General features: G+C 37.3%; 1 pseudogene; it reads left to right on the top strand.

Annotated features, from left to right (window-relative positions):
• Positions 1–55,541: 55,541 nt before the first annotated feature.
• On the top strand, positions 55,542–56,145 carry LOC113886935 (annotated as a pseudogene).
• The last annotated feature ends 15,944 nt before the right edge of the window (positions 56,146–72,089 follow it).

Here is a 72,089-nt window from a genome sequence, read left to right as displayed (position 1 = left end):
ATCACTGGTTCCTCAGACTTTTTAAAATCCAGCTTTATATCTGGAAGTTCTTGGTTCACATGCTGATGAAGCCTAGCTTGAACGATTTTGAGTATTACCTTGCTAGCATGTGAATGAGTGCAACTGTACAGTAGTTTGAACATTCTTTAGCATTGTCTTTCTTTGAGGTTGCAATGAAAATTGATCTTTTCCAGTCTTGTGGCCACTGATGAGTTTTCCATATTTGCTGACATATGAATGCAGCACTTTAATAGAATCATCTTTTAGGAATTTAAATGGCTCACTTGTAATTTCATCACCTCCTTGGTCACGTTTATTCTTAAGTATGGTTTTTTGAGTTTTTTTTGTTTGCTTGTTTTGATGTGATTTTAACAGGGATTTTTTTTTTTTTTTTTTACTTTTCCTTATATTTCATTTTTAGTATACAGAAATGCAACTGATCTTTGTATGTTAGTCTTGAATCATGCTACTTTTCCCAATTTCTCAGTTCCAATAGTTTTTGTGTGGATTCTTAAGGGTTTGCTATTTATAGTATCATGTAATCTGCATATGGGCTTCCCTGGTGGCTCAGATGGTAAAGAATCCTCCTGCAATGCAGAAGACCTGAGTTCGATTCCTGGGTTGGGATGGTTCCCTGGAAGAGGGCGTAGCAACCCACTCCAGTGTTCCTGTCTGGAGAATTCCCATGGACAGAGGAGCTTGGCAGGCTACAGCCCATGGGATCACAAAGTCAGACAAGACTGAGCAGCTAAGCACAGCACAACACAGTCTGCATATGATGACAATTTTACTTCTTATCTTCCATTTTGGATGCTTTTATTTAATTTTTTTTTCTTTTCTGACTGTTGTGGCTAGGACTTCCAGTACTATGTTGAATAGAAGTGGTAAGAGGGGATATCCTTGTCTTATTTCAGATTTCAGTAGGAAGATTTTCAGCTTTTCACTGTTATGTTGGCTGTGGATTTATCATAAATAGCTTTTATTATGTTGATACACTTTTCCTCTATACCTACTTTCATAAGAATATTTTATGAAAAATGCATGTTGAACTTTCTCAGGTGTTTTTTCTGTATCTACTGAGATGATCATGTGGTTTTTACATTTTCTTTTCTTGATGTGGGACTTCCCTGGTGGCTCAGGTGGTAAAGTGCCTGCCTACAATGCAGGAGACAAATTTCTTGATGTGGTGTATCAAATTGATTGATATGCATATGTTGAACCACCTTTATGACTTTGGGACGAATCCAACTTTGTCATGTTGTATGATCTTTTTCATATGTGTGTGATTTCATTTTCTAATATTTTATTGAGAATTTTTGCATCTATATTCATCAGAGATATTGGCCTGTAATTTTTTATGGTATTGTATTTGTCTGGTTTTGATATCAGGGTAATGGTGACTTCATAGAATGACTTTGGGAGTGCCCCTTTCTCTTCAGTCTTTTGGAAGAGTTTGAGAAGAATTGGTATAATTTCTTCTTTGTATCTTTCATAGAATTCCCCAGTGAAGACTTCTGGTCCTGGACCTTTGCTTGCAGTGATTTTTTTTTTTTTAATTACAGACTCTATTTCACTTCTGATGATTGGTCTATTCAAATTATCTATTTCTCTAGATTCAGTTTCGATGAACTGTATGTTTCTAGATATTCGTCCATGTCTTCTAGGACGTCTATTTTATTGGCATATAATTGTTCATAGTATTCTCTTATTTACTTACTTGTATTTCTGCAATATCAGTTGTAATTTCTACTCTTTCAGTTCTTATTTTGTTTATTTGTGTTTTCTCTCTTTTCTTCTTGGCAAGCCCATGCAGAAGTTTGTCATTTTTTTTTTCTCTTTTCAAAGAAGCAATTCTTCTTGTATTGCTTTTTTCTGTATTTTTTAATCCTTATTTTATTTTTTTCTTTATTTTTTATTTTATTATTATTATTTTAATTTAAAATATTGTATTGTTTTTGCCATACATCAACATGCATCTGCCACGGGTGTACATGTGTTCCCCATCCTGAATGCCACCCCACCTCCCTCCCCATACCATCCCTCTGGGTCATCCCAGTGCACCAGCCCCAAGCTTCCTGTATCCTGCATCGAACCTGGACTGGCGATTCATTTCTTATATGATATTATACATGTTTTAATGCCATTCTCCCAAATCATCCCCCTCCTCCCTCTCCCACAGAGTCCAAATGACTGTTCTATACATCTGTGTCTCTTTTGCTGTCTTGCATACAGGGTTGTCATTACCATCTTTCTAAATTCCATATATATAAAAAAAGAAAACTACAGGCCAATATCACTGATGAACATAGATACAAAAATCCTTAACAAAATTCTAGCAATCAGAATCCAACAACACATTAAAAAGATCATACACCATGACCAAGTGGGCTTTATCCCAGGGGTGCAAAGATTCTTCAATATCTGCAAATCAATCAATGTAATACACCACATTAACAAATTGAAAAATAAAAGCCATATGATTATCTCAATAGATGCAGAGAAAGCCTTTGATAAAATTCAACATCCGTTTATGATAAAAACTCTCCAGAAAGCAGGAATAGAAGGAACATGCTTCCCTGATAGCTCAGTTGGTAAAGAATCCACCCGCAATGCAGGAGACCTGGGTTCGATCCCTGGGACGATCCCCTGGAGAAGGGAAAGGCTACCCACTCCAGTATTCTGGCCTGGAGAATTCCATGGACTGTATAGTCCATGGGTCACAAAGAGTCGGATACTACTGAGTGACTTTCACTTTCACCTCAACATAATAAAAGCTATATATGACAAACCCACAGCAAACAGTATCCTCAATGGTGAAAAATTGAAAGCATTTCCCCTAAAATCAGGAACAAGACAAGGGTGCCCACTCTCACCACTACTATTCAACATAGTTTTGGAAGTTTTGGCCACAGCAATCAGAGGAGAAAAAGAAATAAAAGGAATCCAAATCGGAAAAGAAGTAAAACTCTCACTGTTTGCAGATGACATGATCCTCTACATATTTTTTCTTTAATCTTTATTATTTTCCTTCCTTCTGCTGACTTTAGATTTTGTTTGTTCTTTTCTTTATTCTTTTATTGTTTTGGCCAAAAGGTTCATTTTGTTTTTACCACAAGATGGCTCTAGTGGTGCATAGTTTTCTTTAACTTCATTTAAAAAATTGTTAGATTGTATTGTGACAGCTGTCATGTAAGTATGTATTGAAAAGACATCAAAATTAGTGAATTTTTGTGTAGCTATTATAATGTTGAAGACGAAAGAAAAAGTAGCATTTTCAAAAGATTATGCTTTATTATTTGAAGAAAGGTAAAAATGTAACTAAAATGCAAAAAAAAAGATTTCTGCATTTATAAAGAAGGCAGTGTGACTGATTGAACATATCAAAAGTGGTTTGTGAAGTTTTGTGCTGGAGATTTCTCACTAAACAATGCTCCATGGTCAGGTAGACCAGTTGAAGTTGATAGAGATCAAACTGGGACATTAATTGAAAGCAATTAATTTTGTACCACATGAGAGATACCCAGCATACTCAAAATATCCAAATCAAGTGGTGAAAATCATTTTCACTAGCTTGGATATGTTCATTGCTTTGATGTTTGGATTCCACATAAGTTAAACGAAAAAACCTTGACCATATTTCTGCATGCGATTCACTGCTTAAACATAAATAAATGTTCCATTGTTAAAACAAAGTGTGATAGGCAATGAAAGTAGATACTGAACAATAATGTGAAATGAAAGTAATCATAGGACAAGAGAAATGAACCACTACCAACCACCCCAAAGGTGTTTTCATCCAAAGAAAGTGATGTTGTGTATATGGTGGAATTGGAAGGGAGTCCTCTAATTATGAGCTCCTTCTGGAAAACCGAACAACTGATTCTAAAAGTACTGCTCCCAATTAGACCACCTGAAAGCAGCACTCAGTGAAAAGCATTTGGAATTAGGCAGCAAAAAATACACAACCTTCCATCAGGATAATGCAAGACCACATACTGCTTTGATAACCAGGTAAAAACTGTTACAATTTGACTGAGAGGTTCTGATTCATCTGCCATATTCACCAGATATTGCAGCTTTGGATATTCATTTATTTCAATCTTTACAAAATTCTCTTAGTAGAAAAAAATTTCATTGCTTGGAAGATTGAAAAATGCACCTGTAATTGTTCTTTGCTCAAAAAAGGTAAAAAAAAAAAAAAAAAATTTGGGAGGATGGAATTTTGAAGTTGTCTGAAAAAAGGCAGAAAGTAGTGGAACATAATGGTAGATACACTATTCAAAAAGTTGTTGGCAAAGATGAAAGCTGTCCCTTTTATTTTTACTTAAAAATCCTAAAGAAACTTTGGGCAACCCAATAGTTGATAGGTTAGGTGTTTTTTTGTTTGTTTGTTTTAATTTGAGATGTTTCTGGTTTTTAGAAGAGGCTTGTATTATTTTAACTTTCCTATAACAACTACTTTTACTGCATCTCATAGATTTTGTATTGTGTTTTCATTGTCATCTCAAGATTTTTTTTTCAATTTCTTCTTTTATCATGGACCCATTTATTTTAGTACTATGTTGTTTAGTACCAAAGTAATCTTTTTTTTTTTTTCTCATATATTTTTCTATGGATTTCTAGTTTCATGTCATTGTGGTAAAAAAAAAAAAAAAGAAGAAGAAGAAGAAGCTTGAAATAGTTTCTAACCTTTTAAATCTTTTGAGAGTTCTTTTGTGCTCTGATATGTGATCAATTCTAGAGAAGGCTCAATGTACATTTGAAAAAAGCTACAGAAAACACAGCATGATATTAGCACAAAAACAGACATATGAATCAATATAACAAAACAGAAGGCCCAGTAATAAACCTGCATTCCTACAGTCAATTAATCTTAGACTCAGGAGGTAATAATAGACAATGGGAAAATGATAGTATCTTCATCAAGTGGTGCTGGGGAATTTGGATAGCAACTTGTAAATCCATGTTTACACCACCCACAACATACAGAAAACTAAGCTGAAAATTGCTTAAAATTTAAATATAAGACATGGCACCATAAAACTCTTAGAACAGAATATAGGGAATACAGTCTCTGACATAAATCATACCGGTGTTTTCTTAAGCCAGTCTCACAAGGTAATAAAAACAAAACCAGTACAATATTGTAAAGTTAAAAAATAAAACAAAATAGAATTTAATAAATAAATAAATAAACAAAAGGGGCCTACTCAGACTTATAACCTTTGTACAGCAAAGGAAAGCCTAAACAAAATGAAAAGTCGGCATACAGACTTGGTGAAAATATTTGCAAGCAATTCAGTTGACAAATGTTTAAATTCCAAAATATACAAACAACACAGATAACTCAATAACAACAATAAAAACTAAACAATCCAATCCAGAAATGGGCAGAAAACAAATAGATATTTCTCTAAAGAAGACATACAGATCGTCTATCAGCACATGAAAAGAAGCTCATGATAGCTAATTATCAGAGAAATACAAATCAAAGCTTCAATGAGGTACTGCATCACAGTCATAAGAATGGCTATCATTAAAAAGTCTACAAATTAAAAATGCTTGAGAAGGTGAGAGGACACTGTTAGTGGGGATGTAGATTATTGCAGCCACTATGGTAAACAGTATGGTGGTTTCTCAAAAAAACTAAAAATAGAGTTACCATATTATTCAACAATCCCACTCCTGGACATATATTCAGAGAAAACTATATAAAAAAAAAAAAATACATGCACCTCTATGTTCATAGTGCCACTGTTTACAATAGACAAGACAAGAAACATCCTAAATGTCCATGAACAGTTGAATAGGTAAAGAAAAAGTGGTATACAGATTTCTGGTTCAAGATGGTAGAGTAGAAGATCTCCTGTGAGAGCACCAAAATCACAACTAGCTGTTGAGCAACCATTAAAAGGAGTGCTCTGGAACCCACCAAATAAAAAGATATCCCACGTCTAAAGACAAAGAAGAAGTGGCAGTGAGATGGTAAGAGGGGAACAATCATGGTAAAATCAAATCCCATACCCACAGGGTAGGTGACCCACATACCAGAGAACAATAATAGAAAAGAAGTTCTCCCACTGTTGTGAAGGTTCTGAACCCCACATCAGGCTTTCCAGCCTGGGGATCTGAAAAAGGGACTAGGAATCTTGGATTCTCAGGGAATCTGACCTTAAAGTTTAGTGGGATTTGATTACAGGACTTCCACAGGATTGCGGGAAACAGAGACTCCAGTCTTAGAGGGCACAAACAAAATTTTGTATTCACAAAGACTCAGAGAAAAGGAGCAGTGACCCCACAGAAGACTGAAGGAAAACTGTCTGCTAGAGTTGGAGGGTCTCCTGTGAGGTGTGGGTTGGCAAATGTTCACCATAGAGATGAGGGTGCTGGCAGCAGCAGTCCTGGAAGGTCCCCTTTGGTGTAAGCCCTTATGGAGGTCACTATTAAACATACAATAGAGCCCATAGACCCCAGAGCTAGGTCACCTCAGACTTAATGAGAGTGAGGGAGCACACCCTACCCATTAGCAGATAATTGGATTAAAGCTTTACTGAACACGGCCCTGCCCACCAGACCCAGTTTTTCCCAACACCAGTCCCTCCCATTGAAAGCTTATACAAGCCTTTTAGCATCCTCCAACATAGGGCAGACTAAAGAAGTAAGAAGAACAGCAATTCCACATTAGCTAGAACAAAAACCACATTGCAGAAAGTTAATAAGGATTAAAAAGCAGAAATTTGTATCCCAGATGAAGGGACAAGATAAAACCCAAGAGAAAATAGCTAAATTAAGTGGAGATAGGCAACCTTTTGGAAAAAAGAATTCAGAATAATGATAGTGAAGTTGATCCATTATCTCAGGAAAACAATGGAGAAGATGCAAGAAATGCTTACCAAAACCTAGAAGAACTAAAGAACAAACAACAGAGATGAATAATAGTTTAAGAGGAATCAACAGCAGAAGAGCTGATTGAGAAGAATGGATAAGTGACCTGGAGGACAAAATGGTGGACATCACTAGTCCAGAACAGAATATAGGAAAAAGAGTGGGAAAAAAAAAAAAAAATGAAGACATTATGAGAAACCACTGGGACAACATTAAATACACCAACATTCGAATTATAGGGGTACCAGAAGGAGAAGAAAGAGAGAAATGACCTGAGAAAATATTTGAAGAGATAACAGTTGAAAACTTCCCTAACATGGGAAAGAAAATAGTCAACCAAGTCTCGGAATTTTTTTAAAAAAGTACAAATGCTTTTGCCCTCCAAAGCTCCAGATATTTTTCTAATGAGCAACCATGTTTAAAACAACTGGTCTTTTACTTTTATCATAGCTTGTTCCACATTTTCTATTCCATAGTCAGTGCTCCAATTTCATTTAGTTTATGTTTTTCGATTTCTCCTTTTCTTTTCTTTTTCATGTTCTTTCTGAAGCCTTTATCAAATGCAATAGAAAAGTTTTGTGTGTATATATGTACATTTCTAAAATATATTTATAATATATATGCATATATATATTTTCTAAAATACTTTTTGCATGTATATAAATAGATATGTATAAAATATATGTATATATATATTTTTTCTAAAATATTTCTAACATTTTAGAAATTATATATATATTTAGAAAACAGTTTTGCCTAACTAAAAAATTTATAACATGTTGATTACACTTGTTTGACTTAGTATGAATAGAATGTTAGATTTCTAATTAAAAAAAATAGATATACAACAAGCAACAAAAGTTTGCTGTATAGCACAGGGAACTATAGTCAATGTCTTCTAATAATCTATAATGGAAAATAATCTGAAAAATAATAAACATGTATATTGATAATTGAATCACTTCGCTGTGCACCTAAAAAGTTGTAAGTCAATTATACTTCAATAAAATATACATATTAAGAAAATGTTGTCAATCAAAGTGACAGACAAGGCTATAATAAGCTGTCAAAGAATTAGAAACTCAAATACAGCAGCCTGGTGAAAATTAGGCTGATTTTGACATTTAGTTTGGACAAGTTCGAAAGATTCTTGTTTGGTGCTTGTCCAAGTGAATAATACTCATTGATGGCTCAAATGCTGAGGTCTGTATTTCTATCTCCATTTCTCTTCTTACCCACATCTCTTCTCTGTAGTCAGTAGTTAAAACATTAGATTTTCAAATATGCTTAGCTTAGATTATAATTAGAGAAATATACATTTAAATGCACAATGAAAGTTCTGTTTGTTTGCATTGTCTATCAGGTTGGCAAAGATTTTGGAGAGTATTTTGCAAAATCTATACATACATACCATATCCTTAGAGACAGCATTTCTACTTTTAGGAGCTTATTCCTCTATTACTAATAAATTGCTCTAACTAGAATTTTGAAAAGTTGGAAACAATCTAAATGTCCATCAATAGGGGATTATCAGTGGAATCCTATGTAGTGATTAAGAAGAATGAAAGATAGATATATGCATAGACATGTATAGCTTCTCATGGTACATTGTTTACAGAATAAATCAAAGAACTGAATAATGATAGCTCTAGAATTTCATGTAGGAAATGCATCAGGGTGATAATCTTTCTGAAGTGAGGGCTATGAAATTTAAGGAAAGATTGTGTTTGAATAGAAAACACAGCTGTCACTTATTTACTTACATGGCAATTTCATGCCGTTATCTCAGACTGAATGCTTATTTGGGGTTGTTTAGGGAGATTGAGAAAATAAGAGGGTATTAAGCATACCAAGCCACCACCTGACCCTGATACTGAAAAACTTTATAAACTGCTTGTATAAAATCCCTTCCCTTCATTAAGGAATAATTTGCATATAATGACATGTATATACCTTAGTGTTCAGCTCAATGTGTGGTGGATATTTTTTTTTTTTTAACTGTTGTAGGTTTCTATATCTTTTACAACAGCATAAACAACCTGTAGAAAGAAAATAGGAGTTGTAGGTAGAAAAATTCAAATCTTAAAAGTATAATTAACATAAATACTCAATACATAATAAAAGTATAAATTTTAATTGATTTTTGGACTCATCACATTGCCAAATTTACACATGGCAAAAGGATTTTTTTGTTGTGTATATATTTGAAACAGTCATAAAGTCATATAAACAAGTTTAGAAATATACAAAAAGCCCAGTCACACAAGGTTAATCAGAATTTTGATGTAGTAAAATGATTCTGTTCATTAATTTTGACAATGTATATACACTCAGGAAATCATTGCTTAAAACAGGATAAAGTTATTTCCATTGCCTCTATCCTTTACTCAATACCAACCTGCAAACAAACACTTTCTGATTTCTATCATTTAGAGTAGTGGTGGGAAAGACTAGGGATCTCTTTAAGAAAACTGGAAATATGAAAGGAATGTTTCATTCAAAGATGAGCATAGAGGCGGTCCTAAGATGGCGGAGGAATAGGATGGGGAGACCACTTTCTCCCCCACAAATTCATGAAAAGAGTATTTAAACGCTGAGTAAATTCCACAAAACAACTTATGAATGCTGACAGAGGACATCAGGCACCCAGAAAAGCAGCCCATTGTCTTCAAAAGGAGGTAGGAAAAAATATAAAAGACAAAAAAAAGAGACAAAAGGGGTAGGGATGGCACTCTGTCCTGGGAAGGAAGTCTCAAAAAGAGAGAAGTTTCCAAACACCAGGAAACACTCTCACTGCCTAGTCTGTGGTGAGCCTTGGAAGCACAGAGGGCAACAAAACAGGGAGGAAAAATAAATAAATAATTAAAATCCACAGATTACAAGCCCAATGGTAACTCCCCCAGTGGAGAAGCAGTGCAGAAGCCTGCATCCACCACTAGTAAGTGGGGGCTGGGCAGGGAGGCGCCAGCTGCATTGCTTAGAGTACGGATCTGGCCTGAATGCCCCGAGCGCAATCTGAGGGAACTAACTTGGGCTAGCAAACCAGAATGTGGGAAAACTACCATGCAAAAAGCCAGCCCTAACCTAAGACACTGCCACCCATGCACAGAACAAAGGACTGAGCAGAGATAGCCAGCTGCAGACCACCCCTCTGGTGACAGGCAGCCAGAGCCAGAAGGGGGCAATTGCAACCCCAGAGAGACATTATCTACAAAACTATAAGTAGGCTTCTTTGCTAACTAAGAATTCTTGGGGTTCTGGATGGTCAACATCTGCCTGAGAAGGTGCGCCAGTTGTACACCCAGAAAACGGTGTGGCAGGGACGGGGGAGGCGATAAGTCACAGCAACCATGCTCCCCAAACACCCTATCACCTGAGCTGATCGGACCTGGGAAGGGCACAAAACACAGACCCAATTGAGTCTGGGCCTCTGAGGACTACCGGAGTGCCTGAACCTGAGCATCTTAGACCTGGAAGGTGCATGCAGCCCAGGGCCAGCCTCAGACACTTCCCAGCGGAGCAACTTAGAGCTTGAGCAGTGTGGGCAGGGAGGGTACATGTGCCGTGAGCAGGGGAAGGCCCAGTGTGGCTGAGGCACTGCGAGCACATGCCACTGATATTTGCAGCGTCCCTCCCTCCCCACAGCGCGACTGAACAAGTGAACCTAAAAAAAGTGTCCACCACCGCCCCCTTTGTGTCAGGGCTGAAATCAGACACTGAGGAGACCAGCAAACAGAAGAAGCTAAAACAGAGGGAACCACCTTGGAAGTGACAGGTGCAATAGATTAAAACCCTGGCATTAGTACTGAATACATAGGAAAGGGCCTATAGATCTTGAGAAATATAAGCCGGATCAAGGAACTATCCAAAATGAACTTACCCAAAGTACCCACAACAACACCAAAAAAGTCCTAGATATATTTTTACTATTTTTATGATCATTCTTTTTTTTTTCCTTTGATTTTTAAACATTTTATTTTGCTTTCATTTTATATTTTTTAATTTAATTTTATTTAACTTTACAATATTGTATTGGTTTTGCCATATATCAAAATGAATCTGCCACAGTTCTTTTTTTTATTTTTTTTTTAATTTTTAAGTCCTCTATTAGTCCTTTAATTTTCACTTTTATAACCTACTATTACTTTGCAAAAAAAAGACCCTATTTTTTAAAAATAAAACTTCGTATCTATCTATATATATATATTATAATTTTTGTGACTTTGTTTTTTTTCTCTTTTTTCTTGTCTTTTTTTTGTTTTCTTTTATTTATTTATTTTATTATTATTATTTTTTTTTTTTTTTACTTTACAATATTGTATTGGTTTTGCCATACATCAATATGCATCCACCACGGGTGTACACGTGTTCCCCATCCTGAAGCCCCCTCCCACATCCCTCCCCATACCATCCCTCTGGGTCATCCCAGTGCACCAGCCCCAAGCTTCCTGTATCCTGCATCGAACCTGGACTGGCGATTCATTTCTTATATGCTATTATACACGTTTTAATGCCATTCTCCCAAATCATCCCCCTTCCCTCTCCCACAGAGTCCAAAAGACTGTTCTATACATCTGTGTCTCTTTTGCTGTCTCGCATACACGGTTGTCATTACCATCTTTCTAAATTCCATATATATGCATTAGTATACTGTGTTGGTGTTTTTCTTTCAGACTGACTTCACTCTGTATAATAGGCTCCAGTATCATCCACCTCATTAGAACTGATTCAAATGTATTTTTTAATGGTATGTAATACTCCATTGTGTATATGTACCACAGCTTTCTTATCCATTCATCTGCTGATGGACATCTAGGTTGCTTACATGTCCTGGCTATAAATTCCAAACTCTACTCTAGATTTTTAATCTTTGCTTTTTGATATTTGTTATCAATTTTGTACCTTTAAGAACCCAATCTTCAGTACCCATTTTTATTTTGGAGCGAGACTACTGGCTTGACTGGTATCTCCCCCTTTGGACTCTCCTTTTTCTCCACCAGGTAGCCTGTGTCTCCTCCCTACCCCCTCTCTTCTCTACCCAAATCTGTGAATTTCTCTGTGTTACAGATGGTAGAGAACACTTAGGGAACTGATTACTGGCTGGATCTGTCTCTCTCCTTTTGATTCTCCCTTTTAATCCTCCTGGCCACCTCTGTCCCCTTCCTCCCCCTTCTCTTCTCTGTATAACTCCATGAACATCTCTGAGAGGTCCAGTTCTGGAGTGCACATAAGGAAGTGATTACTGGCTAGCTTGCTCTCTCCTCTTTTGATTCCACCTCATTTCATTTGAGTCACCTCTATCTCCCTCCTCCCTCTTCTCTTCTCCATGTAACTCCGAGAACCTCTCTGGGTGCCCCTCAATGTGGAGAAACTTTTCATCTTTAACCTAGATGATTTATCAACGGTGCTGTATAGAAGGAGAAGTCTTGAGACTACTGTGAAAGTAAGACTGAAAACCAGAAACAGGAGGCTTAAGTCCAAACCCTGAGAATACCTAAGAATTCCTGATTCCAGGGAACATTAATCGATAGGAGCTCATCAAATGCCTCCATACCTACACTGAAACCAAGCACCACACAAGGGCCAACAAGTTCCGGAGCAAGACACACGACATAAATTCTCAAGCAACACAGGAACACAATCCTGAGCTCCAATATACAGGCTGCCCAAAGTTAGTCCAAAACAATTGACATCTCATAACACATTACTGGACACTTCATTGTACTCCAGAGAGAAGAAATCCAGCACCACCCACCAGAACACCAACACAAGCTTCCCTAACCAAGAAACCTTGACAAGTCACCTGTACAACCCCACCCACAGCGAGGAAACTCCACAATAAAGACAACTCCATAAACTGCCAGAATACAGAAAGGACACTCCAAACTCAGCAATATAAACAAGATGAAGAGACAGAGGAATAGCCAGCAGGTAAAGGAATAGGATAAATGCCCACCAAACCAAATAAAAGAGGAAGAGATTAGGAATCTACCTGATAAAGAATTCCAAATAATGATAGTGAAAATGATCCAAAATCTTGAAATCTAAATGGAATCACATATAAATAGCCTGGAGACAAGGATTGAGAAGATGCAAGAAGGGTTTAACAAGGACCTAGAAGACATAAAAAAGAGTCAATATATAATGAATAATGCAATAAATGAGATCAAAAACACTCTGGAGGCAACAAATAGTAGAATAACAGAGGCAGAATATAGGATTAGTGAATTAGAAGATAGAATGGTAGAAATAAATGAAACAGAGATGAAAAAGAAAAACGAGTTAAAAGAAATGAGGAAAATCTAAGAAACCTCCAGGACAGTGTTAAACACCCCAACATTCGAATCATAGGAGTCCCATAAGAAGAAGACAAAAAGAAAGACCATGAGAAAATACTTGAGGAGATAATAGTTTAAAACTTCCCTAAAATGGGGAAGGAAATAATCACCCAAGTCCAAGAAACCCAGAGAGTCCCAAACAGGATAAACCCAAGGCAAAACACCCCAAGACACATATTAATCAAATTAACAAAGATCAAACACAAAGAATAAATATTAAAAGCAGCAAGGGAAAAACAACAAATAACGCACAAGGGAATTCCCATAAGGATAACAGCTGATCTTTCAATGGAAACTCTTCAAGCCAGGAGGGAATGGCAAGATATACTTAAAGTAATGAAATAAAATAACCTACAGCCCAGATTACTGTACCCAGCAAGGATCTCCTTCAAATAAGAAGGAGAAATCAAAAACTTTACAGACAAGCGAAAGCAGAAAGAATTCAGCACCACCAAACCAGGTCTCCAACAAATGCTAAAGGATCTTCTCTAGACAGGAAACACAAAAAGGGTGTATAAACCCGAACCCAAAACAATAAAGCAAATGGCAATGGGATCATACTTATCAATAATTACCTTAAACATAAATGAGTTGAATGTCCCAAGGAAAAGACAAAGACTGGCTAAATGGATACAAAAACAAGACCCCTGTATATGTTGTCTACAAGAGACCCACCTCAAAACAGGGAACACATATAGACTGAAAGTAAAGGGCTGGAAAAAGATATTCCACACAAATAGAGACCAAAAGAAAACAGGAGTAGCAATACTCAGATAAAATAGACTTTAAAACAAAGGCTGTGAAAAGAGACAAAGAAGGACACTATATAAGGATCAAAAGATCAATCCAAAAAGAAGATATAACAATTGTAAATATATATGCATCCAAGATAGGAGCAGCACAATGCATAAGACAAATACTAACAAGTATGAAAAAGGAAATTAACAATAACACAGTAATAGTGGGAGACTTTAGTACCCCACTCACACCTATGGATAGATCAACTAAACAGAAAATTAACAAGGAAATACAAACTTTAAATGATACCATAGACCAATTAGACCTAATTGATATCCATAAGACATTTCACCCCCAGAAAATGAATTTCACCTTTTTCTCAAGTGCACACAGAACCTTCTCCAGGATAGATCACATCCAAGGCCATAAATCTAGCCTTGATAAATTCAAAAAAATTTGAAATCATTCCAAGCATCTCTTCTGACTACAATGAAGTAAAATTAGATCTCAATTACAGGAGAAAAACTATTAAAAATTCCAACATATGGAGGCTGAACAACACACTGCTGAATAACAAACACATCACAGAAGAAATCAAAAACGAAGTCAAAATATGCATAGAAATGAATGAAAATGAAAACACAACAACCCAAAACCTGTGGGACACTGTAAAAGCAGCCCTAAGGGGAAAGTTCATAACAATACAGGCATACCTCAAGAAACAAGAAAAAAGTCAAATAAATAACCTAACTCTACACCTAAAGCAACTAGAAAAGGAAGAAATGAAGAACCCCACGGTTAGTAGAAGGAAAGAAATCTTAAAAATTAGGGCAGAAATAAATGCAAAAGAAACAAAAGAGACCATAGCAAAAATCAACAAAGCTAAAAGCTGGTTCTTTGAAAGGATAAATAAAATTGACAATCCATTAGCCAGACTCATCCAGAAACAAAGGGAGAAAAATCAAATCCATAAAATTAGTAATGAAAATGGAGAGATCACAACAGACAACACAGAAATACAAAGGATCATAAGAGACTACTATCAGCAATTACCTGCCAATAAAATGGACAACGTGGAAGAAATGGACAAATTCTTAGAAAAGTACAACTTTCCAAAACTGAACAAGGAAGAAATAGAAAACCTTAACAGACCCATTACAAGCACGGAAATTGAAACTGTAATCAGATATCTTCTGGCAAACAAAAGCCTAGGTCCAGATGGCTTCACAGCTGAATTCTACCAAAAATGTAGAGAAGAGCTAACACCTATCCTACTCAAACTCTTCCAGAAAATTGCAGAGGAAGTTAAACTTCCAAACTCATTCTATGAGGCCACCATCACCCTAATACCAAAACCTGACAAAGATGCCACAAAAAAAGAAAACTACAGGTCAATATCACTGATGAACATAGATGCAAATATCGTTAACAAAATTTTAGCAATCAGAAACTAACAGCACATTAAAAAGATCATACACCATGACCAAGTGGGCTTTATACCAGGGATGCAAGAATTCTTCAATATCCTCAAATCAATCAATGTAATACACCACATTAACAAATTGAAAAATAAAAGCCATATAATTGTCTCAATAGATGCAGAGAAAGCCTTTGACAAAATTCAACATCCATTTATGATAAGAACTCTCCAGAAAGCAGGAATAGAAGGAACATACCTCAACATAATAAAAGCTATATATGACAAACCCACAGCACACATTATCCTCAATGGTGAAAAATTGAAAGCATTTCCCCTAAAGTCAGGAACAAGACAAGGGTGCCCACTTTCACCATTACTATTCAACATAGTTTTGGAAGTTTTAGCCACAGCAATCAGAGCAGAAAAAGAAATAAAAGGAATCCAAATTGGAAAAGAAGAAGTAAATCTCTCACTGTTTGCAGATGACATGATCCTCTACATAGAAAACCCTAAAGACTCCACCAGAAAATTACTAAAGGTATTCAATGAATATAGTAAAGTTGCAGGATATAAAATCAACACACAGAAATCCCTTGCATTCCTATACACTAATAATGAGAAAATAGAAAAAGCAATTAAGGAAACAATTCATTCACCATTGCAACGAAAAGAATAAAATACTTAGGAATATATCTACCTAAAGAGACTAAAGACCTATATATAGAAAACTATAAAACACTGGTGAAAGAAATCAAAGAGGACACTAATAGATGGAGAAATATACCATGTTCATGGATAGGAAGAATCAATATAGTGAAAATGAGTATACTACCGAAAGCAATTCATAGATTCAGTTCAATCCCTATCAAGCTACCAATGGTATTTTTCACAGAGCTAGAACAAATAATTTCACAACTTGTATGGAAATACAAAAAAAACTCAAATAGCCAAAGCAATCTTGAGAAGAAGAATGGAACTGGAGGAATCAACCTGTCTGACTTCAGACTCTACTACAAAGCCACAGTCATGAAGACAGTATGGTTCTGGCACAAAGACAGAAATATAGATCAATGGAACTAAATAGAAAGCCCAGATATAAATCCACGCACCTATGGACACCTTATCTTTGACAGAGGAGGCAAGAATATACAATGGATTAAAGATAATCTCTTTAACAAGTGGTTCTGGGAAAATTGATTAACCACTTGTTAAAGAATGAAACTAGAACACTTTCTAACACCATACACAAAAATAAACTCAAAAAGGATTAAAGATCTAAACATAAGACCGGAAACTAAAAAAACCCTAGAGGAGAACATAGGCAAAATACTCTCCAACATACATCACAGCAGGATGCTCTATGACCCACCTCTCAGAATATTGGAAATATAAGCAAAAATAAACAAATTGGACCATATTAAACTTAAAAGCTTCTGAACCACAAGGGAAACTTTAAGCAAGGTGAAAAGACAGACTTCAGAATGGGAAAAATAATAGCAAATGAAGCAACTGACAACAAATTAATCTCAAATATATACATGCAACTCCTGTAGCTCAATTCCAAAAAAATAAACGATCCAGTCAAAAAATGGGTCAAAGAACTAAACAGACATTTCTCCAAAGAAGACATACAGATGGCTAACAAACTCACGAAAAGATGCTCAACACCACTCATTCTCAGAGAAATGCAAATCAAAACCACAATGAGGTACCATTTCATGCCAGTCGGAATGACTGCTATCAAAAGTCTACAAGCAATAAATGCTGGAGAGGGTGTGGAGAAAAGGGAACCCTCTTATCCTGTCGGTGGGAATGCAAACTAGTACAGCCACTATGGAGAAGATTGTGGAAATTCCTTTAAAAAACTGGAAATAGAACTGCCTTTTGACCCAGCAATCCCACTTCTGGGCATACACACCAAGAAAACCAGAATTGAAAGAGACATGTGTACCCCAATGTTCATCACAGCACTGTTTATAATAGCCAGGACATGGAAGCACCTAGATGTCCATCAGCAGATGAATGGATAAGAAAGCTGTGGTACATATACACAATGGAGTATTACACAGCCATTAAAAAGAATACATTTGAATCAATTCTTAGAAAGCTGGTAATGATAACCCAGTATGCAAGACAGCAAAAGAGACACAGATGTATAGAACAGTCTTTTGGACTCTGTGGGAGAGGGAGAGGGTGGGATGATTTGGGAGAATGGCATTGAAACTTGTATAATATCATATATGATACAAATCACCAGTCCAGGTTCGATGCATGATACTACTGGATGCTTGGGGCTGGTGCACTGAGATAACCCAGTGGGATGGTACAGGGAGGGAGGAGTGAGGGGGTTCAGGATGGGGAACATGTGTATACCTGTGGTGGATTCATGTTGATGTATGGCAAAACCAATACAATATTGTAATGTAATTAACCTCCAATTAAAGTAAATAAATTTATATTAAAAAATATAAACACAATAAAGGTTGAAAACAGTAAATACATAATAGGAGAAGAAGAGATATAGAAGAGATGGAAAGATTACACAGAAGAACTGTATGAAAAAAGGTCTTCATGACCCATATAACCACAATGGTGTCGTCACTCACCCAGAGCCAGACATTCTGGAGTGTGAAGTCAAGTGAGCCTTAGGAAGTACTACTGTCAATAAAGCTAGTGGAGGCGATGGAATTCCAGCAGAATTATTTAAAACCCTAAAAGATGATGCTATCAAAGTGCTGTACTCAATATGTCATCAAATTTGGAAAACCCAGCAGTGGTCACAGGACTGGAAAAGGCCAATCCTCATCCAAATTCCCAAGAAGGGCAGTACTAAAAAATGTTCAAACCACAGGACAATTGCACTCATCTCCCATGCTCATAATGTTATGTTCAAAATCATCCATGGTAGGCTTCAGCATTACATGAACTGAGAAACTCCGGATGTCCAAGCTCAGTTTAGGAAAAGGCAGAAGAACCAGAGATCAAATTGACAACATGCATTGGATCATAGAGAAAATATAGGAATTCCAGAGAAACATCTACCTCTGTTTTATTGAGTACACTAAAACCTTTGACTGTATGTATCATAACCAACTCTTAAAGAGATGGGAATACAAGACCATCTTACCTATCTCCTGAGAAACCTGCATGCAGCTCAAGAAGCAACATTTAGAGCCTTGTATGGAACAACTGACTTGTATGGTTCCAACAACTTGTATGGTTCAGGGCTGAGAAAGGAGTTCGATAAGGCTGTTTATGTTCACCCTTTTTATTTAACATATACACAGAGCACATCATGAGAAATGTCAGGCTGGTTGAGTTACAAACTGAAATCGAGATTGATGGGAGAAATATCAACAACCTCAGGTATATGATACCATTCTAACAGCAGAAAGTGAAGAGGAACTAAAGAATTATATTACATTGTATGAATATATCAAATTTATTTGGTCCATTCACTTGTTGAAAAACATTTATTTCCACTTTGGAGGCTATTATAAAGAGGTTGTTATTAATATTCTCATTGAAGTATTTTATGGATCAGTTTAGTTCAATTCAGCTCATTCATGTTTGATTCTTTGCAACCCCATGGACAGCAGCATACCACTCTTCCCTGTCCATCACCAACTCCCAGAGCTTGCTCAAACTCATGTCCATCGAGTCAATGATGCCATCCAACCATTGCATCTTCTGTTGCCCCTTCTCCTCCTGCCTTCAGTCTTTCCCAGCATCAGTCAGTGAGTCACTTCTTCACATCAAGTGGCCAAAATGTTGGACCGTCAGCCTTAGCATCAGTCCTTCCAATAAATATTCGGGACTGATCTCCTTTAGGATTGACTGGTTTCATATCCTTGCTGTCCAAGGGACTTACAAGAGTCTTCTTCAACACCACAACACTTTTTGTGGATCTATGTTTTCATTTCTCTTAGATAAATACCTAGAGTACAACTGCTGGGGAATTTTATGCATATACTTTTATAAGAAACTGCCCTTCTGTACTTCTACCAGTCATATATGAAAGCTCACTTTACTGTATATCTTCAACAACATTTGATATTGTCAATCTCCTATGTATTATTCATTCTTTGGGGGTGAAATAATATCTCACCCTGTGTGTGTGTGTGTGTGTGTGTGTGTTTTAATAATTTTATTCATTTATTTATTTTTGGATGAGCTAGGTCTTCAGTCTTTGTATGGGCTTTCTCTAGTTGTGGCGAGTGGTGGTTACTATTTGTTGTGGTATGCAAGCTTCTCATTATGGTGGCTTTTCTGTTGCAGAGCACATTCTGTAGGTGTGCAGGCTTCAGTAGTTGCACCTCTTGGCTTGGTTGCTGCAGATCACCAGATCCAGAGCATAGACTCAGTAGTTGTAGTGCACAGGCTTAGTTGCTCTGCAGCATGTGGAATCTTCCCAGATCAGGGATTGAACCCATGTCCCGGGCATTGGCAAGTGAATTCTTACCCACTGCACTATCAGGGAAATTCCCACTGTGATTTTAACTTGCATTTCCTAATGGCTAAGGATATTCCATATGCTTCCATATGCTTTTTGACTGTACCTTTTGGGAAGTGTCTGTCCAAATTTTTTGCCCACTTGCCAATTGGGCGATTAGCATTTTAATTGTTGATTTGTAGGAGTCCTTTACACATTCTGGTTTGAGGCCTTTGTCTGATATATCTATAATAAACATTCTTATTTAAAAGTGGTGTGTGTGTATATATATATATATATATATATATACACACACACACACACACACACAATAGAATATTACTCAGTCTTAACAAGGATAAAATAACACCAGTTGCAGCTACAAAGATGGAAGAAGAGATTATCATAATAAGCAAAATAAATATGAAAAAGAAAGACAAACACCATATGATATCACTTATATGTGGACTCTAACATATGACTCAAATGAACTCATCTACAAAATAGAAATAGCCTCACAAGCATAGAGAACATATTTGTGGTTGTTAAGGGGTGAGGGTAGGAGAGTTGGGTTGAGAGTTTGGGACTAGAAAAATGCAAGCTATTATATTTGACTATATGGACCTTTGGGGAAAACTGAGTGTTGTTCTGATGGGTGGGGCCATGCTCAGTAAATCTTTAATCCAATTTTCTGTTGATGAGTTCCTTCCCTGTTGTTTGGCCTGAGGCCAAACTATGGTAGGGGTAATGAAGATAATGGTGACCTCCTTCAAATGGATTTGTGTATTCAGTGCCCTGACCCTGCAGCAGGCCACTGTCAACCTACACCTCTGCTGAAGACTACTGGACACTCACAGGTAAGTCTGGCTCAGTCTCTTGTAGGGACTCTGTTTCTCTGTCCTGGCTCTTGGTGCATGCAGGGTTTTGTTTCTGCCATCAAAGAGTCTCTTTACCCAGTCCTGTGTAAGTTCTGTAACCAAATCCCACTGGCCTCCAAAGTCAAATTTCCTTGGGGTTCTCCATTCCTTTGTCAGATCCCCAGGTTGGGAAATCCGTTGTGGGTCCTAGAACTTTCTTAACAGTGTGAGAATTTCTTTGGTATAATTGTTCTCCAGTTTGTGGGTCATCTGCTTGGTGGCTCTGTGGTGGGACTAATGGTAACATCCTCCAAGAGGGCTTATGCCACATGCTACATGATCCAGGTCTGATGCAATCAGAGCCCCTGACCCCACGACAGGCCACTGCTGACCTGTGTTAGTGTCTCCATAGGAGACATTCAAACACTCAAAAGCAAGTCTGGCTCTGTCTTTGTGGGGTCTCTGGGTCCTAGTGTGCAAAAGGTTTTGACCAACCTAGACAGCATATTAAAAAACAGAGCCATTACTTTGCCAACAAAGGTCTATCTAGTCAAAACTATGTTTTTTCCTGGAGTCATGTATGGATGTGAGAGTTGGACTGTGAAGAAAGCTGAGTGCCGAAGAATTGATGCTTTTGAACTGTGATGCTGCAGAAGACTCTTGAGAGTTATTATTGGCCTATAATTTATTTTTGGTGATATCTTTGTCTGGGTTTGGTATCAGTGTTATGGTGGCCTAAAGAATGAGTTTGGGAGTTTTCCTTCCTCTGCAATTTTTTGAACGAGCTTGAGCAGGATAGATGTTAACTCTTCTGTAAACTTTTGGTAAAACTCACCTGTGAAGCCATCTGGCCCTGGGTTTTTCTTTGTTGGAAAATTATTTGATCACATTTTTTATTTCAGTCATTGTGGTTAGCTTATATTTTCTATTTCTTCCTTGCTCAGTATTGGAAGGTTGTGTTTTCCTAAAAACTTGTCCATTTCTTCCAGATTGTCCATTTGATTGGCAAAGAGTTGCCCATAGGAGTCTAATATGATCCTTTGTATTTCTACACTGTCTATTGTAACTTCCCCTTTCTGATTTCATCAAGAGTGGAAAAGAAGGAGTAAAACGCTTATTGTTTGCAGATGACACAATAGTATACATGCAAAATCCTAAAGTTGCCACCAGAAAAATTACCAGAGATAATCAATGAATATAAATAAGTTTCAGTATATAAATGTAATACACAGAAATCACATGCATTCCTATACATTAACAATGAAAAATCAGAAAGAGAAATTAAAGAAACAATCCCATTCACCATTGCAACAAAAATAATGAAATTCTTAGGAATAAACCTATCTAAAGATGCAAAAGACTTGTATATAGAAAACTATAAGACACTGATGAAAGAAATCAAAGATTACACAAACAGATTGAGAGATATACCATGTTCTTGGATTGGAATAATCAATATAGTGAAAATGACTATACTACCCAAAGCAATCTACAGATTTGGTTCAATCTCTATCAAACTACCAATGGTATTTTTCACAGAATGGAAACAAAAAATTTCACAATTTGTAGAGAAACACAAAAGACCCAGAAAAGCCAAAACAATCTTAAGAAAGAAAAACGGAACTGGAGGAATCAATCTTCCTAACTTTAGACTATACTACAAAGCTACAGTAATCAAGACTGTATGGTACTGGCATAAATACAGAAACGTAGGCCAGAAGGCAATGGCAACCCACTCTGGTACTCTTGCCTCGAAAATCCCATGGACAGAGGAGCCTGGTAGGCTGCGGTCCATGGGGTCGCCAAGAGTCAGGCATGACTGAGTGACTTCACTTTCACTTTTCACTTTCATGCATTGGAGAAGGAAACGGCATCCCACTCCAGTGTTCTTGCCTGAAGAATCCCAGGGACAGGGGAGCCTGGTGGGCTACTGTCTATAGGGTCGCACAGAGTCGGATATGACTGAAGTGACTTAGCAGCAGCAGCAGACCAATGGAAAATGTAGAAATCACAGATAAAAATCCGTGTACTTATGGGCAATTGATCACAGACAAAGGAATCAAGAATATACAATGGAGTAATGAAAGTCTCTTCAATAAGTAATGCTTGGAAAATTGGGCAACTACATGTAAAAAAATGAAACTAGAACACTTCTAAACACCACACACCAAAAAAAATCTCAAAATGGATTAAAGACTTAAATGTAAAATCAGAAACTATAAAGCTCTTAGAGGAAAACATAGGTAGAACACTCTTAGATGGAAATCACATCAAAATACCCTTTGACCAACCTCCTCGAGTAATTAAAAAACAAAAATTTAAATGGGACCTATTTAAATTTAAAACTTTTACATAACAAAGGAAAGAATAAAAAAGATTAAAAGATAACCCTTAGAATGGGAGAAGATAATTGCAAATGAAGCAACGTTAAAAGATTAGTTTATATATATCACCATATTAGAGCTCAATACCAGAAAAACAAAGAGCCCAATTAAAAATTGAGGAGAAGACCTAAACAGACGTTCTCTAGAAAAGACACACAGGTGGCCAATAAACACATGGAAAGATGCTCAGTATCAGTAACTATCAGAGATATGCAAATCAAAACTACAATAAAGTATCAGCTCATACCATTAAGAATGGCCATCTTCTAAATAATCTACAGGGAACCAAGTTTTAGTTTTATTGATCTTTGCTATAGTCTCCTTCATTTCTTTTTCATTTATCTCTGCTGCTTTTTTAATGATTTCTTTCCTTCTACTAACTTTGGGGTTTTTTTAATCTTCTTTTTCCAGTTGCATTAGGTGTAAAGTTAAGTTGCTTATTTGATGCTTCTCTTGTTTCTTGAGGCAGGTTTGCATTACTATGAACTTCCCCTCTTAGCTCTACTTTTACAGAGTCCCAAAGGTTTTGTATTGTCGTGTTTTCATTGTCATTTGTTTATTTTCATATTTGGATTTCTCTTTTTATTTCTTCAGTCATCTGATTGTTATTCCAAAGCCCTCATATGTTTGGGTTCTTTATAGTTTCCCCCCCTGTGGTTGATATCTAATCTTATAGCATTGTGGTCAGAAAAGATGCTTGAAATGATTTAAATTTTTTAAAATTTACCAAGGCTAGATTTGTGGCCCAGGATGTGATCTACCCTGGAGACTGCTCCATGTGCTTTTGAGAAAAAAAGGTAAAATCGTTGTTTTGGGGTGATATGCCTTTAGATATCAATTTGATCTAACTGGTTCAATGTATTGTTTAAAGCTTATGTTTCTTTGCTAATTTTCTGTCTGGATGATTTGTCCACTGTGTGAATGGGGTATTAAAGTCCCCCACTAATATTGTGTTACTGTCAATTTCCCCTTTGATAGTTTTTAATATTTCCCTTATGTATTCAGGTGCTACTAGGTTGGGTGCACATATATTTACAGTTGTTATATTCTCTTCTCTGATTGTTCTCTTGATCATTATGCAGTGTCCCTCTTCATCTCTTCTAATAGTTTTATTTTGAAACCTAACAATCTATTATCCAGAATCATCAAGCAAAACAGGGAGAAGTCTCAAATCAAAAAAAAAAAAAAAAAATTAAAATGGAGAAATTACAGCAAACAACACAGAAATACAAATGATCATAAAAGACTACTATAAGAAACTATATGACAATAAAACAGAAAACTTGGAAGAAATGGACCAATTTTTAGAAAAGTATAACCTTCCAAAACTGAATCACAAAGAAATAGAAAATCTTAAGGACAAAATGCACAGCCCATCTCAGTCTGTGCCCCTGCAGAGCATCTGAGAACCTGAACGACTTAGACCTGAAATGTGCATGAAATGCAGGATTCACTGGGGATAGTGCCCTTGCAGAGCACCCTGGAGCCTGAACAGTGTGGACCAAGGAAGTACACACAGCCTTGGGTGGTGGCAAACTGTGTGATTCATCCACTGTTAGCACTCTTCACACAGGCCAGTGGTATTTGTTTGCAGTGTCCCTCCCTCCCCACAACACAACTGAACAAATGAGCCTAAATCAGTGGCCACCTTCATCCCCTTGTGTCAGGGTGGAAATTAGACACTGAAGAGACTTGCAAACAGAGGAAACCAAAATAAACAAAGAGGGAACTGCTCTGGAAGTGAAAGATGCAAAAGATTAAAACCTTGCAGTGATTTCTGAGACTGTGCATTTGAGGGGCACTGATAGAGCTTGAGAAAAGTACAAGCTGGAACAAGGGACTATGTGACACTGAATTCACCCCACACTGCCCACGACAGTTCTAGGGAAGTTCCTAGATATATTTTTACTATTATCACTTTATAATTTTTTTAAAAAAAAATTAGTTCCTTATTACTCCTTTAGCTTTTATTTTTATAGCTTACTGTTACCTTTCAAAAAAATCTATTTCTAAAACAAATACCAGGGGGCAGTACTAAGATGGTGGAGGAATATGACTGGGAGACCACTTTCTCCCACAAAAATTAATTGAAAAACCATTAGAATGCTGAGCAAATTCCACAAAACAACTTCTGAACACTGGCAGAGGAGACCAGGCACTCAGAAAGGCAGCCCATTGTCTTCAAAAGGAGGTAGGACAAAATATAAAAGATAAAATGAGAGACAAAAGAGTTAGGGATGGAGACCCATCCTGGGGAGGGAGTCATGAAAGAGGAGAAGTTTCCAAACACCAGGAAACCCTCTCTCCAGTGGGTCTCTAGGGAGTTTTGGGATCACATAGGGCAACATAACCTGGAGGAAAAATAAATAAATAAAACCCACAAATTATGTGCCCAACCGGAACTCCCATTGGAGAAGTAGCCCAGAAGTTCTTGTTGGCCACCTGCAAGCAGGGGCTGAACAGGCAGGCATGGACTGCATTGCTTAGGGTACGGACCAGGCCTGAATGCCCTGAGGACAATCTGAGGGATCTAACATGAGATAGCAACCCAAACTGTGGGATAGCCAGAGAGAGAGAGAAGAAAAAGAAAGAGAGCTTTCCCACAAAAAGCTCTAATCTAAGGCTCTTCCAGGCCCACTCACAGAACAAGGGACTGAGCAAATACCAGAGGAGAGCTAGCTGGCTGCAGACTGGCCCATCCCATGCTGGAGGCAGAGAGGCAGGCAGGCGATAGCCAGAGCCGGAAAGGGGCAATCTCGGCCCCAGAGACAGCATTCACTACCAAACTGAGAGCAGGCTCCCAGTTACTAACCAAGTCTTCCTGAGAACCTGGATCGTTGACATCCACCAGGAGGGTCACAGCCAGAGATCAGCTCCCCAGAGGAGACACACAGCACACCTGAGATGGCACTCTTGCTGCCCACCCAGGAAACCAAGCGACTGGGACCGAGGAGGTGATAAGATGCACCACCCATTCTCTGGGGAGAATGTGCCTGCTAAGCACCTGGTTTCCTGAGTGGCTCAAACATGGGAAGGGCACAAAACACAGGCCCAACAGAGTTTGTGCCTTTGTGGAGTACCCGAGAACCTGAAACTTAGCGGCTTAGACCTGGGAAGTGCACGCAACCCAGGTCCTGCTTTAGACAGTTCCCCTGAAGTGAAACCTGGACCTTGAGCAGTGTAGAATGGGAAAGCATATGCATTGTGAGCAGGGGAAAGCCTAGTGTGGCCCAGATACTGCAAGCACTCCCCACATGCTCCAATGATATTTGTTTGCTGTGTTTTCCCTCCCCAAAGCACAACTAAACAAGTGAGCCTAAATAAGCGACCACTTTCACCCACTTGTGTCAGGGTGGAAATTAGACACTGAAGAGACATGCAAACAGAAAAAGCCAAAATAAACAGAGGGAACTGCTTTGGAAGTGACAGATGCAACAAATTAAAACCCTGTAGTTAACAGGGCCTATAGGCCTTGAGAAGAAGTATAAGGTGGAACAAGGAACTATCTGAAACTGAACTGATCCCACACTGCCAGCAAAAGCTCCAGAGATATTCCTAGATATACTTTACTATTATCACTTTTTATATTTTTAAATATTTTTAACTCTTTTATTATTCCTTTAATTTTCCTTTTATAATGTACTATTACCTTGCCAAAAAAAACCCTAATTTTAAAGCAAATTTCATATATATTTGTTATAATTTTTGTGATTATGTTTTGTTTTTTTAATATAGTATTTCTGAGAGTCTAATCTCTAGATTTTTAATCTCTGCTTTTTCACATTTGTTGTCAATTTTGTACCTTTAAGAATCCAATCTTCAGTACCCATTTTTACTTAGGAGTGTGATTACTGGTTTGATTGCCCTCTCCCCCTTTTGACTTTCCTCTTTCTTCCTCATGTCACCTCTATCTCTTCCCTCCCCCTTCTCTTCTTTACCCAACTCTGTGAATCTCTTTGGGCATTCTGGGCTGTGGAAAACACTTTGGGAACTGATTACTGGCTAGATTGCTCTCTCCCCTTTTGATTTCCCCTCTTCTCCTCCTGGTAACCTCTATCTCCCTCCTCCCTCTTCTCTTCTCCATGTAACTCTGCAAACCTCTCTGGATGCCCCTCACTGTGGAAAATCTTTTCTCCATTAACCTAGATGTTTTATCATCGGTGCAGTATGGATGGAGAAGTCTTGAGGCTACTGTAAGAATAAGACTGAAAACCAGAGGCAGGAGGCTTAAATCCAAAACTCAAGAACACTAGAAAATTCATGACTCCAGGGAACACTAATCAACAAGAGCTCATCCAAAAGCCTCCATACCTACACTGAAACCAAGCTCCACCCAAGAGTGAACAAGTTCCAGGGCAAAACATATCGTGCTAATTCTCCAGCAATCCAGGAACATAGCCCTGAGCATTAACATACAGGCTGCTCAAAGTTACACCAAACCCATAGACATCTCAAAACTCACTACTGGACACTTCATTATACTCCAGAGAGAAGAGATCCAGCTCCACCCACCAGAACACTGACACAAGCCCCCCTAACCAGGAAACCTTGACAAGCCACTCGTCCAACCCCACACACAGGGAGGAACCTCCACAAAAAGAGGAACCACAAACTTCCAGCATTCAGAAAAGCCATGCCAAACACAGTAATCTAGACCAAGTTAAAAGGCAGAGAAATATTTAGCAGGTAAAGGAACATGATAAATGCCCACCAAACCAAACAAAAGAGGAGGAGATAAGGAGTCTACCTGAAAAAGAATTCAGAATAATGATACTAAAAGTGATCCAAAATCTTGAAAACAAAATGGAGTTACAGATAAATAGTCTAGAGACAAGGATGAAGAAGATGCAACAAATGTTTAACAAGGAAAAAAAAAAAAAGAAATGTTTAACAAGGACTTAGAAGAAATAAAAAAGAGTCAATCAATAATGAATAATGCAGTAACTGAGATCAAAAATACTCTGGACAAAGCCAACAGTAGAATAACTGAGGCAGAAGATAGGATAAGTGAGGTGGACGATAGAATGGTGGAAATAAAAGAAGAAGAGAGGTAAAAAGAAAAAAAAAGAATTAAAAGAAATGAGAACAATCTCAGAAACCTCTGGGACAATTTCAAATGCCTCAATATTCAAATCATAAGAGAAGTCCCAGAAAAAGAAGACAAAAAGACAGGCCATTAGAAAATGCTTTAGGAGGTAATAGTGGAAAACTTCCCTAAAATGGGGAAAGAAATAGCCACCCAAGTCCAAGAAACCCAGAGAGTCCCAAACAGGATAAACCCAAGGCGAAACACCTCAAGACACATATTAATCAAATTAACAAAGATCAAACACAAAGAACAAATATTAAAAGCAGCAAGGGAAAAACAACAAATAACACACAAGGGGATTCCCTTAAGGATAACAGCTGATCTTTCAATAGAAATTTTTCAAGCCATAAGAGAATGGCAGGATATACTTAAAGGGAAGAAAGAGAAAAACCTACAACCCAGATTACTGTACCCAGCAAGAATCTCATTCAAATATGAAGGAGAAATCAAAAGCTTTACAGACAAGCAAAAGCTGAGAGAATTCAGCACCACCAAACCAGCTCTTCAACAAATGCTAAAGGATCTTCTCTAGACAGGAAACACAGAAAGGGTGTATAAACTTGAACTCAAAACAACAATGTAAGTGGCAACAGTATCATACTTATCAAGAATTACCTTAAATGTAAATGGATTGAATGCTCCAACCAAAAGACAAAGACTGGCTGAATGGATACAAAAACAAAACCCCTATATATGCTGTCTACAAGAGACCCACCTCAAAATAAGGGACACATACAGACTGAAAGTGAAAGGCTGGAAAAAAGATATTTCATGCAAATGAAGACCAAAAGAAAGCAGGAGAAGCAATACTAATATCAGATAAAATAGACTTTGAAATAAAGACTGTGAAAAGAGACAAAGAAGGATACTACATAATGATCAAAGGGTCAATCCAAGAAGAAGATATAACAATTATAAATATATATGCAACCAACATATGTAAGGCATCAAATTATGTAAGGCAAATGCTAACAAGTATGAAAAGGGAAATTAACAGTAACACAATAATAGTGGGAGACTTTAATACCCCACTCACACCTATGGGTAGATCAACTAAACAGAAAATTAGCAAGGAAACATAAACTCTTAAAAACAAAATAGAGTTACAGATAAAGAGTCTGGAGACAAGGATTGAGAAGATGCAAGAAATATGTAACAAGGACCTAGAAGAAATGAAAGTCAATCAATGGCTAAGCAATGCAATAACTGAGATGAAAAGCACTCTGGAGGGAACCAACAATAGAATAATTGAGGCAGAGGAGAGGGTAAGTGAGGTGGAAGATAGAACGTTGGAAATAAATGAAGCACAGGGGAAATAAAGTAAAAAGAATGAAAAGAAATGAAGACAATCTCAGAGACCTCTGAGACACTGTTAAACACGCCAACAATAGAGGTGTCCCAGAAGAAGAAGACAAAATAAACGACATGAGAAAATGAGGAGATAATAGTTAAAAAAAAAAAAGTTCCTAAAATGGGGAAGGAAATAGCTACCCAAGTCCATGAAAATCAAAGAGTCCCAAACAGGAGAAACCCAAGGCGAAACACCCAAGACACATATGAATCAAATTAGCAAAGATCAAACAAGAACAAATATTAAAAGCAGCAAGGAAAAAGCAACAAATAACACACAAAGTGATCCCCATAAGGATAACAACTGATCTTTCAATAGAAACTTTTCAGGCCAGAAGGGAATGGCAGGACATACTTAAAGTGATGAAAGAGAGAAACCTATACCCAAGATCACTCTACCCAGCAAGGATCTTATTCAGATTTGAAGGTGAAATCAAAAGCTGTACAGACAATCAAAAGCTGAGAGAATTCAGCACCACCAAACCAGCTCTTCAACAAATGCTAAAGGATCTTCTCTTGACAGGAAACAGAAAAAGTTTATAAAAACAAACCCCAAACAACAAAGTAAATGGTAATGGGATCATACTTATCAATACTTGCCTTAAATGTAAATGGGTTAAATGCTCCAACCAAAAGACAAGGACTGGATGAATGGATATAGAAACAAGATACTTATATATGCTGTCTAATAAAGACCCACCTCAAACCCAGAGACACATACAGACTGAAAGTGAAGGGCTGGAAAAAGATGTTTCATGCAAATGGAGACCAAAAAATAGCAGGAGTAGCAATACTCATATCACATAATATAGACTTTGAAATAAAGACCATGATAAGAGACAAAGAGATACTACCTAATAATCAAAGGATAAATACAAGAAGAATATATAAAAATTATAAATAGATATTCACCCAACATAGGAGCACCTCAATATGTAAGGCAAATGCTAACAACTATGAAATGGGAAATTAACAGTAACACAATAATAGTGGAGGACTTTAATACCCCATTCACATCTACTGATAGATCAACCAAATAGGAAAGAGAAGATTTAAATGATACAATGGACCACTTAGACCTAATTCATATCTATAGGGCATTTCACCAAAAACAGTGGAATTCACCTTTTTCTCAAGTGCACATGGAAGATGCTCCAGGATAGAGCACATTCTGGGCCACAAATCTAGCCTTGGTAAATTTTTTAAAATTGAAATGATTCCAAGAATCTTTTCTGATAACAATGTGGTAAGATTAGATGTCAAGTATAAGAGAAAAAATTATATATTAAAAATACAAACATGGAGGCTAAACAACATGCTTCTGAATAACCAACAGATCACTGAAGAAGACAAAAAGGAAATCAAAATATGCATAGAAAAAAGTGAAAATGAAAACATGACAACCAAAAACCTATGGGATTCAGTAAAAGCAGCACTAAGAGGGAGGTTCATAGCAATTCAAGCCTAACTCAAGAAATAAGAGAAATATCAAATAAGCAACCTAACTTTACACCCAAAGCAACTAGAAAAAGAACCCCAAAGTTATTAGAAGGAAAGAAATTATAGCAGACAAATCAGACCAGAAATAAATGAAAGATAAATGAAAGAGACTATAGAAAAAATCAACAAAACTAAAAGCTGGCTCTATAAGAAGATAAATAAAATAGACAAACTGTTAGCCAGACTCATCAAAGAAAAAAGAGAGAAGAATCACATCAATAAAATTAGAAATGAAAATGGAGACATGGAGACATCAGAGTAGACAACACAGATATACAAAAGATCATAAGAGACTACAATGAGCACTTATATGCCAATAAAATGGACAACTTGGAAGAAATGGACAAATTCTTAGAAAAGTACAACCTTCCAAAACTGAATCAGGAAGAAATAGTAAATCTTAACAGACCAACCACAAGCACGGAAATTGAAACTGTAATCAAAACTCTTCCAACAAATAAAAGCCCAGGACCAGATGGCTTCACAGATCAATTCTACCAAAAATTTAGAGAGGAGCTGGCATCTGTCCTACTCAAACTCTTCCAGAAAATTGCAGATGAAGGCAAACACCCAAACTCACTCTGTGATGCTATCATTTCCCTAACAACAAAACCAGACAAAGATGACACACACACACAAAAAAGAAAACTACAGGCCAATAGCACTGATGAACATAGATGCAAAAATACTAAAAAAAAAAAAAAAAAGAAAGAAAGAAAGAAAAATCTAGCAAATAGAATCCAACAACATGTTAAAAACATCATCCATCATGACCAAGTGGGCTTTATCAGAAGGATGTTAGGATTCTTCAATATTTGAAAATCAGTCAATGTGATACATCACATTAAAATATTGAAAAATAAAAAAATTTTGATTATCCATAGAGGCAGACAACACCTTTGACAAAATTCAACACCCATTTATGATAAAATTCTCCAGAAAGCAGGGATAGAAGGAACATACCTCAACATAATAAATCCACATATGACAAACCCACAGCAAATATTATCCTCAATGGCCAAAAATTGAAAGCATTTCCTCTGAAATCAGGAACAAGACAAGGGTGCCCACTCTCACCACTACTATTTACCATAGTTTTGGAAGCCCTAGCCACAGCAATCAGAGAAGAAAAAACAAATAAATAGAATTTATATTGGAAAAGAAGTAAAACTCTCACTGTGTGAAGATGACATGACCTTCTACATAGAAAACAGTAAAGATGCCACCAGAAAATGACTAGAGCTAATCAATGAATACAATAAAGTTGTAGGATATAAAATTAACTCACAGAAATCACTTGCATTTCTATTCAATAACAATGAGAAAACAGAAAGAGAAGTTAAGGAAACAGTCACACTCACCATTGCAAAGAAAAGAATAAAATACTTAGGAATAAATTTATGTAAAGAAACAAAAGACCTATTGCCTGGGTCCAGCCTCAGCTGATCCAGGGAGTTCGAAGTGGGGACGGTGTCAGCGAGGATCAGGATACAATAGCTTCAATTAGATATTAATTAGAGATGTAAGGAGTAATAGGATGAGGATAGCTCAGTAGGAAAATTCAGTGGAGAAAAGAGGCTGAGTAGCTTGGTTTACGCAGGGGACCAATAAAACTTCAAGACAAGAAGCTTGCATCACTTACGTAGGCCGCAGGCGTCCTTCCGTTCTCCCGAAGGAGAGGAGACACTGAGGCCTCCCTGGTCGGATCTTAGAAGCCCAGGCAAAATTAGTAACCTTGGTGGGTTCCGCGGTCCAGATGGAGACTCAGCCAGAGTGAGAGAGAGAGAGAGAGAGAGAGAGAGAGAGACATGGGGAGACCAGTATTTCGAGAAACTGATCCCAATTCTTTATTTTCCATGGTCTACTTTTATACACTGAGATGTTATGCAAAAGTCACGCGGGGTCAGCAGTCCTGACTTTTATCAAAGTCAGTTGCTTCATACAAATGTATACAGAGGTCTTAGGGGTGTTACATCATCTTCTGGCCAGGGGGGCCTGCTGACAATTTATGACCCTCTCCTTGTGACAGCGGTCAGTCAACCAGGACACTTATTTCTCCAGGGGTGATTATTCTTAAAACAGACGCCACCCAAATAAAGTTACATTCCTATAGGGTGAGGGTATAGTGGGTTTTAGTTAAGGAAAGAATTTACTTAGCCTAAAGTCTAACGTGATTAATATCAAAGGTTAATACTTATTTCTTCTATATATTCATTAATGTGTGTAAGGGCAGGGGATGTGGAGACTTAGCAACAAACATTGGCTCAACAAATGAAAAACCCTTCACCAATACAATTTCTAATCAGCCCACTATACTTATAGTTTTCTAACTTCTCTAAAGAACCTGTTTTTAGAGGGTTTAAAGCATCTCGTGCCTCTCACGGTTGGGAGGCTGTGAGCAATCACATGTGGCCGGACAAGCCTGTCAGGCAGGCTAGAGAACCTTCAGAGGAGTTTGTAGGTTAAAACACTCTTGTCATGCCCAGGAGTTTTTATTAACTGGAGCTCTAGGTTAACTCCTTCTCCGAAAGAGGTGGTGGGGGACAGCCCCCCATAAAGTCAGAGGTGTAGGTGAGAGCACAAAGTAGTAAAGTAGGCAGGCTGTGGTTATGGGGGTAGATGCTCGAGGATTTCCAGGGGGACTCCTGAGGCTCGATCCCGCCTTTGCATATGTCGAGCCTCCTTCCTCATGACCTTTGCCACGGGCGGAGTACCTCACTCTGGCCCCCAACAACCTATACATAAAAAACTATTAAAAAAATTGACAAAAGAAATCAAGATGACACAAATAGATGGAGAAATAGCAAAGTAATGCTCAAAGTTCTCCAAGACAGGCTTCAGCAATATGTGACCCGTGAACTTCCTGATGTTCAAGCTGGTTTTCGAAAAGGCAGAGGAACCAGAGATCAAATTGCCAACATACGCTGGATCATGGAAAAAGCAACAGAGTTCCAGAAAAACATCTATTTCTGCTTTATTGACTATGCCAAAGCCTTTGACTGTGTGGATCACAATAAACTGTGGGAAACTCTGAAAGAGATGGGAATACCAGACCACCTGACCTGCCTCTTGAGAAATTTGTACGCAGGTCAGGAAGCAACAGTTAGAACTGGACATGGAACAACAGACTGGTTCCAAATAGGAAAAAGAGTTCATCAAGGTTGTATATTGTCACCCTGTTTATTTAACTTATATGCAGAGTACATCATAAGAAACGCTGGACTGGAAGAAACACAAGCTGGAATCAAGATTGCTGGGAGAAATATCAATAACCCAGATATGCAGATGACACCACCTTTATGGCAGAAAATGAAGAGGAACTCAAAAGCCTCTTGATGAAAGTGAAAGAGGGGAGTGAAAAAGTTGGCTTAAAGCTCAACATTCAGAAAATGAAGATCATGGCATCTGGTCCCACCACTTCATGGGAAATAGACGGGGAAACAGTGGAAACTGTGTCAGACTTTATTTTTTTTTTTGGGGGGGGGACTCCAAAATCACTGCAGATGGTGACTGCAGCCATGAAATTAAAAGATGCTTACTCCTTGGAAGGAAAGCTTTGTCCAACCTAGATAGCATATTCAAAAGTGGAGACATTACTTTGCCAACAAAGGTCCGTCCAGTCAAGGCTATGGTTTTTCCTGTGGTCATATATGGATGTGAGAGTTGGACTGTGAAGAAGGCTGAGCACCGAAGAATTGACGCTTTTGAACTGTGGTGTTGGAGAAGACTCTTGAGAGTCCCTTGGACTTCAAGGAGATCCAACCAGTCCATTCTGAAGGAGATCAGCCCTGGGATTTCTTTGGAAGGAATGATGCTAAAGCTGAAACTCCAGTACTTTGGCCACCTCATGTGAAGAGTTGACTCATTGGAAAAGACTCTGAGGCTGAGAGGGGTTGGGGGCAGGAGGAGAAGGGGACGACAGAGGATGAGATGGGTGGATGGCATCACTGACTCGTTGGACGTGAGTCTGATTGAACTCCGGGAGTTGGTGGAGGACAGGGAGGCCTGACGTGCTGGGATTCATGGGGTCGCAAAGAGTCAGACACGACTGAGTGACTGAACTGAACTGAACTATGTTCGTGGATTGGAAGAATCAATATAGTGAAAATGAGTATACTACCCAAAGCAATCTATTGATTCATCACAATCCGCATCAAGCTACCAAAGGTATTTTTCACACAACTAAAACAAATAATTTCAAAATTTGTATGGAAGCACAAAAGATCCCAAAGGGAAAGTCAATATTGAAAAAGAAAAATGAAACTGGAGGAATCAACCTTCCTGACTTCAGGCTATACTACAAATCTACAGTTATCAAGAGAGTGTGGTACTGGCACAAAGACAGAAGTATAGATTAATGGAACAAAATAGAAAGTACAGAGATAAATCCATGCACCTATATTTACCTGATCTTTGACAAAGGAGGCAAAAATATACAATGGAGAAAGGCAGACTCTTCAACAAGTGGTGCTGGGAAAACTGGTCAACTGCATGTAAAAGAATGAAACTAGAACACTTTCAAACACCATACACAAAAATAAACTCACAATGGATTAAAGACCTAAATGTAAGACCAGAAGCTATAAAACTCTTAGAGGAAAACATAAGAAGAACACTGTCCAACATAAATCAAAGCAAGGTCCTCTATGACCTACCTCCCAGAGTAAAGGAAACAAAACAAAAATTAAAAATTGGACCTACTTAAACTAAAAAACTTTTGCACAATAAAGGAAACTATAAGCAAGGTGCAAGGATAGCCCTCAGAATGGGAGAAAATAATAGCAAACAAAGACAACGGACAAAGAATTAGCCTCCAAAATATACAAGCAGTTCATGCAACTCAATATCAGAAAAACAAATAACCCAATTTAAAAATGGGCAAAAGACCTAAACAGACATTTCTCCAAAGAAAACATAGAGATGGCTAATAAACACATGAAAAGATGCTCAACATTACTCATTATTAGAGAAATTAAAATCAAAACCACATGGAGAAGGAAATGGCAAGCCACTCCAGAATTCTTGCCTGGAGAATTCCGTGGGCAGAGGAGCCTAGTGGGCTGAAGTCCATGCAGTCACAGGGAATTGGACATGACTGAGTGACTAACACATATATAACATAGATAACCAACAAGTAACTACTTTATAGCACAGTGAACTGTACTCAGAATCCTGTGATAACCTATATGAAAAAAGAACCAAAAAAGAAGGAATGTATGTATATGAGTAAACAAATTACTTTGCTATACACCTGAATCTAATGCAACACTGTAAGTCAACTATATGCCAGTGAAATTTTTTAAAATAAAAGAAAATCCAAACCACAAAGAGGTATCATCTCACATTGGTCAGAATGGCCCATCATCAAAAAGTATACAAACTCAAATAGGGGCTCTGTATCAACCTATATCGGTGGGATGGGGAGGGAGATGGCAGGCAGGTTCAAAAGGGAGGGCATATATGTATACCTATGGCTAATTCATGTTGAGGTTTGACAGAAAACAGCAAAATTCTGTAAAGCAATCATCCTTCAATAAAAAGATTAATTAAAATTTAAAAAACTGTCTAACAGCAATGCATGCTGGAAAGGGTGTAGAGAAAAGGGAATCCTCTTACACTGTTACCACTATGGAGAAGGGTGTGAGATTATTTAAAAAACTGGAAATAGCACTGCCTTATGACTCAGCAATCCCACTGCTGGCTACACACCCTAAGAAAACTAGAATTGAAAAAGACACATGTACCCCAATGTTCATTTTTTGTGGCACTATTTCCAATATGTAGGACATGGAAGCAACCTAGATGTCTATTGGCAGATGAATGGATAAGAAAGTTGTGGTATATATACACAATGAAATAATACTCACCTTTAAAAAGTAACACAGTTAAGCCAGAGTGAAGTGGGAAAGAGAAAGATAAATATTGTATTAAAGTGTGTGTGTGTGTGTGTTTGTGTGTGTGTGTGTGTGTATATATGTATATATATGTATATGTGTGTGTGTGTGTATATATATATATACACACTTGGAATCTAGAAAAATGGTACCAATGATCCTACATACAGGACAGCAAAGGAGACACAGATGTAAACAACAGACTTTTCGACTTAGCAGCATAAGGAGAGGGTGCGATGATTTGTGAGAATAGCATTGAAACATGTACATTATCACACTTAAAATAGATGACCAGTGCAAGTTTGATGCATGAAGCATGTCACCCAAAGCCAGTGTTCTGGGACAACTCAGAGGGATAAGGTGTGGAGGGAGGTGGGGAGGGTTTCAAGATGTGGGGGACACATGTATACTGTGGCTGATTCATGTTGATCTATGGCAAAAACCGTCACAATATTGTAAAGTAATTATCCTCCAATTAAAAAATAATCAATGAATAAAAAAGGATCTCAGTTCAGTTCAGTCATTCAGTCATGTCTGACTCTTTGTGACGCCATGAACCACAACACACCAGGCCTCCCTGTCCATCACCAACTCCTGGAGTCCACCCAAACCCATGTCCATTGAGTCAGTGGTGCCATCCAACCATCTCATCCTCTGGCGTCCCCTTCTCCTCCTGCCCTCAATCTTTCCCAGCATCAGGGTCTTTTCCAATGAGTCAGCTCTTCACATCAGGTGTCCAAAGTACGGGGGTTTCAGCTTCAACATCAGTCCTTCCAATGAACACCCAGGACTGATCTCTTTTAGGATGAACTGGTTGGATCTCCTTGCAGTCCAAGGGACTCTCAAGAGTCTTCTCCAAACACAGTTCAAAAGCATCAATTCTTCTGCACTCAGCTTTCTTTATAGTCCAATTCTCACATCCGTACATGACCACTGGCAAAACCATAGCCTGACTGTATGGACCTTTGTTGGCAAAGTCAAAAAAAAAAAAAAGGGATCTACAAACAATAAATTCTGTAGAGGATGTGGAAAAAAATGAAACCTTGCTACATTTTTGGTGGGAATGTAAACTGTTAGAGCCATTATGGATAAAATCATGGAGATTCCTTAGGGGAAAAAAAAAAAAAAACAACAAAACAAAACTACGAATAAATCTACCATATGACCCAGCAATCTCACTACTGCACATGTATCCTGAGTAAACCACAATTCTAAAGCAGCACATACCTCAGTATTCATTGCAGTACTATTTACCAGAACATGGAAGCTACTTAAATGTCCAGCAACAAATGAATGGATAAAGAAGATGTAGTTCGTATACATAACGGAATATTACTCAACCATAAAAGGACAATTTTTTAGTAAGTTCTAGTGAGTTGGATGAACCTAGATCCTCTTATACAGAGTGAAGTGACTCAGAAAGAGGAACAAATATTGTGTATTAGCACATATATATGGAATCTAGAAAAATAGTATGAAAGTGAAAGTAAAGTCGCTTGGTTGTGTCCAACTCTTTGCGACCCCATGGACTGTAGCCTACCAGGCTCTTCCATCCATGGGACTTTCCAGGCAAGAATACTGGAGTGGGTTGCCATTTCCTTCTCCAGGGGATCTTCCCAACCCAGGGATCGAACCCAGGTCTCCTGCATTATAGGCAGATGCTTTAGTGTCTGAGCCACCAGAGAAGACATAGAAAAATGTTATTGGTAGATCTATTTTCCAGGAAGGAATGGAGATTCAGATGTAGAGAATGGACTTGTGGGCACAGTGGGGGAAAGAGCGAGTGGGACAAATGGGAAAAGTAGCATTGACATATGTACACTATCATGTGTAAAATAGGTAGCTGGTGGGGAGTTGCTGTATTACACAGGGACCCCAGCTTGACACTCTTTAATGACCTAGAGGGGTACATTGGTGGAGGGGAGGAAGGCTCAAGAAAGAGGGAATATATGTATAATTATGGCTGATTTGCATTGCTGTGTGGCAGAAAGTAACATAAAACTGTAAAAAGTAATTTAAAAAATAAAAGAAGCAAATAAAGAAAGAAAGGTCATTTTGTCCAGTCTAGCTGAAAATAGTAACATAACTCACAGGGCTGTCTAATTAATACTGGGCATTGATTTAGAAGCATAAGTAATTTAAGAAAATCTAATATTTTATATTCTTTCAACTTAGGGCTCCCCCTTTACACAGTGAATCACAGCCATCTTAATTACATCAGTCTAATTATTTCCAGCTCAGCATGTATGTGGTAAGTTCAGAATACATTATTATATCACTACCTGTAAGAATTTTATTTCTTGCACTAATGGCAATCTTATACAAAATAGTTATTTAAAATATGAATAAAACTAAAAATAGACTTTGTCATATGGATTAATAAACTTATACAACCTAAAACAACTGGAAAAAGAAGAACGAAAAATCCCAAAATTAGTAGAAGGAAAGAAATCATAAATATCAGAGCAGAAATAAGTGAAAAAGAAATGAAAGAAACAATAGTAAAGATTAATAAAACTAAAAGGTGGTTCTTTGAGAAGATAAACAAAATTGACAAACCTTTAGCCAGAATCATAAAGAAAAAAAGAGAGAAGAATCAAATCAACAAAATTAGAAATGAAAAAGGAGAGGTTACAACAGACAGAAATACAAATGCAGAAATACAAAGGATTATAAGAGACTATTATGAACAACCATATGGCAATAAAATGGATAACCTGGAAGAAATGGACAGATGCTTAGTAAAGTTCAATCTTCCAAGACTGAACAAGGAAGAAACAGAAATTATGAAAAACCAAATTACAAGCACTGAAATTGAAGCTGTGATAAAAAATCTCCCAAAAAACAAAAGCCCAGGACCAGATGGCTTCACAGGAGAATTCTATCAAATATTTAAAGAGCTAGTGCTATCCTTCTAAAACTCTTTCAAAAATTGCAGAAAAAATAAATAAATAAATAAACTTATACAATTTTTCATTAATATGTTCTACTTAAAGAAGCATTTTAAGTTTTCTCTTAAGTAAAATATCCAAGAACCTCATTAATTTAATATTTACTGAATTCCTACTATGTGATGTAGTGTTAGAGATATAAAGTTAAATTAAACATGGTCAGTGACCACAGGGATATCTGTTTTTCAAATGAGACATTACTTACAAATTGTATTTGCAACAGTTAAATGAAATATCTTTATGGATATTTGTGTGTGTTGTCAAAAATAACTTGTGCATCACAATTTATACAATAATATTATTTAATCTAAAGTATCTGTCATGCCAATCTTTACAAAGTCATAGAATATACCATGTCGTTCTTCATTTACTAAAATACTGAAACACTTGGAGGAAATTAACTGGTAAAACTACACAACATTTCATTTTTAGATATGTCTCAATGATGTGTTTCAGCAAAAGGGAGTATTTAACAGCAATGCTATAGCAATCTGACTGACTTGAGTTTAGTTGAACTTTCTGTTAAATATCACTATATATGTAGTTCAGTTTTGTATTTTATTTATAAAAGAAAAAAGTGACATAAAAGGTCTATGTAAATCAAAGTATTAAATGTTGAAACGTTACATGTCATAGTGGTTTAAAAGTGAAACCATAGCTTAATGGAAGAAACTATAGGTTGATATTTATTTGACCTTAGCATTGATAAGTACTTTCTAGCATAAAAGAACTGGGCATAGGCAGTAGATACATGAAGTCACAATGCCAAAAACTGGTAAGTTTAATACAAAATAAGTTTAAATACTATATATCAATATTTGCTATAAAATTGGGGGAAAAAACTGATGGTGAGGAATGTACAATGTATTCTACATACATGTGGTGAATACAGCAATAGGCAAATAGCTCTCTTAAATGTCATTCAATGAAGAAAGTAATATGGTGGCAGAGATTTCCATCTAGAAAATTGTTCTAGTTATGCAGCCAAGAAATGGTAACTTACTGTACCAAAATAGTAGAGATAGAAGTGTAAAGTCAGTAAGATTTGGTGTTTGATTGAGATGCAGGACAGAAAGGGAAGAAGAAACCAAAGTACAGGTACTCACTGTTTACCTCTCAACCCATCACAATCTTTAGGTTCAATATGTGTCTCCAATTGGACTATCGATATTCTCAAGAAATAGGGTATGTAATAATTTAAACAGAAATAATTTTGTAAAGCACATCTAAGTCAATGTTGAATCATAAATAACCTATTCACAAGTGGCTTCTTTTATATGCACATCTAGCTAGATTAGACTTGATTTCCCAGTTAGCACTTGTGACTTTCCGCTTTTGTTACACCTCCGTTCTTTTCTCTACATTGTTTGGCAATAGGGGAATTCATGCTCTTTGTCTGTCCACCTAGTATTATCCTGTCCTCCTGTCCTCCACTGCTTTGGAGTTCCCTGGTGGTTCAGATAGTAAAGAATCTACATATAATACAGGAGACTTGGGTTTCATCCTTGGGTTGGGGAAATCCCAAGGAGAAGAGAATGGCTACCTACTCCATTATTCTTGCCTGGAGAATTCCATGGACAGAGGAGCCTGATGGGCTACAGTCCATGGGATCACAAATAGTCAGACATGACTGAGCAACTAACACTTCACTTCACCTCACCACTGCTCTACTGATTTGGAAATCAGAAGGCATTTTTCCTAGCAAAAAATGTCTTATTGGCTACTTCAATTTCTGCATCCCCACTCCTTATCACATACACAGTGTTACTAAATTTTATGTCCACATATAACCCTCTTGAGGTCCTCTCTGGTGGCCCAGTGTTGAAGAATCCACCTGCAATGCAGGAGATGCACATTCAATCCCTGGATTGGGAGGATCCCCTGGAGAAGGAAATGGCAACACAGTCCAGTATTCCTTCCTGGAAAATCTCATGGACAGAAGATGTTGATGGGCTATATAGTCCATCGGGTCTCAAAAGAGTTGGACAAGACTTAGTGACTGAACAACAACAATGACCTTCTTGCCACCCATTTCATTTTCTTGGCTTTGATTTTATAAAGATTTTCTTGCTTATTTAATAAAACCAGTGTTCATCAGTGTAGGTAACTTTTTTTTTTTTTTTTTTGTATTTCAGTAGGTTTTGTTGTTGTTCAGTCACTCAATCATGTCCGACTCTTTGTGACCTCATAAACTGCAACATCCCAGGCTTCCTTGTTCTTCACTATCTCCCAGAGTTTATTCAGACTCATGCCCATTGAATTGATGCCATCCAACCATCTCATCCTCTGTCACCCCCTTCTCCTCCTGCCTGAAATCTTTCCCTGTATCAGAGTCTTTTCCAATGAGTCAGCTTTTCACATCAGGTGACCAAAGTATTGGAGCTTCAGGTTCAGCACGAGTCCTTCTGGTGAATATTTAGGGTAGAGTTCCTTTAAATTTATACAATATGTCCCACCAAGGCTTAATTCATATTAGGTATAATTGATGCTATTTGAATTATTCAAAATAGTCAGGGCAATATCTTTATTGATTTGGAAACATGTTAATAACAATTTTCTGAGTGGGAAAACAAAATTATAAAATTATGAAATATAATCCTAATTTCTGTTTTACATACATAAACACAAATATTCACAAAGCATATACAATAATATAATGGCAAAATAGTAAGAGAAATAAGTTTTTTTCTGTAGAAAGTCTTATGGATGTTTTTTTTTCTTTCTTTCTTTTCCTTTATTTTTCTTTGCTTTATCCTTATCACAGTATCTAACTTTCAACCAAAAAAGGCATAGATTATATGTGTATTAAAACCTTAGAATTTAGAACTTTCAAGATGGAGGAGGAATTAGACAGGAAGATCACCCTCCCCCCCCCCCCACCCAAACACACACAAATACATAAAAAACTCATCTTCATGTGGAACAATTTCTACAGAACACATTCTGAACACTGGGAGAAGACTCCAGACTCCCCCAAAAGCAAGCCAGTCTTCTCAGAATGAGGTAGGGCAAAAGATAAAGATAAAAAAGAGACAAAAGACTTTGGGTTGGGGATCTGCACCCTGGGAGGGAGTTGTGTAGGAAGAAAAATTTCCACACACTTGGAAACTCCCTCAAAGGTGGAGTCAGAGGGAACTTCAGAAGCTCAGAGGGAAATGCAGCAATAGGTACTTGGAAGGCAAAATGGAGAGAATTCACCACAGAGATCATTGCCAAACAGTGGCTTATACACTCACTATTGAAAGTGGGGGCTGGGTGCTGTGGGTCAAGCTTTGGGGGTCAGACCCCAGGGGGAGGACTGGGGTTGGCTGCCATGAAGATACTCTGAGGGAGCTAGTGGGCCCACCAGAGAGGCAAGAGAGTATTGCCAAAGGAACACTCTTAATGGGAAAACTCATAGAATGTGGGACCCTGCGAGTGCTGTAAGTGGGATAAGTTGGCTGTGGTCTGCAACTTCAGAAGTAGAAATGCAGGTGTGAATGCCAAAAGTGGAATTAGATGCAATTGCAGTTTGTAATACCAGAGGGGAGAATACGGGCTGCTTGATTGCTGCCAGGGTTGGCGTGGGTGCCAGGGGCTGAGGACAGGAGGCCACTATGGTCTCGACCCCAGGGATTGCAGCTGCCACCAAGCTGTGAGCAGGCCCAGGCCACTGCCCATACCTTCCTGGGATCCTGAGCAGCTTGACTCTGCTGAGGAACCAACAACTCTGGGCCAACTCCCTTGGGGAAGGACACGACCTGCTTCAGACTGTGGAGACTTCCCTCAAGTTTCAGTCCCAGCTGGTACTCCCCACACATCCAAGCTGTGTCTGCTATGCCCTTCCCTCTCCTTAGCCCAAATGAGCAAGTGAGCACTAATAAGCTGCTACTTTACCCCCCTCATGTATGGGAGTGGAACAGACACCAGAGGGTAGCCTTAAAAGTAAAATGAAGTGAAAGTCACTCAGTCGTGTCTGAGTCTTTGCAACCCCATACAGTCCATGGAATTCTCCAGGCCAGAATACTGGCATGGGTAGCCGTTCCCTTCTCTAGGGGATCTTCCCAACTCAGGGATAGAAGCCAGGGCTCCTACATTTCAGGTGAATTATTTACCAGCTAAGCCACAAGGGAAGGCCAAGAATACTGGAGTGGGTAACCTATCCCTTCTCCAGTGGATCTTCCCAACCGAGGAATAGAACCAGGGTCTCCTGCAGTGCAGGCAGATTCTTTAACAACTGAGGTATCAGGGAAGCAGTCTTACAGCATATGATATAAACTGGTGAATGTCAATGGGTACTTGAATATAACATGTATTCTGCTGCTTTTGGATGACATATATTTGTATCAGATCAGATCAGATCAGTAGCTCAGTCCTGTCTGACTCTTTGCGACCCCATGAATCGCAGCACGCCAGGCCTCCCTGTCCATCACCAACTCCCGGAGTTCAATCAGACTCACGTCCATCGAGTCAGTGATGCCATCCAGCCATCTCATCCTCTGGCGTCCCCTTCTCCTCCTGCCCCCAATCCCTCCCAGCATCAGAGTCTTTTCCAATGAGTCAACTCTTCGCATGAGGTGGCCAAAGTACTGGAGTTTCAGCTTTAGCAGCATTCCTTCCAAAGAAATCCCAGGGCTGATCTCCTTCAGAATGGACTGGTTGGATCTCCTTGCAGTCCAAGGGATTCTCAAGAGTCTTCTCCAACACCACAGTTCCAAAGCGTCAATTCTTCGGTGCTCAGCCTTCTTCACAGTCCAACTCTCACATCCATACATGACCACAGGAAAAACCACAGCCTTGACTAGACAGACCTTTGTTGGCAAAGTAATGTCTCTGCTTTTGAATATGCTATCTAAGTTGGTCATAACTTTCCTTCCAAGGAGTAAGCATCTTTTAATTTCATGGTTGCAGTCACCATCTGCAGTGATTTTGGAGCCCTGAAAAATAAAGTCTGACACTGTTTCCACTGTTTCCCCATCTATTTCCCATGAAGTGGTGGGACCGGATACCATGATCTTCGTTTTCTGAATGTTGAGCCTTAAGCCAACTTTTTCACTCTCCACTTTCACTTTCATCAAGAGGCTTTTGAGTTCCTCTTCACTTTCTGCCATAAGGGTGGTGTCATCTGCATATCTGAGGTTATTGATATTTCTCCCGGCAATCTTGATTCCAGCTTGTGTTTCTTCCAGTCCAGTGTTTCTCGTGATGTACTCTGCATATAAGTTAAATAAACAGGGTGACAATATACAGCCTTAATGAACTCCTTTTCCTATTTGGAACAAGTCTGTTGTTCCATGTCCAGTTCTAACTGTTGCTTCCTGACCTGCATACAAATTTCTCAAGAGGCAGATCAGGTGGTCTGGTATTCCCATCTCTTGAAGAATTTTCCACTGTTTATTTTGATCCACACAGTCAAAGGCTTTGGCATAGTCAATAAAGCAGAAATACATGTTTTTCTAGAACTCTCTTGCTTTTACTATACACACAAATATGCCATATATACATATGCAATACACACACACACATGCCATATATAGACATATATATATACGCACACAGATATATTCCAATATGTTTTAATATGTCTTTAAAGATCAGTGTTTTCTTGTTGGTATTCTTTCTGGATAATTTGCTCATGGATTTAATTGGTGTGTTAAAATTCCCTATTATTACTGTCTTACTGCAAGCTTCTCCATTTATGTATGTTAGTACTTTCTCTCTAGGCAGGCCAAAACCAAAGGTGAGTACCAGGAGTAGTGAGAACAAAGAATCTCAAGAGAAGAAATTGCTCCTGCAGCCACAATTAAATCCCCAAAATTAGCCTGAGACTATGAACTTTAGGGGAAATTTGTGGACTGGGAGCAAATACAAGCTGTAGTAAGGCAAGATCTGAGTATGAACTGACTGTACACTGCTCTAAACAGGTCCAGAAACCTTTCTGGAAATATTGGAGGACTTTCTGAGTAGGTACATTGTCTGGAGCACACTGTGTGGAGTGAACAACGGAAGAATCATGAGGACATTTTTCTTACTACCACTCTATACATTTTTCTGTTTTTCCTTTTTCATATTGTTTTAATATTGTTTTTTCTTTGTTATTCCCTTAATTTTTACAACTTGCTTTTTCCTTTTTTAAAAACACTTTAGTTTTAGATAAATTCACTTTATTTTCCTATTTTTACAGTTACTTTAGTTATACTGCATTTTCCCCCATGTTTTTTGTTTTGTATTTTTGTTAGTCTAGTTTTTAGTATTCATTTTCACTTATGGGTTTGTCTATTAGCTTGGTTGTTCTCTTCTTTTAGACTCATGTTTTTATCCTTTTCTAATTTTCTCTTTTTTTCTGTTTATAAGTGTGTGAGTTTCTTTGGGTGTTCTAGGCTGTTGAGTGTTGCTTTCACCATTAGTCTTAAAGTTTATCTTCTGTGCTGTGTGGTCTCTCAAGTCTTGGTGCTAGAGTAAGGAGTCGAGCCTGAATTCCCAAGGTGAGAGACCTGAGTCCAGGACTTTGGACAACCAGAGATCTCCTAACACAATGAAATATTAATCAGCAAGAGCTTTCCCAAAAGCCCCCATCTCAACATTAAGACCAAGCCCTATTCATGTGCCAACAAGCTCCAGTGCCAGACACTTGATGTCAAACTTTCAGCAAAACAGAAACACAAACCTGCTCATTAGCAGATAGGCTTCCCAAAACCATATCAAGCTTACAGAACACCCAAAAACACACTATTGGACATGCCACTGACCTTCAGAAAGAAAGGATCAAGTTCCATCCAGAAGAACACAGACACAAATCCCACCAACCAGGAAATCTTCAGAAGGCACTGGTTCAACCCCACCCATCGTGGCAGACTCCACAACTGAGAGGGACTACAACCTTCCAAACTTCATAAAGGAGACTGAAAACGCAATAAATTAAACAAAATGAAAAGACAGAGAAACATGCTGCAAATGAAGGAACATTACAAAAACCTACAAGATCAAATTAAAAAGGAAATAGGCAGTTTACATGAAAACAACTCAGAGCAACAGGAGAAAAGATGATTCAAAATCTTGGAAATAAAAGAAAAGCATGATAAATAAACTAGAGGCATGGATAGAGAAGATACAAGAAAAGTTTAACCAAGACCTAGAGGAAATAAAGAATAGACAATCAGCAATGAACAATGCAATAATTGAGATTAAAAATACAATAGTGGAAACAATAGCAGAGCAACTGAGGCAGGAGAATGGATAAGTGTGTAGGAAGATAGAATGCTGGAAATAACTGATAAAGAGCAGAATTAAAAAAAAAAAAAAAGAACAAAAAGAAAAGAAATGAGGACAGTCTCGGAAACTTCTGGGAGAACATTAAGCACACCAACATCTGAATTATAGGGGTTCAGAAGAAGAAGAGAAAAGGAAAGGATATGAGAAAATATTTGAGGAGATTATAGTTGAAATTTTACCTAACACAGAAAAAAAAAAAAAAACAATAGCCACTCAAATCCAGGAAGCCCAGAAAGTCTCAGATAAACCCAAGGAGAAACACACCATGATGCAAACTAACCAAGCTAATGAAAATTAGACACAATGAAAAAAAAAAAAAATTAAAACCAACAAAGGAAAAGCAACAAATAACATACAAAGGGATTCCCATAAAGCTAACAGCTGATCTTTCAACAGAAACTGCAGGCCAGGAGGGAGTGCTAGGATATACTTAACATGATTAAAGGAAAACACCTACAACCAAGATTACTTTATCCAATATGGATCTCATTCAGATTCAAAGGAGAAATCAAAAACTTGACAGACAAGCAAAAATTAAGAGAATTTAGTGGCACCAAATCAGCTTTACAAAAAACATTAAAGAAACTTCTCTAGACAGGAAACATAAGAGAAAGAAAAGGTCTACATAACCAAATACAAAACAATAATGTAAATGAAAAAAGGATCATATGTATCAATAATTTCCTTAAAAGTAAATGGCTAAATGCTCCAATCAAAGACACAGATTGTCTGAATGGATATAGAAAAAAAAAAAAAAAGACCTCTAAATATACATCCACAAGAGACCCATCTCAGACCTAGGGACACATACAAACTGAAAGTGAGGGGCTGGAAAAAGATATCTCATGCAAAAGGAAATCAAAAGAAAGTGGGAGCAATAATTTTCATATAACACAAAATAGACTTTAAAGACTGTCACAAGACAGAAGGAAGGACACTACTTAATGTTCAGGGGATCAATCCAAGAAGATATAACAATTTAATGCACCCAACAGAGGAATACCTCAATACAAAAAACAAATACATCTATTTAAGCAGAAATTAACAGTAACACAGTCACCCCACTCACATCAAAGGACAGATCATTCACACAGAAAATTAATAAGGAAACACAAGCTTTAAATGATAAATTGGACCAATTGGACCTGACTGATATCTGCAAGACATTTCATCCAAAAACAGTATATTCCACTTTTGTTTCCTCAAGTGCACATGGAATGTTGTTCAGAATAGATTGCATCTTAGGTCACAAATCAAGACTTTGTAAAGTTTTAAGCAATTGAAATAATTTCAAGCATCTTTTCTGATCATAGCACTATAAAATTAGGTATCAACTACAGGAAAAAAATAACTATAAAATATACAAACATATGGAGTCTACACAATATGCTTGAGAATAACCAAGTCACTGAAGAATGAAGAAAAAGAAATCAAGAGTACCTAGAAGCAAATGACAATGAAAAGACGATGACTCAAAATCTACAGCATGCAGTAAAAGCAGTGGTAAGAGGGAAATTTATAGTAATACAAGCCTACCTCAGGAAATAAGAGAAACATCAAATAAACAATCTAAGTCTACACTTACAGCAACTAGAAAAAGAAGAACAGCAACAACAACAAAAATCAAAGTTAGTAGAAGGGAATAAATGATAAAGATCAGAGCATAAATGAAAAAGAAATGAAGGAGACAACATCAAAGATCAATAAAACAAAAAGCTGATTCTTTGAGAGATAAACAAAATTGACAAACCATTAGCCAGACTCATCAAGAAAAAAAAGGAGAAAAATCAAATCAACAAAATTAGAAATGGAAAAGATCTTACAACAGAGAATACAGAAACACAAAGTATCATAAAAGACTACTATGAGCAATTATATGTCAATAAAATAGACAACCTTGAAGACATGGACAAATTCTGGGAAAAGTATAACCTTCCAAAACTGAACCAGGAAGAAATAGTAAACATGAATAGACCAATGACAAGCATGGCAATTGAAACTCTAATAAGAAATCTTCCAACAAACAAAAGCATAGGGCCAGATGGTTTCACAGGTAAATTCTACCAAAAGTTCAGAGAAGAGCTAGTCCTTATCCTGCTCAAATTCTTCCAGAAAACTTCAGAGGAAAAACTATTCCCAAACTCATTCTGTGAAACCACCATCACCCTGATACTAAAACCATACAAAGATGCCACAAAAAAGAAAATTACAGGTAAATGTCACTGATGAACTTAGATGCAAAAATACTCAACAAAATTCCAGCAAACATATTCCAAAAATACATTAAAAATGTCATATATCATAAGCAAGTGGCCTTCATTGCAGTAATGCAAGATTGCTTCAAAGAATGCAAATCAATCAATGTGATAAACCTTATTAACAGACCAAAAGATAGAAACCATATGATCATTTCAATAGATTCAGAGAAAGCTTTTGAAAAAAATTAACATCCATTTATGATTTAAAAAAATACAGAAAGCAAGCACAGAAGAAACCTACCTCGACATAATAAATGCCATATGCAACAATCCCATGGTCAACATTATTATTAATGATGAAAAACTGAAAGTATTTCTCTAAGATCATGAACAAGACAAGTGTGCCCATTCTCACCATTATGCAACATAGTTTTGGAGGCCTAGCCATAGCAATCAGAGAAGAAAAAGAAGAATCTAGATTGGAAAAAAAAAGTAAAACTCTACCTGTATGCAGATGAAATAATACTATACATAGATTACCCTAAAGATGCCACTAGAAAACTTCTGCTGCTGCTGCTAAGTCACTTCAGTCGTGTCCAACTATGTGCGACCCCATAGACGGCAGCCCACCAGCCTCCCCCATCCCTGGGATTCTCCACTCAAGAACACTGGAGTGCGTTGCCATTTCCTTCTCCAATGCATGAAAGTGAAAAGTGAAAGTGAAATCGCTCAGTTGTGTCCGACCCTCAGCAACCCTGTGGACTGTAGCCTTCCAGGCTCCTCCATCCATGGGATTTTCCAGGCAAGAGTATTGGAGTGGGTTGTCATTGCCTTCTCTGAGAAAACTTCTAGAACTAATAAATTAACATAGTGAAGTCATAGGATATAATATTAATACACAGAAATCCCTTGCATTCCTATACACTAACAATGAAAAATCAGAAAGGGGAAATTAAAGAAATAATCCCATTCACTATTGCAACAAAAAGAATAAAATGCCTATGAATAAACCTATCTAAAGAGACAAAAGGCCTGTATGTAGAAAACTATGATACACTGATTAAAGAAAAGACACAAACAGATAGAGAGATATACCATGTTCTTGCATTGGAAAAATCAATACAATGAAAATGACTATACTACCCAAAGTAATCTACAGATTCAATGAAATCCCTGTCAATGGTATTTTTCACAGAACTAGAACAAAAAATTTCAGAATTTTATGGAAACACAAAAGAACATGAATAGCAAATGCAATTTTGATAAAGAAAAATGAAGCTGGAGGAATCAACCTTCCACAAAGCTGCAGTCATCTTGAAGGTATGCTACTGGCACTAACAGAAATATAGCCCAATGGAACAAGATAGAAAGCCCAGAAGTAAGCACATGCACCTATGGGCACCTTAACTTTGACCAAGGAGGCAAAAATATACAATGGAGAAAAGACAGCCTCTTCAATAAGTGTTGCTGGGAAAACTATACAGCTACATACAAAAGAATGAAACTAGTACACAACACCATAGAGAAAATTATATTCAGAATGGATTAAAGACCTAAATGTAAGATCAGAAACTAAAAAACTCTTAGAAGAAAACATAGAACACTCTTTGACATAAATCACAGAAAGATCCTCTTTGACCCATCTTTTAGAGTAATGAAAGTAAAAACAAAAATAAACAAACGGAACCTAATTAAATTTAAAAGCTTTTTCACAGCAAAAGAAGCTTTAAACAAGGTGAAAGTACAACCCTCAGAATGGGAGAAAATATTAGAAAATGTTAACAACTAGGCTCCTCTGTCCATAGATTTCTCTGGGAAAGAATACTGGAGTGGGTTGCCATCCCCTTGTCCAGGAGATCTTCCCAAACCAGTGATCAAACTGAGGTCTCCCACATTGCAGGCAGATCCTTTACCATTTATGCGACCAGGGAAGCCCATATACCCTGAGGAAACCATAACTGAAGAAGACACATGTACTCCAATGTTCACTGCAGCACTCTTGAAAATAGCTAAAATATACAATAAAAATGAGAAAACGGAAAGAGAAATTAAGGAAACAATTCCATTCACCATTGCAACGAAAAGAATAAAATACATAGGAATGCTGCTGCTACTGCTGCTAAGTCACGTCAGTCGTGTCCGACTCTGTGTGACCCCATAGATGGCAGCCAACAGGCTCCCCCGTCCCTGGGATTCTCCAGGCAAGTACACTGGAGTGGGTTGCCATTTCCTTCTCCAATGCATGAAAGTGAAAAGTGAAAGTGAAGTCGCTCAGTTGTGTCTGACTCCTAGCGACCCCATGGACTGCAGCCCACAGGCTCCCCCGTCCCTGGGATTCTCCAGGCAAGTACACTGGAGTGGGTTGCCATTTCCTTCTCCAATGCATGAAAGTGAAAAGTGAAAATGAAGTCTCTCAGTCGTGTCTGACTCCTAGTGAGCCCATGGACTGCAGCACACCAGGCTCCTCTGTCGATGGGATTTTCCAGGCAAGAATACTCGAGTGGGGTGCCATTGCCTTCTCCCTTGATTGTTCTAGGGACAGTTAATCTTCAGTTACAGGGTCCTTTGTTCTCATTGCTTTGAGGCCAGTTCTCAAAATCGTGGCAACTCATGTCCTGGGTACAGTCTGGTCTTCACGTACTCAACTTCTACCTAAAGAAACAAAAGACCTATATATAGAAAACTATAAAACACTGAGGAAAGAAATAAAAAACGACACAAATAGATGGAGAATATACCATGTTCATGGGTTGGAAGACTCAATATAGTGAAAATGACTATACTACTCAAAGCAATCTATAGATTCAATGCAATCCCTATCAAGCTATGAACGGTATTTTTGACATAACTAGAACAAATAATTTCACAATTTGTATGGAAATACAAAATACCTCGAATAGCCAAAGCAATCTTGAGAAAGAAGAATGGAACTGGAAGAATCAACCTGTCTGACTTCAGACTATACTACAAAGGTGCAGTCATCAAGACAGTACGGTACTGGCACAAAGATAGAAATATAGGTCAATGGAACAGAATAGAAAGCCCAGAGATAAATCCACGTACTCATGGATACCTTATCTTTGACAATGGAGGCAAGGATATACAATGGAGAAAAGACAATCTCTTTAACAAGTGGTGCTGGGAAAACTGGTCAACCACTTGTAAAGAATGAAATTAAAACACTTTCTAACATCATACACAAAAATAAACTCAAAATGGATTAAAGATCTAAATATAAGACCCAAAACTATAAAACTCCTGGAGGAGAACATAGGCAAAACACTCTCTGACATAAATCACAGCAGGATCCTCTATGACCCACCTCCCAGAATATCGGAAATAAAAGCAAAAAAACAAACAAAGAAAAAAAAATGGAACCTAATTAAACTTAAAACCTTTTGCACAACAAAGGAAATTATAAGCAAGGTGAAAAGACAGCCTTCAGAATGGGAGAAAATAATAGCAAATGAAGCAACTGACAAAGAATTAATCTCAAAAATATACAAGCAACTCCTGCAGCTCAATTCCAGAAAAATAAATGACCCAATCAAAAAATGGGCCAAAGAACTAAACAGACATTTCTTCAAAGAAGACATACAGATGGCTAACAAACACATGAAAAGATGCTCAACACCACTCATTCTCAGAGAAATGCAAATCAAAACCACAATGAGGTACCATTTCATGCCAGTCGGAATGACTGTATCAAAATTCTACAAACAATAAATGCTGGAGAAGTTTTGGAGAAAAGGGAACCCTCTTGCACTGTTAGTGGGAATGCAAACTAGTACAGCCACTATGGAGAACAGTGTGGAGATTCCTTAAAAAACTGGAAATAGAATTGTCATACGACCCAGAAATCCCACTGCTGGGCATGCACACTGAGGAAACCAGAATTGAAAGAGACATGTGTACCCTGATGTTCATCGCATCACTGTTTACAATAGCCAGGACATGGAAGGAACCTAGATGTCCATCAGCAGATGAATTGATAAGAAAGCTGTGGTACATATACACAATGGAATATTACTCAGCCATTAAAAAGAATGCATTTGAATCAGTTCTAATGAGGTGAATGAAACTGGAGCCTATTATACAGAGTGCAGTAAGTCAGAAAGAAAAACACCAATACAGTATGTGTGTGTGTGTGTGTGTGTGTGTGTGTGTGTGTGTATATACATATATATGTATATGTATATATACATATATATATATATATATATATATATAGAATTTAGAAAGATGGTAACAATTATCCTATATGCGAGATAGCAAAAGAGACACAGATATATAGAACAGTATTTTGGGCTCTGTGGGAGAAGGCAAGTGTGGAATGATTTGAAGGAATAGCATTGAAACATGTATATTATCATATATGAAACAGATTGCCAATCCAGGTTTGATGCATGAAATAGGGTGCTCAGGGCTGGTACACTGGGATGACCCTGAAGGATGGGATGGGGAGGGAGGTGGGACTGGGGTTCAGGATAGGGAACACATGTACATCCATGGCTGATTCATGTCACTGTTTGGCAAAAACCACTACAATATTGTAAGTAGCCTCCATTTAAAATAAATAAATTAATAAAAAATAGCTAGGACACTGAAGCAACCTGAAAGTCCATTGATAGATGAAATGATAAAGAAGCTGTGGTACACATATACAGTGGAATACTCAGCCATAAAATAGAATGCATTTGTCAGCTCTAATGATGTGAATGAAGCTACAGACTATTATAGAATAAAATAAGTCAGAAAGAGAAAAATAATGTATTTTAACACACATATATATACAGAATGTGGAGAAAGAAATGGCAACCCCTTTGAGTATTCTTGCCTGGAAAATACTGTGGACAGAGGAGCCTGGAAGACTACAGTCCATAGGGTTAAAAAGAGTTGGACCTGTCTGAGCATACATACATGCATAGAATTTAGACAGATGGTACTGAAGAACCTATTTGCAGGGCAGCAAAGGAGACAAAGACAGAGAACAGACTTGAGGACACTGTGGCTAGGAAATGGAGGGATGAATAGAGATTAGCATTGAAACATATACATCACCATATGTAAAATGGATAGCTGTTGGGAAAATGTTATATGATACAGGGAGCTCAAAACTGGTGCTCTGTGACTACCTAGAGGTGTGAGGTGGGATGGAAGATGAGAGGAAGGTTCAAGAGGGAGGGGACATATGTATACGTAGGACTAATTTATGTTGATGTATGACAGACACCAGCACAATATTGTAAAGCAAGTATACTCCAATTAAAAATAAATTTTTAAAAAACTTAAAATTAAAAAAAAATCAAATTAAAAAATAAAATAATTTTAAAAGTATAATAAAAATAATATGTGATAGTTTAGAAACAAGTTTACTGGCATGGGAAAAGACTGTTCTTATTTTTATATTTTTTAATCCAATTATTTATCACAAATTTCCCTACTGACAAATAGGTCTAGGGTAATACTGAAAACCTCAGCTACTCTAGACTTGATAGATTTATAAGTTGCTTAAGAGGAGTGACTTTCTCTTTCCTTCTGATGTATTTTAAATGTGAGTGTGTCAACAGTATCAACATTTAAACATATTTACATTTATCCCTTATACAGTGCATAGTTTCCTTTCCTCTCCCTTCTCAGGTGTAATACAACATATCTGATTTTTACAAATGTGCTGTTGAATAAAAAAAAGTCTGGGTATCCTGGAATACCAACTGTGTTTTATCAACATGTCTGTAGATAAATTTCATTGAAGTGATTCAAAAGTCTACTGAAACTCTAAACTTTGTCTAAACTTTTCTATCTATAGAGTTCATTATGAAGTAAGTCAGAAAGAAACACACCAATACAGTATATTAACACATATATATAGAATTTAGAAAGATGGTAATGATGACCCTATATACGAGACAGCAAAAGAGACACAGATATAAAGAACAGACATTTGGACTCTGTGGGAGAAGGCGAGGGTGGGATGATTTGAAACAGTAGCATTGAAACATGTTTTTTACCATATGTGAAATAGATCACCAGACCAAGTTCAATGCATGAAACAGGGCACTCAAAGCCAATGCACTGGGACAACCCTGAGGAATGGAATGGGGAGGGAGTTGAGAAGGAGGTTCAGGATAGGGGACACATGTACACCCATGGCTGATTCATATCAATGTATGGCAAAAACCACTACAATATTGTAAAGTAAATAGCCTCCAATTAAAATAAAGAAAATAATTAAAAAATAAAATTTTGCAAGAATGAAGACCATTCTTAGCAACCAGACTGTCGACATCCCAGAAAATGTTGACATTAACGTGAAGGGACGGACAGTTATTGTGAAGGGCCCCAGAGGCACCCTGCGGAGGGACTTCAATCACATCAATGTAGAACTCAGTCTCCTTGGAAAGAAAAAGAAGAGGCTCCGAGTTGACAAATGGTGGGGAAACAGAAAGGAACTGGCCACTGTTCGCACAATCTGTAGTCACGTACAGAACATGATCAAGGGTGTTACACTGGGTTTCCGTTACAAGATGAGGTCGGTGTATGCCCACTTCCCCATCAACGTTGTTATTCAGGAGAATGGTTCTCTTGTGGAAATCCGAAATTTTTGGGGTGAAAAATACATATGCAGGGTTCGAATGAGGCCAGGGGTTGCCTGTTCAGTATCTCAAGCCCAGAAAGATGAGTTCATTCTTGAAGGAAATGACATTGAACTTGTGTCAAATTCAGCTGTTTTGATTCAGCAAGCCACCACAGTTAAAAACAAGGATATCAGGAAATTTTTGGATGGTATCTATGTTTCTGAAAAAGGAACAGTTCAGCAGGCTGATGAATAAGATCTCAGTGATCCTGCTGCAGAAACAAGATAGCAGATGGTTCTATGGACTCAGTTGTGATGTTTTAAAGAGACAATAAAAACTGTTGATTTGAAAAAAAATAATAAATAAAATTTAAAAAAAGAAAAGAAATTGGTGTGACTCGACCCTCAGTTTGTAAAGGCTTTGAGTGATTAACTGTTTAATCTACCTTTAACTATCTGATGACTTTCCAGGGAATGAACTCAGGCTAACAAACTTGCCATTTCCAAGGCCTCATTTTTTTTTTTCCTATTGGATTTGTATTTCATTTTCTCCAGAAAATCTGTATTTACTGTTTACTAGTTTGGGGAGTCTCCAACCATACTTCTTTGTTATTTAAAGGTAAATTATTTGTTAATTGTAATGGGGAAAATTGAGAGCTTTAAAAATGAAAATTCTGAAATGATTTTAAGGTGTACATCAAATAATTTATTAGAACTATTCATAAGTACAAATATGTTCCATTTGAAAGGCTGTGTGCATTTTCACTTAGATGCCACATTGGTATTTGGAAATATTCCTATGGTTAACCTATTTTTTATTAATATCAATGAATTGAAACTTACTGCCATGTGAACAGTTACCCTTTTCTTCTTTCCCATGCTTGTTACATTCTGGAGGTGGTAAAGATTTTGAATACTGACCAATAATTAGAGGAAAGATAACTAAACATAAACCCAAATAGCTTCATTAATTCCAAGTGTCAAACGTTGTTTCCTTTAAACTTTATTTCTATTTGGTAATGGAAAAGGGCTTCCCAGGTGGTGCAGTGGTAAAGAATCTGCCTGACAATGCAGAAGACAGGAGACATGAGTTCAATCCCTCAGTTGGAAAGAACCCCTGGAGGAGAAAATGGCAACCCAATTCTTGCCTGGGAAATTGCAAGGACAGAGGAGCCTAGTGGGCTACAGTGCATGGAGTTGCAAAGGGTCAGACACGACTGAGCATGCATGCACACATAGGACGGAAATGTATCCATATTTAATCCAAAATTTCAATACCAACTGTGACTTCTTTATTTGTACCCCAGCCCTGACTTCACTCAGACACACTTACATTAATCTATCACTAAGAACAAAGCTAGTGGAGGTGATGGAATTACAGTGGAGCTATTTCAAATCCTAAAAGATGATGCTGTGAAAGTGCTGCACTCAATATGCCAGCAAATTTGGAAAACCCAGCAGTGGCCACAGGACTGGGAAAGGTCAGTTTTCATTCCAATCCCAAAGAAAGGCAATGCCAAAGAATGCTCAAACTACCACACAATTGCACTCATCTCACACGCTAGTAAAGTAATGCTCAAAATTCTCCAAGCCAGGCTTCAGCAATATGTGAACAGTGAACTTCCTGATGTTCAAGCTGGTTTTAGAAAAGGCAGAGGAACCAGAGATCAAATTGCCAACATCACTGGATCATGGAAAAAGCAAGAAAGTTCCAGAAAAACATCTATTTCTGCTTTATTGACTATGCCAAAGCCTTTGACTGTGTGGATCACAATAAAGTGTGGAAAATTCTGAAAGAGATGGGAATACCGGACCACCTGATCTGCCTCTTGAGAAATTTGTATGCAAGTCAGGAAGCAACAGTTAGAACTCGGCATGGAACAACAGACTGGTTCCAAATAGGAAAAGGAGTTCGTCAAAGCTGTATATTGTCACCCTGCTTATTTAACTTATACGCAGAGTACACTATGAGAAACGCTGGACTGGAAGAAACACAAGCTGGAATCAAGATTGCCAGGTGAAATATCAATAACCTCAGATATGCAGATGACACCATCCTTATGGCAGAAAGTGAAGAGGAACTCAAAAGCCTCTTGATGAAAGTGAAAGTGGAGAGTGAAAAAGTTGGCTTAAAGCTCAACATTCAGAAAACAAAGATCATGGCATCTGGTCCCATCACTTCATGGGAAATAGATGGGGAAACAGTGGAAACAGTGTCAGACTTTATTTTTTGGGGCTCCAAAATCACTTCAGATGGTGATTGCAGCCATGAAACTAAAAAACGCTTACTCCTTGGAAGGAAAGTTATGACCAACCTACATAGCATATTCAAAAGCAGAGACATTACTTTGCCAACACAGATTCATCTAGTCAAGGCTATGGTTTTTCCTGTGGTCATGTATGGATGTGAGAGTTGGACTGTGAAGAAGGCTGAGCGCCAAAGAATTGATGCTTTTGAGCTGTGGTGTTGGAGAAGACTCTTGAGAGTCCCTTGGACTTCAAGGAGATCCAACCAGTCCATTCTGAAGGAGATCAGCCCTGGGATTTCTTTGGAAGGAATGATGCTAAAGCTGAAACTCCAGTACTTTGGCCACCTCATGCGAAGAGTTGACTCATTGGAAAAGACTCTGATGCTGGGAGGGATTGCAGGCAGGAGGAGAAGGGGATGACAGAGAATGAGATGGCTGGATGGCATCACTGACTTGATGGACGTGAGTCTGGGTGAACTCCAGGAGTTGGTGATGGACAGGGAGGTCTAGCGTGCTGCGATTCATGGGGTCGCAAATGTCAGACATGACTGAGCAACTGAACTGAACTGAACTAATAAGATATTATTTGGTCTGTCTGTCCCACATGTTAACAATTGATATAAAGAGATATTTCCCATTAACACCCTCAGATTCCTCATTCTACTGTCAGTATAATTCAATCTGAGTCCAAAGGCCTGAGAAAAGCCTAAGGTATAAATTTCAACCTAAGAGCAAGATACGATAAGATGAGATGTACCAACTCAAGCAAAAAGGCAGGAAAAATGGGGCAAATTACTCTTTTCTCAGCAAAGCTTTCCCCGCTCTTATAGTGCCATTTTCTTCCCTTTTCTCTATGGCCATACTTCTCCCCACCTCAAGGGTTTGAAACACTCTGTTCCCCTCTGTGATGTCCTTAATCTCCGCTTCCACCTCCACTACTGCCTAGATCTTTATCATTCTTCAGATATTAAAGGCCGCTGGTATGAGTTGTGAAGGATGCCAGGATTCTTGGCCTCAGGAGGAGAGGTATTCAAATCCAGGACCAATAAAGAGGCTTGATGGCTCAGAGCTTTTTATGTAATAAAGTTTCATTAAAGTATAAAAGATACAGAGAAAGCTTCTGACATAGACACCAGAAAGGGACAGAAAGAGTCCCCCCATTGCTGGTTTTTAGCAAAAGTTATACACCTATTAGCAAGCTGCTAATTAGAGAAAGGAAACACTTCAAAAGTGAGAGAGATGCACCAGGCCCCTTACCCACAACATGCATTTTGAGATAGCACTGGCATAAGGTGTGTCATCCTGGGTCATAAAACAATTGACATGAATCTTGAAGAAAGGCAGATTTCCAAGGAAATACATAGTTCCTTAACATAGCTTAACGAAGATATTTCCATGAGAAAAACCACATTGCTTAGCTCAAGATTTGAGATAATTCAGGTGGAACCAGGTGTCACCATGACAACATAGGATTAGAAGAGAAAAGAAAAAAAAAAAAAGTCTGCTACTTGCAGTTTTATTTCCTCCTGCTGCTTAAGAACCTCTGGCCTCCCTACCGAGGCTATTAACACTCTCATTATGATTTTAAATGTCATTTCTTCAGAGAGGACTTTCCTGATTATCCCTTCCAAAGTAGCTCCCTCTCCAACACAAAAGTCTTTCTCACGAGAGTTTATTCATTTTTAAAAATAATGCTACAATTTTAAATTTAAATATTTATTTTTAGATTTTGAAAATCTCTTTCTTCCCCAATAAACTGTAAGAGTAAGGCTCATCATTTGTTGACTGTATTATCACCCTCAGAACACCACCTGGCTTGAAGTAAATGCTCAAAAATATGTATTCAATAATAAATATAAGCTTGACTGAACAAATGAATGAAAGCAACTCTAGTCTCATGACCAGTGGTTTGTAGGTGTTAACTTAATCTACTAAACATGTCAAAATACTTTAGAATTTTTTATGTCTAAGGAAATGTCACAATCACAAGTTAGTAAGTTGGCACTTCTTTGTCTTGGATTCTTATCAATTCGTTTTCTTCAGGTACATCTGAGAAAGCCTGCAAAAGAAACTGGGTAATGAAATGTGAATAAGGCTTGAGTACTAAACTTTAAAAAGACCATTTTTTTTTTTTCTGAAGTAATGAATAGAGGTGCTAAAGAACATAAAAGAAATGATGTGGGTCATCTGAGAAAAAGGAACAGAGCATCAATAAAGATAACTGGAAGGTAAGATTTCTCAAAAAACCGTGTCACAGAGTAGAAGGGATGCAGGTGCATAGCGCTGACTCAGTACTGTCCCAGGGATAGGCTAAACAAAATAATCATTTTAGGGAGGAGAAGGGATACCTTCAAAATAAACCACCCTGGCTTCATGTTCTAACATAAGAATATCAGTCATGCAAACACTTCTTCATAGACATCAATGATCAGCTTCAAGTTTGCTCATATTTATCCCTTCTCAAATGGCAAAATAATCCACTTCATGACAATCTTTAGTTTGCATAGAAGCTCAGTGTCCCTGAACACTTCTTGCAGAGACATAGCAAGACCCACCCAGTTTCATCCTGCATTAGATGTCATTGTACATTAATATTTCAGCATTAATTTTTAGTTTTCTACTTTCCATTCTCTATTTGAAGCCATATTGACAATTACAGTTAATCTTACCAAACAAATTGGTGAGAGAGTTGGCTCTAGTAAAAAATGCAACCAGGAGATGGCTCTTTCAGCAAATACAAACAGCTTTCAAGAAATGGAAAAAATACTCTTCTACAGTGACTTTAATACTTGATTTTATTGAATGTTTTGATATAATTAATGTGTAGTCAAAAGTACTAGCTGCTTTATGTGAATTTTAAAACTGACCAGCAAAGACTGACTGCTAGGGTGTGGAAATGGGACCCATCTAATTGAGGTGATCAGAAAGCTAGTTACCTAAGCTAATTGAGTCTTTTGTTTAACTGAGGAGTTTCAATTCCCTGTCTGATATAGATTTCAACACTAGATGACCCAACAGGAAGAGAACTTGGAGCTTTAAGAATGATACTGTGTGAGTCCAGTCCTTTGAGAAACTTTCAAACATGTAAGTATATTTTTTTATTTCTAAAGTTTAAGAGCCAATGGAAGGACAAATCAGAATTCAAACATACTAGAAATCAGAAAATGGAGAATATCATGTGACTATTAAAGTGAATTTAAACTTTTTGTCAGAACCATAGTTTATGGAGTCAGTCTCACTATATTATAGTATAATGGAATTACTATAGTGTGATTCCAGATATAGGGACTGGGAAGAGAGAAAGGGACATGTAAAGTGGAACATTCAAAAAAGATTTCTTTTAGCAAATAAAATTTGTGATGGGCCTCAAAATTTGGGGGATATCAGTTGCTTGGATGACTATCAGGAAAAGAAGGGGTCATTTTCTTAGAAAGATCACTTTAACAACATTTGTAAGGGATAAGAGACCCGGATTTGATCCCTGGGTCAGGAAGATCCCCTGGAGAAGGAAATTGCAACCCACTCCAGTACTCTTGCCTGGAGAATCCCATGGATGGAGGAGCCTGGTAGGCTACAGTCCATGGGGTCACAAAGAGTCAGATACGACTGAGGGACTTCACTTTCACTTTTCAAGGGAAAAGAAAGGAAATGAGCTTGAGTGCATAATGTGGAGTAAGATAAAACATTGAAAGTTTTCAAAAAGAGTATCTATCTCTGAGCAGAGACTCTTAAATTAATTTTAAAGTGCAGAGTAGAAGTTGTTCAGAACAGTCCATCTTGCTTCTCTGCACTAAGGCGCACAGTTAATGGCATGAAGTTTGAATTTTAATTCAGTAGTTATCTTTTGTAATTCATTTAGATATTTTAGCATAATATTTTCACTTCTTTTCCTAAGATTTTCTTACACAGGCATGTTGCTTGAGTGAAATTGCTATCACATTTCAAATTTCAGTATTATTTTTTCTCTGGAACAATTTTCAAATTTCAAAACTGAAACCTGGAAGAATTTGTTAAGTATACACCATGGAGCTGTAGTCAGATTTCTTTCATAGAACCTGTGTCAGATACGAATTTTTACATATTTTTTATAGAAACAAAAGCTTTGACTCACCCTATTGAGTGAAGGGTCAGAAGAGGGCACCACAGGCTTTAGGAGCACTTCTGTCAAGCCAGTGCTGGCCCTTTAAGAAAGAAGATAGTTAGAATAATGAAACCGCATTATTATGGTTTTCAAATAATTATCATGTGTCACTGCATAGGCAGTTACAGGAAACATTTCCTCAGAAGATAGAAATAATCATGCTTGAAACTTATTTCATTAACTTTTGAAATTAGTGAAAAAAAAATCTCTTTTGTTCTCAGTTTCTTAATGTAGTTTAGAAATGAGTTTCTAATCCTCTTTTATCTTATACCTCTCTAATGGGGGAATAACAAAATATAGGTTCTCAAGCTTAATCATTTTTGCTATTTAAATCCAGAATCTACGAGATTAATGGGATCTTAGATATTATAAGTAACTCCTCATATGACAAAAGGAGAAGCTGAGGTCCAAAGGGATGACAGAATTGGATACTGACTGAGTTGGAATAAGATTCCAGCATTCTCAGTCTTCTGTGGGGACTTTTGTAATACAGGAAACTAACAATCCCAGTAAAAAAAGAGTTCTGTATATGGTAACAATGTAAAAAAAAAAAATGTTCTTACAAGTTTGAAATGTTTACTTAACCATCCATGGATAAAATGACATTGCATTTGGCATTTGTTTTAGAATTCTTCAGTAAAATTTGTAAAGGAAGGCAAATAAATACAAGATTTGCAACATGTTCTTAACTATTAAAACTGTTTTTTGTATATTAAGGTTTACCACATAATTCTATTTATTTTGTTTATGTTTGAACATTTCTATAGTAAAGAGTATTTCACAAAGTACTATGTTGGTGGGCAGCTACGTAACTGGAAATTACACCATTATGTATAATCTATAGATTTTAATGATCTATGATCATGACCTGGATTAAAAATTTCTTATAAAGGCTGTCTTAATGCCAGTCAACATTTTATAAATAAGTCCCTGCTAATGAAATTGTGCCTATTTGACAGAGTACACTACAATGTGCTAAAATGGAGGCTTTTGCTTTAAAGAGAATATAATTAGGTTCACAGTTGTGGAGACTGTAAGTTTATTATTTGCACTATATTTCTGTTTATTTCTTTAAATTTATCCAGAAAAATAAACTAATCTACAGGGTGTGTATGTTTGTGAATATGAGTGAGGAGGAGAGCAGGATATTTCTTAATATAATTTGATTCTGCAACAATTATTTTGAAAGAATATTTCCAAAGCCATTTGATAATCTATGTATTAAAACTTTAATTCTCAAGGACAGCAAATCAATTAAAAAAAAGCAATTCCTCTGTCATCAACCACTCAATATATAGGTACAGAGAATGCTGACAGATGATCAGTAGGGTAATAGAACCAGGGAAGTGTCAGTAAAATAGATCAAGGGTAGGGAAATTGAGACTCTGGCTATATATATATGTATTGGATTTTCCTGAAAGAGAATATATCTTTTAAACACCTCAAACAGGAACAATGTGTGCCTTCTGATTGCACAGCACAGATGACAACTACAAGTTTCTGTAACAAAAAGCTAACTTAATAAACAGAAACCCCTCCCTACAAAACTTAAATAAAGGAATAAATAAGCAAAAACCCTTGTTATTTAGTAAGTTAAATAAGCTAGTAAGCACAAAAACATCAAAGATGAAATTTAGAGGTGGGAGAAGATCATACTTTCCAAATAATTTTTGCAACTATTTTTCTGCTCCAGAAGACAACCAGATAGAAAAGTGACCAATAATGGCTTTCACTTCATGAAATCCAATGTATTTCTCACCTTTAATCTACTAAGGTAAATGGGTCATTTGACTTTTCTCCAAAGGCTTCTGTTATTTACCTTGAATTTTTATTTCAACTTTCATACTTTGTCATTTTTTATTTGTTTTTCTAACTATAAGGGGCAATTTGCCAAGAAAGGCACTAGCTCAGTAGTATAATTAGCATTTGCAAAAAACAGTTCTTTCTATAAAGGCTTGTTTTATCTCCTTAAAGAAAATTTCTGAGCAAACGATTGACACTTTGAAAACCTTTTAGGAAAAAAACATACAAATATGGGGAAATAAAGGTTGAGGGGAACAGGGGGTCTTTAGAAAATCTAATTTGTGCAGACAGTGCAAATATGTTGAAAAGTACAAAGTATAAATGAAGCCAGGTGCATGAAAAAAGAGATCTAGGTTAGAGTTAAATTATCCATTTGGGAGTTGGTTTAGAGTCAAGTTGGTATGAGGCAATAGGGCAAAAATATTAAGTCCTGGCTGGGAAAAAGCTAGAGTTTGATGAACTTGGAATTGAGTTTGATTTTGAATAAAAATTCACCTTCTTAAATGGGACACTGTCATTTTAGTTTTCAAAGAGAATATTCTCTCAAAAAATACCCTGTACTTGCAAAAGCAGAAACCTCCTAAACCAAGAGAGGGACTGGAAAGTGAGAGAAAGAGAGAGGAAAGCTGATGACCAAATACAATATGATATTAAGAAATAGGATTATATTGGCAATTGGGACATCCGGATTCTAGCAGCAGTTCTGATGCTAATTTGCTATGTTACTATATACTAGTCCCATATCTCTTTGGGTTTTAATTTCTCCACCTGATTATTAAATATGGTTATATTAAATTATCTTCTGAGGTCTTTATCGGAGAAGGCAATGGCACCCCACTCCAGTACTCTTGCCTGGAAAATCCCATGGATGGAGGAGCCTGGTAGGCTGTAGTCCATGGCGTCGCTAAGAGTCGGACACGACTGAGCGACTTCTCTTTCGCTTTTCACTTTCATGCATTGGAGAAGGAAATGGCAACCCACTCCAGTGTTCTTGCCTGGAGAATCCCAAGGACGGGGGAGCCTGGTGGGCTGCCGTCTATGGGGTCGCACAGAGTCGGAAACGACTGAAGTGACTTAGCAGCAGCAGCAGCAGAGGTCTTTATAATTTTTCATTTCTAGTTAAAGTCATTTGAAAACATTTAGTGTAATTTAGCTAGGTTTTGGCTTATGTTCATTTACAGCTAATAGCAAGTAGTAAAGCTACTTAAGCTAATAAACTAATGTTAAGTTTTATTTGGAGACTTCTGCTATTACTGTAATCCTGTTTATGCTAAATTGGGGTTGGACTTGTTTTTGAAGCATTATACTCAACACCAATTCTCACTGCCTATGTCTGGAGATAAAAATGGAGAAACTATAGGGAATTGGGCTGTTTGTTAAAACCAGGAAAACATATCCTGAAAATTGCTGATTTGGAGATATCTCTGATGCTAGCTTCTGCTTCTTTCTTTCCTATACTCTGAACTCTTTCTTAATCACTAACTTTTTCAGTTAAACCGGGTGTTGTGTTCATAGTTGGCTGCTTGGCTGTCTTTTTCATGGGTCCACAAGATTTATGCAGCTGTTAGGAGATGTGATCAGTGTCTAATTTCCTGTTCCGTCTGTGGAGATTGAGGCTTTGCACATGTGAATACATCTATATCAAGATTTTTCCCTCACCAACTCTGGTGATGTCCTGTCCCATATTTTACTTCCCTTTTTTAATTTTTTGACTGTTACATCAGCACCCTTCATAACTGGTGGTGAAGTTCTAAGTTTGCCAGTGAATTTAGGAAGGGAAAAGTTATGTGACAACTTATTAGGCCTCAAAAGTAGCTCTCTTTTCAAAGGACCTTTAGTGTACAATGTGTCTCCATGGAGAATACAGAAAAGAAGTTATTGTTCTCAGTAAGTGAAACATTTTGGTAACCAAATCAGTCATTCTTATCTTTGCCATGGCCTTGCTGTGTGACCTAAGACAGGAACTAGGCTTTTGGGGAAACAAGCTATTTTCTACATACCCTATTGATACAAAGCAGATGTAGACCTGAACTCTTTTGTCACAAGTGGCATTCAATATAATTTTGGGAGATGTATGGGCAAACATTTTATTTTTAATAGCTATTTATATAATTAGTACTTATTTTTTGTAATTATCATCTCTTTATGTCAGATGTCACTTGATTTCTGAACATATGGTAGTTAATATTTCATTTTAAAAGAAGTTGAATAACTTTAAATAAAATTACATTTGAATAGAATATATTTGAATATGCATACTCTCTGGCTGGTGGCTCAGATGGTAAAGAATCTGCTTGCAATGTAGGGGACCCAGCTTCAATCACTGGTTCAAGAAGATGCCCTGGAGAAGGGAATGGTTACCCACTCCAGTATTCTTGCCTAGAGAATTTCATGCACAGAGGAGCCTGGTGGGCTATAGTTCATGGGATCACAAAAAAGTCAGACAGGACTGAGTGACTAACACTTTCACTTTTCACTCAATGTATATTTCAATAATGCTTTTCACTCAATACTTATTGAGTAGTGATAAATAGATATGGAAAAATCATACAGGAGGTAAAAGAATGATTAAAACTTGGGAAATATTGGTTCATATAACCTCCAAGTTGTTGTTAGTCCTAGATTCTGTTGTTTCATGAACAGTCACTACAAAAAAGGAATTAAATCATGAAATTACTTTCTATCTACCTCCCTATTCTCCCTGCATTCAGTACTATTTTTTTTTTTTTAACAGTAGCTGTTGGCTCAGTGCTCATTCATTCCCAAAGCATTAGAACTACTTAGGTCATCTACAGAAAGAGCAACTTGCCTACTGAAATGGGAATCTGAGTTCTCGTCTGTGGAGCCAAAGAATGGAATCCAGGAAGAATGGAAAACACTTATGGTAGCAAGCAAACAGGATTTATTAAAGAGGAGCAAAGTACAAAGCTCTCAGGATAGACACTGAGAGGGGGTAAAGAGTCCCTGCAAGTACCCTCAAGGTGGGACCTACAGCAGTTTTTATAACCTTAATCTGTACATTTTTGGTTGGCTCCTGTTCTTAAATCACCTTATTTCTAACCAATGAGTTTAAAGGTCAAGATACTTCACATCTTTATGGCTTCTCTTGATCCTACGATTAAGTCACAATCCTTTTCATGGTCCCTGGCCAATTTACAATGGACCAGATATATGAGTTTAAGATTAATGACCACTAGTTTTATTTCCTTCAAGCATATGGTTGTTGTTCAGACCAACTCTTTGCCACCCTATGGACTGCAGCATACCAGGCTTCCCTGTCCTTCATCATCTTCTGGAGCTTGCTCAAACTCATGTCCATCGAGTTGGTGATGCCATCCAACCATCTCATCCTCTGTCATCTCCTTCTCCTCCTGCCCTCAATCTTTCCCAGCATCAGGGTCTTTTCCAATGAGTCAGTTCTTTGCATCAAGTGGCCAAAATATTGGGGCTTCAGCTTCAGAATCAGTCCTTCCAATGAACATTCAGAACTGATCTCTTTTAGGATTGACTGATTGGATCTCTCTCTGCAGTCCAAGGGACTCTCAAGAGTCTTCAACAACACCACAGTTCAAAAATATCAATTCTTCAATGCTCAGCCTTCTTTATGGTCCAACTCTCACATCCATACATGACTACTGGAAAAACCATAGCTTTGACTATACGGACCTTTGTTGGCAAAATGATGTCTCTGCTTTTTAATAAGCTCTCTAGGTATTTCATATCTTTTCCTCCAAGGAATAAGCATCTTTTAATTTCACGGATGCAGTCACTATTTGCAGTGATTTTGGAGCCCAAGAAAAGAAAGTCTGTTACTGTTTCCATTTTTCCCCATCTATTTGCCATGAAGTGATGGAACAGGATGCCATGATCTTAGTTTTTTGAATGTTGAGTTTTTAGCCAGCTTTTTCACTGTCTTCTTTCACCTTCATCAAGAGGCTCTTTAGTTCCTCTTTGCTTTCTGCCATTAGAGTGGTGTCATCTGCATATCTGATGTTATTGATATTTCTCCTGACAAACTCAATTCCATCTTGTGCTTCATCTAGCCTGACATTTCACATAATGTGCTCTGCATAAAAATTGAATAAGTAGGGTGACCATGTAAAACCTTAAAGTACTCCATTCCCAATTTTGAACCACTTTTGTTGTTCCATGTCTGCTTACACCTGTTGCTTCTAGGCCTGCATACAGGTTTCTTAGGAGACAGGCAAGGCAGTTTATTACCTTCTCTTTAAAAATTTTCCACAGTTTGTTGTGACCCACACAGTCAAAGACTTTAGTGTAGTCAATGAAGCAGAAGTAGATGTTTTTTTGTAATTCCCTTTCTTTTACTATGTTCCAATGAATGATGGTAAAGAATCTGCCTGCAGTGCAGGAGACCTGGGTTCTATCCCTTGGTAGAGAAGATCCCCTGCAAAAGGAAATGGCAACCCACCCCAGTATTCTTGTCTGGAGAATTTCACGGACAGAGGAATATGGTGGGTATAGTCCACTGATCACAAAGAGTCGTACACAACTGAATGAATAGCACTTTAACTTTTCACTTTTCTACCATGTGAAATGAATGCAATTGTGAGGCAGTTTAACATTCTTTGGCATTTCCCGTCTTTGATATTTGAATGAAAACTGACCTTTTCCAGTCCTGTGGCCAATGTTGAGTATTCCAAATTTGCTACCATGTTTAGTGCAGCACTTTGACAGCATCATCTTTTAGGATTTGAAATAGCTCAGCTGGAATTCTATCACCTCCACTATCTTTGCTCATAGTAATGCTTCTTAAGGTGCACTTGGCTTCACACTCCAGGATGTCTGGCATGTCTGAGTGACCACATCATCATGATTATCTGGGTCATTAAGACCTTTTTTGTACAGTTCTGTGTATGGCCACCTCTTCTTAATCTCTTTTGCTTCTGTTAGGTCCATACCATTTCTGCCCTTTATTGTGCCCATCTTTGCATGAAATATTCCCTTGGTATCTCTAATTTTCTTGAATATAACTACCCGGTCTTGTAATACAACTGAATAGATCATTACACACAGTTTTCCTTTTGTCTTCAGGTGAATAAACTTCTGACTTTTACTTTCAAATAACATCTAACATAGTAATAAATTATCTCTAAGGACTAATAAAGACAGAAAAGCTAAGAATAATGTTTTCAGATATCTTTTTATCTCTGAAAAAAGACAGATCTCAGAATACCATTGAAACCAAAAGGGAGAGAGCACAAGGCTAGAGATTTAGGAGTCATCAATGTAGAAGTTGTTTATACCATAAAACTAAATAATAACAAACAAAATGGGATTACATCAAACTAAAAGCTTTTGCACAAAAAATAACCATTTTGTGAGGATCCTTATATGTGGAATCTAAATAGAAATGGTTCAAATTAAATTACAAAACAGAAACAGACTCAGTACAAACTTTGAGAACAAGCTTATGGTTGCATGGTGGCAGGGAGGGAAGGATGGGGACAAGGAATAGTTAGTGAGTTTGGGATGGGCATGTGGACACAGTTATATTTAAAGTGAATAACCAGCAAGGATCTATTGTATAGCACATGGAACTCTGCTCACTGTTATATGGCAGCCTCGATGGTAGGGGGATTTGGGGGAGAATCGATACATGTATCTATATGACTGAGTCTCTTTGCTTTTTACCTGAAACTATCACAATGTTGTTTGTTAATTGGCTATACACCAATATAAAATAAAAAGGTTTTTAAAAAGGTAGAAAAACTGAATAGACATTTTTGCAAAGAAAATATATGGATGGCCAACAGACATATGAAAATGTGCTCAACATCACTAATCATCAGGGTATTGCAAATTAAAACCATAAAGAGACAATATTCCATACCTGTCATAATAGCTATTATCAAAATAAAACGAATGACAAATATTGGCAAAGATGTGGAGAAAAATATCTCATGCACTATTGATGGGACTGTAAATTGGTGCAGCCACTGTGGAAAACAATATAGACATTCCTCAAAATAGTAAAAATAGAATAACTATACAATCCAGCAATTACAATTCTAGGTATTTATCCAAAGAAAATAAGAAATAATAAAAGCTAATTAATAAAGACATGTGCTCTCAGATGTTCATTGCAGCATTATTTACAATAGCCAAGATATACAAGCAACCTAAATGCCCATTGATAGATGGATAAAGAAAATGTGGTACTAAAATGGAAGAAAAAAAGATGAAAGAAAATAGATGTGCTTGCACAGTGTGAACAGGCAGTGCTAGGAAAAGAGCAATAGGCCTTTAATATAACTTGGAGAAGAAAAACATTTAAGGGTTAGGCAGGGGGAGGCTTGTACCAAAAGGGAAAAAAAAAAAAAAAAGAAAAGAAATACGGGTAGAAAGAAAATCAGGATAGCTATTGGCTTAAGAAAACTAAGAGAAAAGTTTCAAAAAGTGGTGGTGTACAGTGTCAAACACTTTATAAAGGTCAAAGGCAGTGAGGACTTGAGAAGAGATTACATACTGATCAGGGAAGTGACTAGTGACCTTCAGGAGAGTATTTTTTTTTTTTTTTATTAGAAAATGAGAATCTAAGTTTTAACAGAGATTGGGAGATACCGATATGGATGCAGTGGGTAAAAGACATTTTTAGCAAAAGTTTAAATGTGTGTGTAAAAACAGAATTGCAACTTTGGTGAAAAATAATTCTATGTTTAATGATATTTAAAGAGTTCTCTATTTTTAGTTGTTTTTTTAAAGGAAATTCCATGCTATTCTCCATAGTGGCTGTACCAGTTTGCATTTCCACCAACAATGTAAGGAGGGTTCCCTTTTCTTCACACTCTCTTCAGCATTTATTGTTTGTAGATTTTTTGATGATGGCCATTCTGACTGGTATGAGATGATAACCTCATTGCAGTTTGGATTTGCATTTCTCTGGTAATTAGTGATGTTGAGTTATCATATGATCCAGCAATCCCACTGCTGGACATATATCTGGAGAAAACCATAATTTGAAAAGATACATGCACTATAATGTTCATTGTAGCACTATTTACAATATCCAAGACATGGAAGCAACCTAAATGTCTCCCAAGAGTGGAACGATAAGAAAGATGTGCTACATATATGCAATGGAATATTACTCCTCATTAAAAATAATGAAATAGTGCCATTTGCAGCAACATGAATGGACCTAGTGATTGTCATACTGAGTGAAGTAAGTCAAAGAAAGACAAATATCGTATGATATTGTTTATATGTGGAATCTAAAAAGAATAATACAAATGAATTTATTTACAAAACATAAATAGAGTTACAGGTGTAGAAAACATACTCTGGTTATTGGGGGTGACAGGGAAAGGGATAAAGTGAAAGATTACGATTGACATATACACAGTACTATTCATGATAGATAACTAATAAGGATCTATTGTATAGCACAGTGAACTTTACTTCATATTCTGTAATGTCCTATAATGGGAAAATAATCTAATTTGTAATGGGAAAAGAATCTAAAAAAAATGAGTATATATGCACCAACATTGTAAATCAACTATATTCCAATAATTTAAAAAATGATGTATGAATAATTCTTATCTTAAAAATAAAAACAGAATTTTTATTAGATGAGGCAGTGAGGTTAATGTAGCTTATATCTATCTTTAAGTTAATAAAAATAAACTACATGCGTCCCTTTTTTGCATTTAATCATAACACAGGGGAAAGATTCCCTGGTGTCTAAGATGGTAAAGAACCTGCCTGCAATCTGGGAGACTGGGGTTTAATCCCTCGGTCAGGAAGGTCCCCTGGAAAAGGGAATGGCAACCCACTCCAATATTCTTGCCTGGGGAATTTCATGGACAGAGAAGCCTGTCAGGCTACAGTCCATGGGGTTGCAAAGAGTCAGATATGACTGAGTGACTACTATAACACAGGGGAAAAGAGAATTGAGCTCATTGGCACTTTAGGGTATAGGTGTGTACCCCAATGTTTATCCCCTTATTTTCCACTGAGACGAAATAACTCCACCCACACTGTTTCGTGACTCTGGGGAAAAAATAAA

The sequence above is a fragment of the Bos indicus x Bos taurus genome, chromosome X (genome assembly GCF_003369695.1).
Source record: "Bos indicus x Bos taurus breed Angus x Brahman F1 hybrid chromosome X, Bos_hybrid_MaternalHap_v2.0, whole genome shotgun sequence".
Taxonomy (NCBI): Eukaryota; Metazoa; Chordata; class Mammalia; order Artiodactyla; family Bovidae; genus Bos; species Bos indicus x Bos taurus.
The sequence above is the reverse complement of the archived record's forward strand: the minus strand, read 5'-3'. Positions and strand labels throughout refer to the sequence as shown.